The sequence below is a fragment of the Melanostigma gelatinosum genome (genome assembly GCF_949748355.1).
Source record: "Melanostigma gelatinosum genome assembly, chromosome: 2".
Lineage (NCBI taxonomy): Eukaryota > Metazoa > Chordata > Actinopteri > Perciformes > Zoarcidae > Melanostigma > Melanostigma gelatinosum.
In genome coordinates, this window is record NC_136635.1 from 21,338,036 (window position 1) to 21,392,767 (window position 54,732).

The 54,732-nt window shown below is 41.6% G+C and overlaps 1 protein-coding gene across 1 annotated transcript; it reads left to right on the plus strand.

Annotated features, from left to right (window-relative positions):
- Nucleotides 1–778: 778 nt before the first annotated feature.
- On the plus strand, nucleotides 779–37,614 carry LOC306795324 (multiple C2 and transmembrane domain-containing protein 2-like). Its single transcript, XM_079293802.1, has 21 exons — nucleotides 779–891; nucleotides 9,028–9,589; nucleotides 14,384–14,501; nucleotides 16,736–16,878; nucleotides 17,094–17,170; nucleotides 18,028–18,142; nucleotides 20,614–20,784; nucleotides 21,926–22,056; nucleotides 22,628–22,814; nucleotides 25,776–25,869; nucleotides 25,972–26,074; nucleotides 26,247–26,349; nucleotides 26,541–26,642; nucleotides 26,733–26,807; nucleotides 28,218–28,337; nucleotides 31,200–31,313; nucleotides 32,732–32,773; nucleotides 34,675–34,784; nucleotides 35,068–35,177; nucleotides 35,599–35,696; nucleotides 36,614–37,614. Exons 2-21 carry the CDS (start codon nucleotides 9,077–9,079, stop codon nucleotides 36,659–36,661), a joined length of 2,574 nt encoding a protein of 857 aa, XP_079149928.1. The 5' UTR covers nucleotides 779–891; nucleotides 9,028–9,076; the 3' UTR covers nucleotides 36,662–37,614.
- The last annotated feature ends 17,118 nt before the right edge of the window (nucleotides 37,615–54,732 follow it).

Genomic DNA, 54,732 nt, shown 5'->3' on the forward strand with positions numbered 1-54,732 from the left:
GTCGTGTTAAAGCGTGGTCGGAAGATTAGAAAAGTACAGATCATTTACCCATCAAGAGTTAAGATATAAAAGGAGTGAGAGGTTGAGGATTCAGAACACGCGGCGGCAGTTTGATGTGAGAGGTGTAATGTGTAACACCTCTGTCTGGTGGCATTATGGCTCATTCACTGCCACGAATAAATGATGCTCTAGGATAGTGGGTATAGAGATTGGTTGTGAGACTCGGAGAAAAGAAAAGTAATTTATCTTTTTCCTCAAGCAGCACCGATGAAATAAATAGTCCGACAGAATATTATTTGATACGGTCGTATGTCTGTTATACATTTGGCACAGTGGTCAGTGATTAAAGCACACACTTTAATGCTCACAGCAACGGGATTATACTCGTTCAGATAAAGAGAAAACCATGCAGGCCAAGGTTAATGGGAATGATGAGAGCAAAACGGCTGTTTGAGAAAAGGATTAGGTTTGTGTGAGCCACAAAAGAGTGCTCTAGAAATATTATTTAGCAAATAAAATCAATGTTTTGCAATGGTTTGCAGTGCATTCGGCAAATTGTATGATAATATACAATCATTTCCTCTGAAAGGCTAAGCGTCAGCCTACTCGAATTATTTCCATTTTCCACATCTTTCTTGGGCTTTATTTATATTATTTATATGTGGTGCACGTGCTCGTGGGCAGGGCTTTTATTTTGAAGGTCTTAATCTAACAGAGGGTGTGTCTGCTTTGCTGTGTTGACGCTCCCACGGAGAGGAGGAAATCTAGCAAAGCCACACATCACGATCGATGGTCGGAGCGGCTGACATCGTTTTTCTAACCCTAATGTTTAGCAGCCATGAGGTGAAAGAGAAAACAGTCGTCAGAGGCTCTTAACAGCGGGGAAAAAAGGTAAAAGTTCAACCAGTACTTTATTTTTCTAGGGGGAAGCAGGAAGGTAACGAGTTTAGTTACCTGTGGTGGTCTTTGCCGTGGGGCTCGTCAGGTGAGCCTCCTTCCTGTCCGGAAACATTTCCGGCGGACAGGTGAGAAGCTCGGAGACCCCATTTGAACTCCTTGTAACATTGAAGTTCTTGTAACCTCGTGGGAGTTTTGCCTCTCTCCTGCTTACATGTGCGTGGAAAGAGGCATGATGTTTAATGTGTTGTTTGGTTTTGGAAAACTTTCAAAACTTGCGCAACAGGATATATATATTTTTTAAGTTTCCAGGTCGACGAGAAGAAACAAACACAACTTGAATAGAAGATAGTAGGCTGGTCTGGACCACCAGGTCTCCAGTATGTGATGGACGCAGCAGGAAGTTGCAACAGTGACGTTTGATGTCAATGGTTTTAACCCCCCCCCCCCCCCCATCGACTCACTTAAGATTTTGAGTTGCATTAATATAATTAATATGTTCGGATGAGCAGGATAATATCAAATGCGAGATGTTGTTACATGGAGACTGGTCTGGTCTTTTTCTTACAGAGCAGCGCTATTTAGTGCCATATATGCCATACATTCAAGAAGCCTAGTAGTAGTAACGTCTCTGTGTAGTCAACAACTGTCAAATCAAATAAAGAAAGTACACATCAATTATATTTTAACAAATTATTATTCTCAGTTTTCAAATTTAACTGGATGGATTATAAATAATACATAAATAAAAGTTCTTCTCATTTCAAGTAAAATAATGGCTGGATTAAAGAATAACTGACAAAACAGAAAGCTTTTGAAGAATGTGCATCTTAAAATAAAGAAATTCATTTTAGAAAAATGTATTTCACTGAATTGTCCTGCAGCTTTAAATTCAGTTCATTCATGTGTGAAGTGATGTCAATCAAAAAGCCACAATATTATATTTTTGTCATCTAAAAAGAGAAATCAGTGAGCATGATCTTTATCTGTGGTTATTAACACTTGTTTCAGCTCTATCCTCTCTCTAACATCATTGTTGGTCAGTGAACTCATGCGTTAGGATTCTGATAATTTTGGGCTCTTAGGTTTATTTTCTGTGTCTTCATTTAGATGTGAGTGGGTACGTTTGTTCAAAGGAGTTGTGCTTTGCCTCGTAGTGCGCTTCAATAGTGATCAATAGTTATCAACAGTTACGGTTTCTGAACATATGACACACTGCCTGTGGGAAGAATTAACATAGAAGAGTCTGTTCATTCTTGCTTATAAATTATATTCTCTCTGAACACGTTTCTCTTTTTGGAGAACGTCATGTGAGATAACTTCTCTGAATTGCGCAATTTTCCTGCTCTTGTTTCTATTTCCTCGTCTCTCCCCCGTGTGTCACGGTGTGTGAAATCCTCGCTCGAGTAAGAGAACGTGTCAGAATACTCATTTGATTGGCTGAGCTTTACAACGCATCGGTCGGTGTGTTTCCTGCACCGCTGAACAAGTACCGTAACGGCTGAATAAGATGCTCCGGTTAAAGTACAAACTCGCTGCCTAATATGTGTGATTCCGAAATATCGATTTTAGGTCCTGGGTCCGGATGCAACTGCGTCTGGGTCCGGAGCCGGTCCGCCAGTTAGAGACCCCTGGTCTACAGGATTCATTTTTGAGGATTTCTAGGTTAAATAACCAACTTTCACTAACCTCTTTGTCAACTTAAAGAGGGTATTTCCCCACAGAAATTCCATCATCTGATCAACCCACATGTATTGTTTATGCAGCGTACAAACACTTGAAACCACCAGACAAGTTTGAAATCCAGTGGAACTCTTGATTTGTCATTGAAGCGCGAGTTTTTTTCTCTCCTTTTTTTTGGGTTGTGTGTGTTCTGCAGTAAACTTCAGCCGTCCACTTATCAAAGTGTGGAAACTACACGCTGTGAAATAGTTTCAGGAAATAGCTTCTTGTCTTGTTCTGACAGGGCTGTGATGCGTTTGCTCAACTTTTCCCAACAAATTCAGAAAATAACACCACAGAAGCAACGAGGTCTTTATAACTGCTACCTTATCAGTTTTGTATGGAATTATCTATTAGTTGCTATCACAATGAGAATTCGCACAGAGGTAATTTCAAATCCATCCATCTTAGGCAGACAAAGTCCTTGCTTGTTCATCTTTAGGTCTCTAAAAAAAAGTTGTGTTTAACAACGGATTAAGCGAGTATCACTTTACAACGCTACCATCCGATTTTCTTTCAGTAAAAATCTGTGTCTTTCTATATTGGAATGGTGGTGACCCTGCAGTAGACAGACACGGTGTTCTTACATGTCTCAGCCTGCTCCTGCACGTGTAATAACAGTGGCTGAGGAGCTGACCGCATGCAGAAGCTCATCATTTTCCCACAAAGATTGGTGGCAATACAAACACAAACATATATATTTTCAGTTTATGTTCTAGTACCCCAGTAATGTGTAATATGAGTGGATGCATGTCATAATATATCATTTTATTACATAGAATTATAGAATTATTTTTTTGTACAGAATATGATTTTTATGTAACTGGTGTGTGTTTGTTGTCTTCTGTCCTGCTCCCATGTGATATATTACCGTCACTTTCTACGATCAACAGATGCTATTAGCGTGCTTACTTTCTTTTTTTTTAGCTTACTTACTGCACTATAGTCGTGGTCATTTTGTGTTTTCCTTCATAAGTTGTTTCATCCATTATCCTGTCCGGTTTAAGGCCGTGTTTGTTTAACGCCGAGACCTTTTGGAGCTCTGCGCCCCTGGCTGCTCGTACGTCCCGATCTACGAGACCAAATCTAGTTTCTCTTTACGTGAGAGAGTCAGATAAACGACAAACATGTGATGCGAGGGAGGTCAGTGAGACCGGCTCTCTGGACAAGGTTGTCTGCAGAAAGGATGGATTAATTAAACTTGAAAAAGATCACATTTTAAATCAGGATTTTCTGAAAGTGTAGTTCTCCCCATTAACAAATTGGAATGGAGGCTTTTCTGACCGGCCAGCTGTGGAGTCTGTGCATCCACATCCACATAGTATCTGCTTAGTCCAGGTTAAGTCTGGCTGACCCCCCCCCCCCCCCCCCTCTGGCTTGACTGGCAGTTCAAATGAATATCATGGCCCACTCAGCTGTGTGGCCATCTGGTTGTATATCTCCATCACATACTTACACCAGGGCCCTGCTTTATCAGCAGTGGACTGTTAATCTTTTTGGGACCACACCTACGCTACACAATTTCAGCTTAGCTCATTTTCTAGTCAAATCAAAGGTCCAGTGACGCTCCAGTAGTACGGTACACATGGTTACTGTGGTCATCTCGTGCTCCCATGATGCTCTCTGTTAATCCTTCTAGCTGGTGTGAAAGTCCATAACCGGAACTGTGAAGGATGTTGGGACTTATGGTTTATTGATTGTTTGACTCTGCTGTGTACAGAGCACCAAGCACTACAGTCTAGGTCAGTAACCAAAGTGTGCTTGAGAACAACTATGTGATGGAGATGTTGGCTTGAACTGACAATAAATAAAACATTTGGCTAAAACATCTGCTAAACGTTTCTCCACTTTGCGCCCCTTAGTTACTTAGTTATTAAACTAGTTTAATATAAGTTGATTGTAAGATGCTGTGAGTGTGAGTAGCGAAACACCCTGCAAACAAAATGCAACGGCGCGGAGAGATGTAGGCCATTCACCCTCTTGGTATGTTTTTTGAACTGGTTTGTTTGTGACCGGGTAGAAGACATTCAAATGTCTTGTTGTCAAACTGGAACTACAGACTGGCGCTCCCTTCGGGGCTCCTTTTCTGAATTACCAGGTCACCGTGGCATTGGCCCGAACTGATCACACAGTTATTCAAAATAGCAGTAGAAGAATCATGGCTATATTTAATAGTTTTAATCTGGAAAAAACAAAGATTGTGTGCCCCAGGCTTCATCACTTTAAATCCTGTCTCAATCACCTGCTGTTGTCAAAAAATCGAATGAAAGGTTGAACAGAACATGAACACCGAGTACAGAAAGATGTTGGTTAAACCTGCATTCATTGATTGTTTTGGCCACTTGGGGTGTAGCGTAAACAAGTTACAACATTGACATATTGAAACCTTTATAATGTTGATATGGTAAACTTCTTCACACACTCAGCTGACCCAGAGCAACATTATCATGTATTTGTCCTATTATTTCTCACCTGTCAAATGTACACTCTCCTCTTTGTTAATGCCTGTCTGTTGTTGGGCTCTGGGCAGGTAACGGGTAAAGTGGGTCGTTAGAGTTTCCTTCCTGAAAACAGCTTCCTGCTGCGGCCGATGCTTCAACACGTAGTTCTGCGTTGGGTAAAAATGTCTTTATTTGTCACCATGAGCAGCCACTTTCACTTAACACATCCTCATTTGCTCCATTGTCAATAGAAAAGTTATTGATTAGAGATGCTTTTACCTCAGAATGTTGGAACCCTTTCAACACTCTGTGTCTGTTGATACACGGGTGGACAGGTAGATTACGACAAACTTGTTTACTTTAGACACATTTTTCCTCTCAGTCGACCGTCACTTGAATAACTGCAGTCCGGGCTGCTGTCAGTGGCCGTCATCCTTTTTCCTCTCTCACGCTGTCAGCGATCCATCTAATCCTTGTATTTGGGTCAGGCTGGAAGATTCCGAATTTGGTATATCTGAGTCCTTATATTTCAAATTTTCAAATTTTCTCCAAACTAGATATAGCGATAAGTGGTTGTAGACTAAATCCTGGGGGAAATACTTCAGCCCACCTCTAGCTGTGCATACTAAAATCTACAACATATTTCAGTGAAACTCTGTTTATGCTGTACTTTGCTTATCAGGGTCTGAGATCACGTGTCACGTTTTGAAACGTGATACGATTTCACTTCTTGGCGTCTGTCATCACCTCTGCCTGTTTTTGTCAACACTGATTCTTGTCTGGTTCTTAAATCTGCCACCTCGCCGCCTTCCCTTCCTCCACTTCCTCCTACCAGCTGATAACATGGCCGCAGTTAATGGCGACGCATACATAGTATGAGGCCAGTAAGAGGCTTATGGGGGCCGTTGCTTTACAAGATCAGGGTCCGTCAGCAGCAGCTCTTGGGCAGGTACTGCTGCTGTTTGTATGGCAGGGATCTGCTTGTTTGGTCATCTCATTTTAAAATATATTGTTTTAGATAATGGGAGTGACGCTGCAGTGGGTGAACTGTGAATGCATGACTGATGAGTCAGCTGAATACACACACACAGTTTCAGGAACAACGAGCCATAAAAGATATTGTAGTGGCTCAGTCACGCCTTGTTTCTACCGATAATCCCATTTGGAAAACCTCCAAAAGAGTGGACAGAATACCTGCACAGTATAATCAATGCAAAGCAGTTCATGAAATACTTCCTCCGTCACCCCGAGTCACACGTAATATAGTCAAATATATGTTTATTTTTTTTTACGACCTATTGTTGTATTTATTTTGAACCTGCACTGTCGCAGATAAAATAACACCTACGAGAGCACATGTGGTGTTGATTTAACCAAAAGCTCGGACCTGTGAGTCTCATGTGTGGTGTTAATGTGGCCAAATGAAGTAGCAAGTGACATTTTGAACTGAATCTTAAATAACACTTCACACACACTTTGTATTTTCTGCATAAACAAGGCAGCATAATGTACAGCAGTAGTGTAACAAACGGTGATAACGAGATGATCTCATGTCAACCACATCTCATGGTCTGGAAAGATTGTAGGAGCATTTCAGTGGAGCCTACATGATTTACCCAAAGGTCACGAATTGTCTTTGATATGTAAGTTTATGAAAAAAAGTAATTTCTAATTGGAGGGGGAAAAAACAATTAGCAGTGTTATTAAATAGTACACACATTCTCCCAATCGTGTTTGCCTTGCAGTCTTTCTTTATAACACTACACGCTGTAAATGTAACATATGACAACGTGTAGTACAGCACATGCTATGGGTGTAGTTTAGGGCGTTACGACCGTGTTGGTTGACGGGTTGCTTCGTTTTGATTGACAGTGGACGGAGCCGTTTCTATCTGGTGCGTATATTTCGTGGCCGCTCTCATTTCGAATGAAATGCTCTTTTAATGAGGTTACATACAGCTGCATGAAAACTAGTTCAGAGTCGCATCTGAAAGACGCAGCTGATCTTCAGGACCTTTGCGGTCGAGATGGTCCGCAGTCTTTCCCACAGATTGTGTGTGTTGCTCGCCAACTAACGTATGTTATTTGTGGGTCCACGGTCAAAAAACAGCTCCATCCAAAGGAGAGAATTGATGTTGTCATACATCTAATCGAATGAAATGACGATAATTATATGACTTCACTTATAATGCTTGACACAAAGGGAGAGTATAGTCTATGCATACCCCTTACTAATGTAATCATAATGATGGTCTGGTCTGTGGCCCACTGTAAGAGAATACATAGATTCTGGTTGAAAGACTTCCTCTCTAAACCCTGGACCATCCTTCACCCTCCTCACCGTACTTTACAATGTTCTCTGCTGCTCATTTGCCAGGAAGCTTTCAGAGTGTTTTACAGTCACGTGTCCTTTAATCGAAGACATTTTGACATGTCACAGTAGAAGAAGCACAGGCGTGAATGATACATTTGCTGACTCACTGTTACAATGACCTGAACACTTGAATGGAACAGAAGCAATGTTAATATTATACGTATTAATATTAACACTTGTTCCTACTGGTCAAAATGTCTGCTGTGAAAAAGAGTCTCTATGTGAAAAATATTGTTATCTGACATTTTACTGATTACGTCCTTGCAGTTATTAATTGGAATTTGTTTCAGCGCTACATGTTGTAATCTGGTTGCTGCGGTGTGTTGCATGGTCTGTATTTCTGAAATCTGCTGTCATTGGACCCAGAACAATGATTTATTATTTTATCACCGTCTTGGGCAACATGAGTTGATCATCAACCTTTCAGCAGACTCTTTACATTGATGTTTGCTGCAGAATTTTCCTTACCTCCCAGTTCCCTTCCTGCTTTTTTACTCTTTAGTTTCTATTCCGAGAGCTGATAATGTGATTTCTGCTGTTAATATGCAGCATGCTCTGATTCTGACATTAGCATCACAGCAGCCTTTTGTTATCAAAGCATCTGCTCCTGAATTGAGAGCAGGTGTTGATTGCTTCGAGCTTTGATGTAAAGGTAACCACTGAGTATTGGTGAAGGTGATTATGGATGCATATGGCGTGATGACCACACGTTTGAGGAATGACTCACAAACAATTCAAGTACTTAAAGGAATAGTTACATATTATTGAAAATGCGCATATTTCCTTTCTTGACTAGAGTTAGAGCTTAGTTTAGCTTATCTTAGCTTAGCATAAAGACTGGAAATGGGGGGAAACGGCTAACGGTAACCTCATATACACGTTATATCTCATTTGTTTAAAAGTGGAAAAGTGACACCTTGTGGTTTCATGCTGGGTTATGTGTGGGACTATTTCTTGGCCGAGTGCATTGACAAGTGACCAGCGGAGACTGCAGGAAGTCTCTACACCTGCGCAAGAAATAGTCCCACCTTCAACTAATACTTGATTTTGGTTTTCACTTTGGTTTATGTACGTATTTAATAAACAAGATATAACTTGTTTATTCATGAACTTTAGAGGCAGATTTCAGTTACCTTTTGGACAGAGAAGGGCTAGCTGTTTCCAGTCTTTATGCTAACCTAAGCTAACCGGTCGCTGGCTGTTAGCTTCACATTTAAAATACAAGGAAGCAAATATTATTAGTAAGCATATTTCCCAGAATCTCAGAGAGTCTCACTATTGATTTAAGTCACCTTCAAATCAAATCAATTTTTTTTCATTTCCACATACACAGTCATCCTTTGAATGGTTGTAATTATTTGATGGCTGATCAAGACCTAGTAGAGCTTTATTGCATGTTCGTAACAATTCATGTGAGTTACTTGTGGAAAAAACAGAAGAATATTTTAGTCTGACTGAGAATTTCTGAGCCAATTTTTAATGTGTGGAATTGTAAGAACATGAAACAGACACTGATAAATTGCAGCTCTTGTCAGTCGCAGCTATGGATATGAAAGTGACTTCCTGTCCTCCCTCTTTGTCTTTTGTGCTCTAGCTGCCGGTGATGTCCAGATCTTAGACGCCCACTGAAACGCCCTCCCATCATGGACTCCAAGAAGCCGGGCATACTTCGGCATCTCCGCCAGAAGATGCTGCCACACCTCCGTCGAGGCAAGACGAGCCCGAGCAAGCATCTCGTTCAGCTCGAACACACCATGGACCATCGGATGAGCTCCTCTGTTCCCGACATGCGCGACATGAGGCAGCAGTACGATCCCGTCTCTTCCAGCTTGCAGGTCCAACAGTACACTTCTCCCAGCTACAGCAGCCCCTCCACGCCACTTGTCGAGCCTGCTAGAGACCTGGGAGGAGGGGGGAGTGGCCTGATGATGAGAGCAGCTGGTGGAGGAGCCGGGAGGAGTGTTCCTGCAGACTGCACGGACTGGGCTTCCTCCCAGGAGTCATTCAGCAGTCTCTGCGTGGAAGAGAAGAGCTCTCCAGAGACAAACTACAGACCTGCCGGGGTCATAGAGCCCGAGGAGCTGGCCCTGCCGGAGATGATGACCGTGTACAGCCCAGACCCCCCCTCTGTGGACGTGTCCCAGGACAGCGCACAGGTACAGACTCATTCAGAACATTTGAAATGTTGAATCGGTATAAAAAAAACAACTGATCAGTCCCACAAACAAGTTTATATAATGTATTTAAGGTTTAAACTTCATGGGTGGTGGCGTTCAGAAAAATATTTGTGTTTCCAAACTTTGGCTTTGGATTCATTTTATATTTAAGTTGTTTGTAGAATCATTAACAGTGAACATGATGGTAGAATAAGCTGGTGTAGTATTTGTGTGCTGTGACATGCATGTACAGGCTGAGTCAACTGGCTGCTTTGTGTACATTGGTGGGTGTTGGCTGTATTTACATTGAACACTTGCAAAGTTTAATTTGCAGGAGGTAGATTAAACCATGAGATTATCAAATTTAGAGGTCCCTCCAAAATCAATAGTCTCCAGCAGCACTTTGCAAAATACCAGTATGTGTTTTCATTGTCTCACAGCATGGTTGCCAAACTGGCATGCTCACACATTTCTCACGTTGTGGTGATCCACAGCTGTTAATTCACCACAGACTACATAATATTGTCGAGTCATTCATGAGGTATGAAATCAGTAATCAACAGGTAATATCAGCGACCTTTTTTCAGGTTCTGCTCATTTCTTTAGATATAAATATTAACAGCTGTTAATGTGACACATGTTAATATTACCTTTTATTTAGTTTTAGCATTAAGTGTCCTCTTTCTCTATCTGGATGGGTTATAGTGATCTCGGTAGATGCCACTTAGCCTGCTCGTGGACAACAGGTGGCAGATAGGCTAATGGTGAGCGAGTAGTAACTGAATTCATGAATGGATGAGTTACTGTTTGGCCCAAGTGGTGCTGACAGCCGAAACTTCACGTCTATCGCTAGCTCTAACATGACATCTGAGTCAGATCAATAAACTACGTTCATGGATTGTTTTCAATCAATGAATGAAAAAAAGAATGCACGCCTCATGTTCCCCTTATGAATTGTAATCCCTTTGTTTTATCTTTGTTGAAAAGCATTAAAATATACAAATATTGCAGACATATACTCAATATAATTGTACAGAGAAACAAGAATATCCATTTATATAGATAAATACATTGTTTATATTACTTATTAAATTAATAAAATTGCGATAAATAAACTGTTACTAAATTATAATAAGTGAAAAACATACGTGATTCTTCTTTAAATAAATCCTTTTACATTTTGAAATTCTTTTTTATTTTATATTCTAAGTTAAAGAGATTGTAATATACTCTATACTAGTATACTATTATGTCATTTATAATCCCGTTGATTGTCCCTTAGCTTTTCATCGTGCTGATCAAAATATGTTTTTTTTTTAATACTTTGCTTTGTGACCAAAATACCTTTTTACAACTGATATTCTCATTAACGTCAGATGTACTTTGTGTTTGGTGCTGATAGCAAGTCGTATCATGCTGAAACAACAAACTAACATCATACCTGCTAAACATCAGCATGTTGGCATGCTGATGTTTAGCATAATATCTGAATTACATTGTATTTTAACAATTCACTACAAGTAGTGATGTTGCAACATATGCACTTTATCCTGTTTTGCGACAAGGGAATAATTCTATACCTTTTTTTAAAACTATTTCATCAAAAACAAATTGAGTGTTGTTCCTCATGATTTAGAGCAGGGGTGGCCAAACTTTTTGGCTCGGGGGCCACATTGAGTTTTAAAATTTGACAGACGGGCCGGGCCAGTAGCAGATGAATGGAGTGTTTGTGTGAACTAATATAAATTACAAGTAAAAGCCATGACCTAAAAAGTAACTTGCATTTAATTTCAGTGGGAACCGTGTTGTTGGTCACCCTTTTTAACCAGTGCGTCAACGTTTGGTGTCAGTTTGGTTGTGGCAATTCTCAGAACAGATCTGAGGTGTTACACGGTATTTTCTTTTATTGCATAAATGCATATTTTATCATGCGCTTACTTATTTAAGCAGTCATTTTTGACACAGAGTTTTTCGTGGAAAGGTTAATGACTGTGGTCTGTTTAGCAGTTTGATTCTTTGAAGGGATCATACAAATATTTAACTGTCACATCTAACATTATCAGAGCTCTGCTCTGTAAAGCCTTTCCTTGTCTCTCCTCCCTGTGTCACGGTGTGGGTGCATCTCACTAGCGTCAGGAAACGTATCAGAATACCCTTATTTTATTGGCTAAACTGCTTCACGTGATGTGATTTACAACGCATTGGTCTGTGTTTTTCCTGCCCAGCTGAACAAGTGCCGTAAATGCTAGAAAGGAGCGTGAATAACTCCGCTGCATAAAGAAAAGTCCCGTGACCCTCTGAAAACGGGTCCGCGACGAACCACCAGTTGAGAATCACTGGTCTGCAGGATCATGACGAGCGGTGAACAGCTGTTTGCGTGGCGTGTCTTCCGTTTCTTCCTGTTTCATTCACCTACATTCCCCTGGGTCCTAAGCCCCTCCCTGTACAGCTTGTTATCACCCTCTTTGCACCAACGTACATTTATAACAAATACCACGCATATTACGGTAATCAGCGTTGCATATGTGTCAAACTCTATCGGTGCATCTCCGGTCTGTCTTTGTTCATCCTGCATCGCTCTGTTCTGTTCTTTAATGTAACATTACTGGAGCGACGGAGCCTCTCCCAGCTGTTAGCAGACTGTTGTGCTAGCAAGCAGGCTCGCGAGCGAGCTGTACCTAGCATTTAAGCTTTCGCCAAAAGCTGCAAAGTCTTATATTTTATATAGAATGTTTATCATAGAAGGGTTAAGCCATAACAGACAGTCATTGAATGTGTTAAGAATGAAGGGACAGAGAGTCTTTAGACAGGCGATTACAGCGTGCACCTGGTTCCTGGAAGTTAGCCAATAGGAATTGAGATAGACAAAAGGGGAGGGGTTTCAAACCGGATGTGGGAGGTTTCTGTAAATCTTGGTCTGGCTCTCAGCGGAGACACATGTTTTTACGGGCTGAAGAGCTAAAGATGAGTTTTTTTGCACGAGGGTTTTTCGTTCGTTTTATTGTTTCATATTCCATAGAAGTAGTGTACTTCACTGTATAATTGTATTTGCTTCAGTAGGATTAAATTCCTTTTAACTGTAAACCAGTTTTGGTAGATTTATTATCGCAGCGTCTCTAAAGTAAACCGCAGTTAGACCATGCGCTCAGGCCTCCTCTCTGTGGGGTGAATCCAGCCCCCCACACCATGACTAGAGTTCCCTCTCAATACATATAAGAGAACTAGCGCTGACAGCGGCAAAGAATACGTTTAGCTGCCTGTTGAAAGCAGACAGCAGTTGTTTCGGCTATGCACCGGTATAATGGTGTGTGAAGAATTCATATCATACTGGAAATAAAAAAACGGTATACTGCCCAGCCCTAGTCTTTATTATACTTTGGGCAATTTTGTACCAATATCTGACGGGCCGGATTAAAAGGCCCAACGGGAGAGTTGTAGTGGCTTTAAACTGAACAACAGGGCAGATTATTAGTGTGTTCTCTGGTGTAATGGTGTTCAGGATTCAGGAATTTTTAATAAACGTTCAGACGATTTGTGCTGGCGGTAGAATTTGCCAAAGAGAGTTAAGTTCCTGAAGCTCTTCACCGATCACCACACTGAAACTTTTCTCTTTCATCAACTGGGAGTTTTAGTTTTTTTCAGAGTACTTGTCGTAGATCACATGATAGAGTTATGAAATGTGTTTATCTTTGTCTCCGCAATATGATAATCATGATTTCAACGGTCACGGGTTAAAAGACGGGGACAGCCAAAATGTAAGTTCCGCTCTTTAATTTGAATAGACTCTGTGTTGTTGAACTGATGTCATTTTGATTTTATTTACCATGTTGTCTACTACAGATGTGTCGCTGTGGCTGACCGTTTCTGTCAAGTCACTGTCATCGTGTTTTTTCTTTTTGTTGTTACGTATTGCGCTGGCTGACAGACACTCGTGTCAAAGTTTAATTCCGGATTATTGTGTCGTGTTCAGGACATGAAGGGACAACCAGAGGTTTATTCTCTGAAAGATACATGGTTTGCTGGAGAGGCTTAGTAGTGATTTAAATAATCCATTGCATGGACATGAAACACAGATGGCATACAACCGGCATGCGGCCTTCCAGAGAGTGTGCCTTTTCTATTGTATCAAAAGCAACAGTAGAACTAATTCAACGGGTAAATTCCAGTATGTGAAGAACTTTTGACTTTGAAATGAATTCATCAAAGTAGAACCAAGTGACAGTCTTATGTTAGAATGTTGTGAAAAAAAGCCCAGAACAGCTTTCGTTTTACAGGATCGGCTTGTGTAACGAGAGCCAATGTGGACGCTACGCATCATTTTACATTATCGTTATAATAAACAAGTACCAAATGAACACTCTCCCTATGTGCTTAAACTCTAATGACAGCTTATTGTGAGTTTACAGATGAGTTGCAGAAGAACATGAGACTTAAATATAGCAAAATATGACAACACTACTGAAAGAGATTGTGGAAATTAAAGATGAAAACATATGGAGAGAAAAGATTGTGACTTTTTTGCCCCCATTGGGCTAAAATCCAACTCTCTACTTTTAAAATACCGACCGAAATGTGTCTGTAGCAACCATCAAAAGCTGTCGAGTACTGAAAGCTAGCGATGTCTGGCCAGATTTGTAATCTGCATATTTTGTGGTGGAGTACTTCCATAGTTTTGTCTAAAAAGAGTTTGGTTTTAGACTCCGCCCTGAAACTTGTTCGGAAAGTCAGATTGTAATCATATGTACTGCTCGCTGTAATAAAACTAATAATGGTAATGTATCGTCTTGTGTCTAGTCTGAGATGGGCAACGAGTCCCCGAATGTGTCGGAGAACGTCCGGGACCCTCTCAGGTCCTTCCTGCTCACCATCAACCTGAAGGAAGGACGAAACCTGGTCGTCAGGGACCGCTGTGGTAAGAACCTCATCTCACCACCGCTACTTATACTACAACTACCGCACCGACAGCAACACTATCACTCTCAGTAATGCTATCACTAGCAACAACTCCCACTGTATTGGCTTATTCATCTGTCTGTGTGATGATGAGGATGATGATGATGATGTTACACAACACGGAATTGCAAGAAAAGGACACGGATCATATTACAAAGGAATAATTGAATGCACACAGTCGATCTTCCTTTGTGTATTCATGTCCGCATGTAGTCTGTATTCAAACAACACTAAATCAACATTACTGAACAGGGAAGCTGGCTGTGTCGATGCAGGATGGACATGATACAGAAGGAAGCACAATATGAGAAGTGTACGAGTGGAATTACAATCCTTTTCATGCATCGCTTTAAAATAGTAGTTTGGTGTGAACTTCATCATTTTAACTTCCCTGCTAGTCGATCAACTTTTTCACATTGGTCTTATTCTTATATTCCTGTCTCTTTTGACACGATTTTTAATTATTTTTTTTAATTATTTTTTTTACAGTTTGTCACCTATGTCATCATGTATCATGTACATTTCTGCCCCAGTGAGTAAAATGCCGCCACTCATATTCATTTTGTCTACCCTTTTGCGTTCTCGCACTCGTGTTGCAACTGGTGCTTGAATGTGTTGCACTCATCGTCATTTCAAAATTGCCGTGTGCTGTATCACGTCTGACACAACACAGACATCATCGAAAAAGTAGTTTAGAATCTCCTCTTTCCTTATTGCAGTTTGGTTTCCTACACCTACCAGACTTTTAAGACCATTGGTGCCCAGCAGAGTGCTCTGACGTGTGAACCTGACACTGTTTTCGCTTGCATTGACCCCAGTTTGTGTGTTTAGCCTTGGCTGGTTAATGATGGCCAGGAGTGTCTGTTTGATCATACGCAACGTCATTGACTCCAGGGACACCCAAGACGGCCGAGTGTCGGGTTGACTGTGGAGCTCCAGTAACAGCCGGGGCAGGATTCCACACTGCATATTAGAACCTGTCTGAGCCGCGCCCTGCATTCATTACAGCAGATCTTTCACTCTAGGCATGTATTTGGATTCCATTTCCTCTCTCTCTCTTGTGTGGCTTTGTGTTCACACAACCAGGCTCTGTGTGAAAAGATAATGCAGAAAATGATTGTGGGAGGATCAAGGCGCAGGAGGATTTGGTTTCCCCTGCATTATCGTTAAGACCGTAGTCCTTTGAAAGCAGTGCATTGCCAACGCTTTTATTTGTGCTCTTTGATCAGATCATATCAGCTGCATGCGTAGCATGCTCTGAATGCTGTTTGCTGATGGGCATGTTTTACCCGTTGTCCAGCTTTGTTCTCCTCGTTTACGGTTTATGTCTATTTCTGTTGACATTTAGAGAATCTGAAAATATCTTCTGATTCTGATGGTTCATAAACTGTTCATGATGGATTGCTGCCCTCAGCTGGTCGATCGACAGAATAGCTAGAAGTCACCGATTTTACTAGCTTTCCCTCGAATTGAAAATTATTACATGTAAAAAGTGTAAAAACACTTTCTTGAAAAAATATGCTGCATTCACAATCCCGGTACAGTCGCCATCACACATTGTCCTCCCCGCATGTGATACAGTAGTCATGAGACGCTAATACTCACTCAAACAAAGTTTTCAGCTGCAGTCACTTTTTCACAGTGGAAGCCGACATCTGATTGGCTATTGATTCAGGAAGCTGTGGTCCCATCGGTTGCGGAGGAAAGAAACCACATCCTCCATAGAGACGCATTAGAGATGACACTATGAGCAGGCTGGTCCTCCCTCTTACTAGAAACCTGTACATTTACTCAGAAGTCAAGCAACGAGGGCAACTGGCTATTTAGAAACCTAGGTTGGAAATTAGAAGCAGGCTCATTTCATCTGTATGGTTTACTGGCAGTCACGATGACACGCCAACCGTGCTTTTGGAAGACAGAGCGAAAAAGAGACGCAGTGACGTCCTAAATTCGGTCAAGCTGTCACTATCGCTTCTTTTAGGTCTGATTAATCAATTGAGCTAATAAGATCCTTAAGCAGTATTATTATTATTATTATTATTATTATTCAGGCTGAATTACCAGCTGCAGTGTGGTCTGTTAGTCAATGTGTTAACCCCCAGTAGCAGAAACGATCTCCATCACCAACAGCATCAAGAGGGTTCAGTAAATAATCCAAGCTGCATTGTTCTGTACTTTATAAATCCTTGTCAGGTACCAGTGACCCCTATGTGAAATTCAAACTGGACGGGAAAACGTTCTACAAAAGCAAAGTGGTTTACAAAGACCTCAACCCATCATGGAATGAGACCTTCTCCCTACCTGTGAAGGATCTGACCCAGAAACTGTACATCAAGGTAACTAACGGTTCATTGCTTTACCACAGGAGAGTGTTACGGTTGTATTCGTCTGACATAGAGAGTCCTGCAGTAGAGGTGATACATATGTTGGTGCGGCTCCCGGGCCATGCAACAGGGAAGACCAATTTGCAACCGTGTGTCACGACTGTATTACTAATAGTCTCCATGATGCTCTCTGTATTAACACTCTCTTGGTGTTTGGCGTGACACAGGTATACGACCGTGATCTGACCACTGATGACTTCATGGGCTCCGCCAGTGTCACCCTGGGGGATCTGGAGATGGACAAGTGAGTGTGTCAGTGAGAGCGTAATGGTCAACTATGTGTTGGAAGCAGTCGGACGGTGCATTGTGTATTGCGATACTGGGTTCTTGAGAGTTTAAAAATGCTCTGATGATAATGTATCAGTATTTAGTTGTTGTTTTTTTTAAATATGAACACATAACAAATATTTTGATAAATATTCCTGAACCTATCATTTTTCATGAGAACTGTAACCATGATATCTACTTAGTGGGACAGATTGCAGTTGAAAAGTAAACTTGGCAGTGCTCTCTAGTGGACAAACTCTGTAGTGTACATGTCTTTGGCATTTCTATACTGTTATTTCTTGGCTGAAATATCCGCTAATAATTATATCTCTGCAATACGCTACCGACCAATATGTTGTTTGACCGTATAATTTCATTTCAGATTGTAATAAGCCGGCGGGTCTCAACCCTTTTGGTTTGTTACTCTTTTAATTTCGGCTCGTGTGTGTTGGTGCTTACAGTTTTCTGTTCGCTCATCCAAACAACTTCACACTGGTCACTGCACTTCCTTGAGTCCTGAGCAATACACCTAAGTGTTACGTCGGCCGGCTGGTTGTCGAAAAACCTGAAAGACAAACATTCATAGAGATAAACAGAGTTTTAGTTTAGTTTTAATGAAAGATTGAGATCGTTTTATTTAGTCTTCCACATGTAAAATCATCCTTTAGAACCCTAACCCCTTTCTTGTTGTTGCAGAAATGTGTTTTTCTGCTTTCTTATCCTGTAAATCATCTCACTACTTCTCAGATTTGCGCCCTCCATGACCGACGACTGCCCCTCTCTGAAATATATCTTTAATTTAAGATGAACTGTTCTCTTCTTTTCTTTTTTTAGGCTCAACGAGATGTCTTTGCCCTTGGACGACCCGAACAGCCTGGAGGTGGACATGGGGGTCGTGCTGGTGGACATGACTCTGTCACTCAGAGACGAAGACAGCAAAAGAGGCAATGTAATATACAACACAGAGGACACTTGTTGCGCATTGTATTTATTGCACATGTATGGTTTTACCCAAGCAGTCCTGTCTACGTCCTACTAACCACTGTGTCGTTTTGTTTTGTTGCTAACATGCATGCTCCTGTCGGCAGCGGTGGCCCCAAAAAAGAAAACGAAGTGTTACGGTATGATGGAGGGAACACGCAAGGCAAACATAAAGTTAAATCCCATTTGTTTGGTCCGCATTCTACAGATATCTGCCGAATTTAAAAGAGAGAGACCAACATGTTGTTTAGGGTTAAAGCTATAGTTGATCATTTTGTCTATTTTTCACAAGAGGGCAGCAAATGACCATTTTGTGATTGAAGAAAGTATATGTCTATTGTACCAAATGCAATCTGACAAACGTCTTCAGTAATTCTAAGATTAAATATTGAGTCATTAACAATCAGTGGTCACTTAGATACTGTATGCATAAAGCATATCACATTTTGAGTAGAATCACATCTTGACTCATTTATTTTCTCCCCATGTCGACTCAATACACAACTCAATTTGTTGTGCATTTAAAGTAACCCTTCTGCACAACAACTGCTGCCCCAAATACTTTTATTGGAAATGAATTCACCTTTTAAAGGAAGACTAAGTATGTGTTGAGTCATTGATGGTAGAACGTATTAACATACTAACACGGTGTATGCTGAAGTAAACTGGAGCAATACGTATTCTGTGCATCACATGACCGTATCGATGGCAACGATGGGTCCGAGCTCCCGTTAAATGGAAATAGTTTATCATGAATGTCAATCAGCATTACCTCTTCCACTCAATTTAATATTTTCCGGTATTATCTCAAGGTAAGTAAAAGTTATGAATGATTTTAGTGTTAAATATTTAGTTCTACATTCTATATTTTTTCGACAGTACATTATATATGTGAGCTCCCCGCGTTGTTCCTCTTACCTGTACCTTTTAATATAACTCGCTACCATTTCTAATTATTTAACTTTATTTTTTTAACCAGCTGTCTCGCGATCCGGCATCAGACAGTCGTTCAATGCATTTCTGGGGTCTCACGGCTCTTATTTAGAAATTCTCGCTAACCTAGTCAACATCGGGGGATTTCTCATGCACACAAAATCCACATACTATGCATGTGTAAACGCACTACAGACTGAATGTTGCGTCATAATTAATATGAATAGTATGCAATTTTTGACAGACCCATCGTGTAAGAGGAGGGCACGCACAGACGAGTCACAATGTCAGCAAACTTATACTCCGTGTTGTCAGCTACAGCAACGTCTATCTAAGATTTGCTAACGTTAGCCGCCACAATCTGCTGATCAGACCAGACCAGAAGTGAGGCTCTGGCAGCAAAAGCAGTGTTTTGAATTGAGCACAGCTATGTATTATTGCTTATGAATTTGACTTTTCAAGTATATGTTATTTCTTCTCTTTTTTTTCAAACATCAAAAAGTGTCGCTTTAAGGAAATTAAATTCTATATTTATGACCCTTGGTCCAGTAGGAACCAATGGTCTTGGGGCAGAGTGCCACAGAGAGGCTATAGGGAAGAAGGGAAGTATTGAGACTTTAGCATTGTTGACAAAACAAAAGATTGCCAGCAATATCCATAAAATGAGTGTGGTGGTTGCGTTCTGACTTCTCACGGGAGAGGTGTTTGCTGAATGCATTTCTGTAGTTTATTAGGGCAGCTCTTTCTGTGGTACTGGACTCGGCACATCTGACATCTTTGCTCATTCCAGACTATCTCTCCAAGGTTGTTGATTGAGTTGCAGCTCCACGATTGCGCGTTTGGAAGTAGTAGTTGTCATTACTTAACAGTTGTACCTAATAAATTGGCCACTGTGTGCACGTCCCAGATGCTAATTGTACTCTGCCAAGTGCATTCAGTGCGGTCTGTTAATTGAAACATTTTCCTCCTGTGCATGTGGCAGAACCGATTCAGACAGGACATCACTGTCAGCTTGATCTGCATTAATTGAATCTGGGTTAAATATATCTCCCTACAGTGTGGTGTCTTCGTGTAAGCTTTCAGCTAATTATCTCAGAATATGGCTCCCTATTATATATGGAAGAAAGACGCTGCTCTGCATTGTGGCTACTGCAGGCTTTACCTAATCTCTCAGTGAACTGAAGGGACAATTCAATTCTCTTTTCTTGTCTCCGTTTCTTGTCTCCGATGGGTGCTTCGGATTCGGATCATGTTGCTGTCTGATATGAGCTTTGTGTTTTATTGGTGAACATTTCGCAGTAGAATCCCCATTTTATTTACTGCACCGGTTTGTGTTTTGTGTCCTGTCGTTCCTGTCTCTACATGATGCATGCATGTGTTGTTATAAAAGATAAGATGAAGATAACCGATTGGTAAATAGATATTCTGGTGTTGCATATGAATTTGCTGTTTGCATTCTGAATCTCTTTACCCCCCCCCCCCCCTTTCCTTTGTTTCAAATCCCAGTTGGGAGGCTCTTCTCAGAGCTTTCGTCAGTCAGAGACAGTGAGGAACAGTCAGCTGTGGACTTCTGTTGTGTCAGTGACTCTGGTCGAGGGTCAGGAACTGCCGCTGGACACTCAGGGAGGTCAGCTCTTTGTTCGCTTCAGACTGGGAGAGCAGAGACACAAAAGCAAGGTACTGGATGTAGGACTAATGCTTTTCATCTCCTCCGCTCCCCTCCTCCTCCTCTTGAATTGTACTCGTTCTTAAACCCTCTCCACTCCTCCCCTCCTCCCTCCCCCCCACTCTCTTTTCTTCTCCTCAGACTCTCCCTCCTCTGCTCCTTTTCTCCTCCTCCTCTAATCTTCGGCACTTTTCTTCATTACTTAACCTCTAAACTCGTATTTTTCTTCCCTAATCCTTCCCATGTCATTTCCCCCTCTCCTTTTGTAAGTGTGTAATCATGCTTATCTCGTAATGTATTTGGTCACGACATGCAAAGTGATAGAGTTGTTTCAAATGAAATATTGGAAATGTTTAAAACCAGACATTTTTTATGAACGCCTTTATTAATAATATTGTATATTTACCTTGATATTGGCATTCTATATTATGATGTATTTTATGCAGTAGATACTATGCATTTAGTTTTGCATTCACATTTGCCATACCATACTGTCCAAAGTAATAATGAATACAGCTGTAGAATAAACTGTTTAAAAGAGCAAATGTTAGGGTTTTAATGCCCTTATGATCTTTGATGTGGTCACAGATCATGTAGAAGAGAGGGCAATGTAAAAAGATAAAAATGGATTTTGGTGTGTGACATGAGTTGCTTTAATCACTGCTCATCCTGCCAGCTGGATGCTGTCTAGCAGTGGTGCTCCCTTTCTTGCGCTGCGGCTACTGTCACTGATGATCGCCTTGCTATTCTGCAACATCATCCATTACACATCAAAGCTACATGCTAATGAGCCGCATCGCTCCTTTCTTTTCATATATGCAGGTTCAAGATGACAGTAATTACTTTTTATGCTTTCATGTGCGATGCAAATTTCTGATGATGATTCCTGACTCAAATCATTCACACACACCAATCTGTTGGAAAATCAAACTCATATAAGTCAGTTCGAAAATCTGGACGTACTGCAACTGGTTCACTGGTTTATTTCGAAATAATATATTCTAAATGTATGACAGTACTATGATTTATAGCACAACATGGAAAATAGGGCATCAGCATTTTGTGACTGTGTTATCTGTATTTGAATGGCTACTCTCAGCAATGCACATGCATGTGAATGAGTTCCATGTTCTGACCTCATTTTTTATTCAGAATCACTGCAAAGTGTCCAACCCTCAGTGGAGAGAGAGGTTCACTTTGAACCAGTTTGGTGACAGGCCAGAAAACCTGGAGGTGGAGCTCTTGCACAAGGAAGGACGAAGGAACGAGGAGTGTTTGGGAACGTGAGTCTGCACTCTGAACTCGTGTGTCTGTATGAGTGTGTGTTGCCCTTCAAAGCCAGTATGGGGAACAGTCTCAAAACCGGTGATGTGATTCACCTTGTCAGAAAACACCTCGCATTGGGAACAAAAAAAGATTTGGCATTTCCAGAGCAGCACCCTTGATTTTCCACTTGATCATTTGGAAGCAAAGACCAGTGTCAGCCCAGTGCGTGGTGTGTTTGTCCTGTCAGGTGCAGAAGCGGTACATGTTTGTGTCTAAGTGAACTGTCAGTTGTTAAGTGTCCAGCCCGCATAATGTTGCAAATGCCTACTGAGCCTCTCCGTACAGGAGTGAACAATGTGAAGAAATATTGTCTGGTGCTGTAAGGATGTAAGTGTTCGTCTTGTGTATGTGGGTGTCTAAACATGTGTATTCTTCCTTTTATGCCTGTACGTGTGCATACTGTTGTGCACGTGCGTCATCATGCATGTCTGTGCACGTACATTTTTAAATTTGCATGACTGCAACTATATCTGCATGCGTGTGCTGCAGTATGTGAAGGCCTGTGTGTACGTGTGTTTGTGTGCACAGGTGTGACGTTGACCTGTCCAGGATACCGTTCGATCAGAGGCAGCTGTTCACACAAACCCTGGACCAGGGGAGAGGGCGCTTGGTCTTCCTGATCACACTGAATGCGTGCAGCGGTGTCTCCATCTCTGACCTCTGTGCCGCACCGCTTGATGAACCTCATGAACAACAGAATCAGCTGGAGAACTATGTCAGTACCTGCACTGCTGTATACATTCTATATCTGTACGGTGTGGTTGCATCACTTCACCACCTACATGTCAGTATATCTGACACTTTCATTTGGGTCGTTACAGCCTCGCTGGAATTGTTTTCACCTTGTCAGTCACCCAACTTAATAGGTGTGTAGTTGAGATCAAGGTAAGATGGGTTTGGTCTGAGCAAGAGTGCCGGGAGTAGGAAGTGGGGTAGGGCCCCCTCTCACTTAACGCCCCCGACTCGATTTGACGTCGCGGCTTACGTGATCCCATCACAAGATGGTCTCCAGTTATCAGTCAAATCTTTTTACTCTATTTAGAATCTGTGTCGGTCTAAAGATTGTTCATTAAGGCAGGTGAAAGCCCACTGCCATTGGAGATAAGAGTGAAGAGAAAGGCATGTATGGTAACCTGTGATAATTAAGTGAGCATTTAGTACAAACCTATATGTAGTTTTAGTCTGAAGATGATAAAACGTGCTTGGATTTAACAATTGGGGGGGGGGGGGGGGGGGTTGAAAAATTGAGTGAGCTTTAGGACATTTAAGTCTAAACTGCTTCCAGGATTATTGCAGTACTTTCTGTGTTGAAAGGCCAAGAGATGGCAGTATCTGCCAGGTAATGTGCTAAGAGGCAGTGTTGAGCTGAAGGTTTTGACATCAGCTAGGTGGTCATGCACTGAGAAGGTCTGCTGTGTTGTCTTGAGTAAGTATACACATTGGAAAGAAAACTGGTCCAACGTGAACCCCGCTGGTAAACCGTACTTGATGATGTACAGATGGGGGCGGGGGAATACATATTTAGGACACCACTGAAGATACCAGCGCATTACAATCTATCCTTTAATAGATACTGTTATCAAAAGCTGCACTTAAAGTCCAATGCCTGTTTTTTATTTTTTAGTATTTAAACTAAAAATCATGCATTTTACCATCAATCATTTTTCCAAAGCACAACATAGATATTAATATTTAATATCCTGTTATATCACGACTGTCTCGCAGCTGCTGGTTTGAGTTCATGCTAAAAAAGTATGAAAATAAACTGGTGACTTTAAACGTGCTTGAGATGAATAATCAATCGTGGCAATGCAATTGGAAGCAAGTACTATTTTGAGAATATGTCTTGAATGTGTATTGAAGTTAAATACAAAAATTTCAATTCAGCCACTGAAGAGAAACCTTTCTACTGCGGAATGAAAAAAAATCCCCGACCCACTCCATGCCTTCATCAAGCATCTGGTCTATTGATAAAAATGCTGTTAAAAAAAAAAAAAAAAGACCTTTGACCAGTTCAAGTTTTGTACAATTTTTCAAAAACATACTACAGCATGCAAAAGCACTGCTTTTTTTTGACTGTCTCTCAAATCTCAGATGGCACAGCTTCCCAAAAACATATTTCAGTGCCTCTACAACATTTACCATAACTTCTTTAAACTCATTTCTTTTGTCTGTTTGGCACTGAGGTGGGAACAGACTGCATATAAAGAGTAGCACAGGTCTGATGTTAATGTGGTGGATTTATTATAATAATAATAATGCACTTTTCATTTAAAAAAAAATCTGAGTGCCACAGAGCCAGTACATGGTAAAAACATAGAAAAAGCATAGTTAAAACATAGTTTAAAAAAAATATATATATATATATATAAAAAAATAAAAAACAGTGAATGAACAGAAACACAAAAGAAATAACTGACAGTGATTTAGGTCAGAAAGGCTTTCCTGAATAAAAAGGTTTTTAGGCCAGTCTTAAAAGAGACCAGTGTCTGTGTTGCCCTTAGATGGTCGGGGAGACTGTTCCATAGGCGTGGAGCTGCCGAGCCAAAGGCCCGGTCGCCCATGGTGCGGAGCTTGGTGCTGGGGACCCGGAGGAGCAAGCTGTTTGATGATCTGAGGGTGCGGGTGGAGATTTGGGGAGTGATGAGGTCATGTAGGTAGGGAGGTGCATGTCCATTTATGCATTTATGTGTGAGTAGTAGGACTTTGTAGTCAAGCCGGAATGAGACAGGGAGCCAGTGTAGGGAGTGCAGAATGGGTGTTATGTGCTCATACTTCCGGACTCTCATCAGGATCCTGGCAGCGCTGTTTCAGCTTCTGGATGTTCTTGGCAGTGATCCCAGTGAATAGTGTGTTGCAGTAGTCCAGTCTTGAGGATATAAAGGCGTGGACGAGTATTCTCTGCATCTGACAGGGTTAAAGTGGGGCGGAGTTTGGAGATGTTTTTGAGATGATAAAACGAGGTTTTGCACAGGTGTTTTATATGGTCATTAAAGGACAGGTGTGGGTCAAACCTAACTCCCAGATTAGTGACTGTGGAGGCGAGGGGGATGGCCTGGGCGTCGAAGGTGAGATGAGTTATGGAGGATGACTGAACCTGGTGTGGAGTGCCAACAAGGAGGGCTTCGGTTTTGCTACTGTTTAACTGGAGAAAGTTGTTGCTCATCCACGCCTTTATCTCCCCAAGACAGGAGGTGAGACATGACATGGCTGCAGAGGGGCTTGGGGCAGTTTTGATGTAGAGCTGTGTATCATCAGCATAACAGTGGAAAGACATCCTATGTCTGCTGATGACACGACCGAGGGGGAGCATGTAAATAATGAAGAGGATGGGGCCGAGGACCGACCCTTGCGGAACACCACAGGAGACAGGGAGCTTCTTCTGGTGCACAAATGATATAGATTACATGGCTAATTCATGCACATGTATAGACTGACACTAGATTTTTTTATTTCAAGGATTCCAAAACATTGTGAGATAGGAAATGTTTGAACATTTTTTTTCGCACTACTGCACTTGAATGAAAAGAACGTTTGGCTCATGTATCCTATGATTTAAAAAAAACAAAGAAAACAGAGGATTGTGAAGGCTTTTAGTGGCAGTAGTTTCTCTCTGATGTTTTCTATTTTATGTTAATGCGTCTGAACCCCCATGCTTCCCATCTGTCCCCCACAGAGTTTGAAAAGTTCCCTGAAAAATCTCCGTGATGTTGGCTTCCTTCAAATCAAAGTTATCAAGGCTGCAGATTTGCTGGCTGCTGATTTAAACGGTACGTCACACATTTGGATTCATTTCCTTTGTTCTTTTGTTGCATTAAACGGGACAGAGGGAGCCCAGTGTGAAAGTATTTTTTTGTTGTTGTGTTCTGCAGGCAAGAGTGATCCCTTCTGTGTGTTGGAGCTGGGGAACGACAGACTGCAGACCCACACGGTCTACAAGAGCCTCAACCCAGAGTGGAATAAAGTCTATACATTGTCAGTTTGAGTCTCTCTTTTAATTCCCTCCCACCACATTTTCTCATTAATACAACGTGATGTATGTACGTCGTATTCTGTTTGACCACAAATTAATTAAAACGTGGAAGATTGTGGCCGTTGTGTGTGCTGGTTGGTGTGGAGTACCTGACCTGCTTGTTTGCCTCCGCAGCCCTGTCAAAGACATTCATGATGTTCTGTTGGTGACCATCTTTGACGAGGATGGAGACAAGGCGCCAGACTTCTTGGGAAAAGTTGCCATTCCCCTGCTCAAGGTATACTCACTACCTCACTAAGAGTCCGTCATGCGGACAATAGACTAATCTATTTACACTCTGTGTCTGAATTAAAGTGAAGAGGGCGATAACACTCCAGCACGTTAAAGACTCGCTAAGATGTAATGCAGCATGACTGATGGTCAGGTTCGTGGATGAGTTCAGCACCTGATGCCCTTTCTGTCCCGCAGATCCGCAGGGGACAGCAGATCGCCTTCCCGCTGAAGAAAGAGGACTTAGGTGGGCTGTCGAAGGGGACCATCACTCTGGAGCTGGAGGTTATTTTTAACCCTGTAAGTAAAAGTTCAGCCTGCAATGAAAGATAGGCCCCCATTCTGTCTGCTTCTTATTGCTTCATGACTATTTTTATTTTTGTTTATTAGGTCAGAGCAGGTATAAGAACCTTCCAACCAATGGAGAGAAGATTCAAGGAGGATAATCCCAAATTTTCCAAAAAGGTTTGATACAGCTCTGATGCATTCAAAGTCAAAAAAATACAGTCAAAAAAATACATTTGATAACACACAGTACATGTAGATTTTAACTGATTTTTATTCATCTGGAGCGGCGTACACTTGCATACAAAGGGTAGAATACCCATCAAATCCATTAGTGCTGGATCCATTCTTCGACAGGTCAATTAGGTGATCGACTGAACATTTTTACTTTCTCTCATGATAGTAAATTGAATACCTTTGGATTTCAGACAGTTGGTAGAGAAAAAAACAAGGGGTCCGAGGATGTTAGAACTTTGTGACATTAATCGACCAAACAATGAATTATTTACTTCAGAAATGTACGAGTAGATTCATTGCTTATGAAAATGATTGTTAAGAGCTTTAAACGCCATCGTGTTAAACGTTACAAGCAACCAACAGTAAAGAGGGCGAAGGTCAGAGGTCACTGCACTTGTGACAATAATCATGTGATGCTTGGATAATTGAAAAAGGAGCTCAGAGAGAAAGAGGTAGAAAACAAATTGTTGTCGATGTTTATTATCAATTGGCTCTTCATGAACTCAACATTTAAAAAAAAACATGGTTAATGAACAAGTTGGAACGTTTTACTTTTCTTTTCTCTGAAAACCCAACGCCTTCACTTTGCCTGAATTAGTTGAATTGAGCTTTAATTGACCCCAACTGTGACTTAGTTTGTGTCCACTGTTCTGCTACATTAGTTTGATATACAGTGTGCAAGACAGGGTGCGAGACAGGGTGCCTGACTGTCTGTACTTCCCACAAAGACTCATTGTTGTCAGACAATACATTGCTCGCTAACGCCAAAATTGGCTTACACACTGAGCACTCGCATCGCAATGTGCAGGGGTTCCTTCTGTTTTCATGTTGAAAGTCTTGGATGACAAAATCAGGTCAGATTACTGACATTTTTTGCTTCCTGACCACAATGGCTCATGCATGCCAAAACCTACCAGCTTCTCGACTATTACACTAGCTGACTGGACGTTTCCCGTTTGGCATGAATTATCAAAAAAAGGAAAAATAGATATATACTTTATTCATCCCCAGGGGGGAATGTGGATGTTACAGCAGCAAAGAGTAACAGAGTACAATTATTAAGTGTGAAAAATGTACAATATATACAATAAAATAGAAGTGTTAAATGAACTAACTCGGTAAAAAACAGTCGTGCAAAGATCAACCAACAGCAAACAACAACAGTGCAGCAATGTGTAGTCCTGTGAAGGATGATCTGGCCAGAGGGGATTTATTGTACAGCCTAATAGCAGTGGGCAGGAATGTTTTCCTGTATCAACCTACACACAATAAAACATCATTTTGAGCACTTTTATACACATTTTAAACATGACTACTGTTTATGTGTGTTGCGTCTTCATCTGTATCTTTCAGGTGCTGGCGAGGAACGTGCTGCGCGTTCAGACACTGTTCAGGGCTATCAAGTCGACTTTGCAGTACATCAAAAGCTGCTTCCAGTGGGAGAGCGTTCAGAGGAGCCTGCTAGCCTTCCTGGTGAAGTGCTTTAACTGCTTATCAACATGCTATCTGCATTACCCTCTGTTTCCCCTCCAAGCTGCAGAAGACGACCGCAGTCTGGCTATCCCCTACTTGAACTCTCCCAGCGAGATTGTTAATCAATGCGCTCAGCAGAAACGCAGGCTCGGCCCCATCTCTAGCGCTGGAGTGGATGCTTTCGGTGTTTGTGTGTCTCGTGGATCCAGAGCTAAGCCTCAGCTGGAGAGAGTAGAGTCGAGATGGAGTCTATTTTTGTTCTACTTCCCTGACAACTCATTAACCCTCCGTCCAATCTGCGCAGGGTTTGATTTAGACGGCATTATGCAGACAGAAGTCCAATTAAAAGGCTTTTCAGAGATAAGGCTTATTCTCCATCCTCCCATTGTTGAATACAAGTGTTCAGCAAATGCAGAGACAGACGCACGGGAGAAGCCTCTCAGGCCTTGTCTTTAAACTGTAAAGTAGAGTGGGTGCTGATCTTTTTGACATCATTCTCTCCCAGATCATAGCTCGATTGAAATGGCACACAGCAAGTTGTGCATTAATTAACTATGCAGGCAATCAAGGTCATGGAAAGTTCTTTTTGTTTTTGCGACCACCGTCCTGTAGATGGCACTCAAGTTTTGCAAAGACTTATCAAGGGATACTGTACGCGAGCCAATAGTACAGTTTGTTCAATTTGCTGTGAAAACTGTGAGCTGCAGCACAGAGCTGCTATCGAAACAAAAGCCACGCTTTAGCTTTGAGTCGCGCATCTAGATTTGTAATTTCGGATCACTTGGACCTCTAGAAACTGTCGTGAACAGGCAGTGGACTGTCATCAGAAAGTGCCTACAAGGCAAACATTTACACTCTAGTTAATGCACAGGTGCTCACAATGGAGCAGAACTCATTCCCCCCCCCCCTCTCTTATATATACAGTTAACTATTAGGGATAATATTGTTGTTTTGCCTGACAGATCAGACACACACACACACATACTCAATCACAAATCATGCAAGCATGAACAAGCGCACAATGTGCACACACGTCCTCCCACTGCATCTCAGTGTTTGGGAGACAGTACCATCTGTACTCGTGTTTTCACACTGACGCACCCTGCCATTTCAAGCCTCAGCGAGAAGACATAAATGCCTGCTTAATATCTCCACATGAGCAAAGCTTCGCTCTACATGACAGGATACCTGCAACATCTGCCGATTGTCAGACGCGTTGGTGCGGAGCGGTATACTTTAGATGTACGGGGTTATCCCAGTGAGAAGCAGCAGTGTTGGTGCCTCTACCCATTGAACTATAATAGACCACATATGTAAAAGGTGGTGGGACTTGCTGTTTTAACTTTTCCCTTTTTTTTTTAATGGCTTGCAACTTTTATTTTGAAATGTAACATCAATAATATATAAGCATTTGATATTACAATTATTCGGGACAAAGTCATATATTGGGGAAAGTAACCCCAATAAAAGCACTGTTGCTCAATGCCATTCACTCAGGGTTTTTTTTGCTGCTACAGCCTTACTTGGTCTGGTATGACCAGTAGCTTATGGTGGCAAATGTTTGGCTAGATATTATGGTTCACTGACTTTATGACTCTTCTCCACTTTTAGCATTATCCCATAATTATCCATAATAATCAGAAGCTGCCGTTCCGTGGCCCCGCTTTAAAACAATGAATGTTGTGAATGATGTCAGTGATTTCCGTGCTCTTGGATTACCGGCGTGCCATACAAACCCTTCTGTGTGGAAATCCCGCTGCATTCTGAAAATGCGCTGCCCTTCAGTTCAGTAGCTCTAGGTCCCCCCCCCCCCCCCCCCCGTCTCTCTGATCTGGATTGTATTTCCAGAGGTCTTTTTGCTGTCGAAGACTATGTAATGCCTCTCAAGCCGAAATGGGCTGCAGTTATCGCAATCTTTATGAGCTGGGTATACATTTCCACCAAAGCGTGACTTGGCTTTCCCTCTGTCCCAGCTCCCCCAGTCATTACAAAGTCCTCTCTCATAAAACATAACCCTTTCAGCGAGGAATTGGTTTCATCTCCTCTCCCAGACCCTGTTTTGGCACGTGATAACACAGACAAGAGCGTGCTTGGCTTTTTGCAGATTAAAGCTGATGTTTGTAGTGGCGGTGGTGGTGGGGAGGTTAGGATCTGCCATCTTTTATGTCAGTTGGTGCCTCAGAGGAGAGCGATGTCTTTACCAGATGTCCACTTCTATTTTTATTAGCATATAAAAACCTGTAAACCCTTCCCCACGCCTTGTGGCGCTCTGCCATTTTGGCCGGCGTTGCCTCTCCGACGGGATTATTTAGCCGTGCCATTGAGCCGTCGCAGGCCATTTTCCTTTGTCCCTCTTATCCATTTTACCTGAGCCACGCACCGGTGGAATGTCCATCACAAGTGCCATTACGGATGTTAATGACATATTCGCACACAGCCCCCCCCCCCCGCCCGCCCCGCCCCCCCGCCCCCCCCCGTGGCTGCAGTCAATCGCGTGGTCGTCTTTAATGTGCACAAGATGAGAGAGGCAGATCAATTAGACGTATGTGGTTAATGTCAGTGCATATACAGGGGGTGGAGGGAGACCCAGTCCAGCTGAGCAGGGTGGTGGCCCATCTGAAAAATAACAGAAAATGTACGTAGGAAGCAAAGCTTTGATAGTGGCAGGGTAGCCTTCATCAGCTTGACCACTGCTAATTAAATCAATAGTAGATTGGATCAACCTTTAGCTAGCGGGGATTCTGGAACTATTGAAAATGTCTTTGGATGTGACTTAATGAAGAGCAGCCTGTTTCATACTCCCACCCCCCACTTGTGTCCGACCTCACTGATATCTGACCTCTGTGCCCTTACTGCCTGCAGGTGTTCTTGGTGACGGTGTGGCACTGGGAGTTTTACATGCTGCCACTCTTCCTGGTGCTGCTCATCTCGTGGAACTACTTCCAGATCCGGTCCGGTCGGGTCAGCCAGGACTTGGTGAGTCCAGAGCCGCTTCGTCGGCCTCGTCCATCTTCTCCCTTCCGCCAAGTGACCTGCTGATTCCTCGTCAGACTCCTTTTGTTATTTTTTATTGAGTAGAAGAACAGCTACCTCCACCACATTTTGTTCTCCTAATTAAACTGGTTTGTTTCCATAGCAACTAGCTGCACCTAGCTACATAATAATAAAATAGCACATAATACATAAGCATAGAAAACTCACTGAATAGACTCATGCAACATATCATTATTGACTCAGCTAATTTGCTTTGCTCGTCCCTCACTAACACTGCTGCTTCCTTTCTTTATTTTAAAGTCTGCTTCTGGTTATTGTCCAGAGTCCTTCTTCCTCTTCTTCACTGTAATTGGTCTGTAGCCCTCTTCTTGTTGTGACTGGTCAAATTAGACAAAGTTTTTAGCACTCTGCTTTGAAAAGGTCAGAATTCACAGTGCTATTTTTCACCACTGAGACCGGTCTCCGTTTCACAGGAAATAAGGACGTTGCATCTCGTCTGTTGCTCGGCGTGGAGTAGCAGCTGTATTTACTGTACACGGTTAGACACAGACTATAGGTTATAGCAAATTACATACACAGTGCACCGTTCAGACAACAATGTGCTTTATTGTGTCGTGAAATATGTGCTGATTTACAACCATGTAGGGCTGTAACGACAATGGTTATTATCTCCATTCATTATTAACTAATGAATTGTTCAGACTATTAAAAGCTGGAAAATTCTGGAAAAACGTTTTTTGAGCCCAATGAGGTGTTCTAAAGTTTTGTTAATCAATTTTCAAAATTGTTGGTGGTTAATTATGTCAATCAACTAATTGATTCAGCCTCAATGAATATGCTGTATAGCCAATACTACAGAATATTAAACTGTTTACAACAACAAACAGATCCATCATGAGACATTGAAATCATTTTACATGCATGTCCGGTCATGGCAGCATTATGCATGCTAAGGTTCGTGTAAGTGAACAATGCTGTGAGAGAGAACTGGAGCTTAACGATGCTAAAACTCTCAGTAGAGCCGACGGGAACTGCAGAGTCGGGTGATAATTCTCCGTGGGTTTGTCACTTTGAGCAACACCTTTCATATACACGTAATCACGTGATCCACTGATAATGTAAAATCATTGATTACTGCCGCCATCGCGTACTCTGGTATAGCAGTGCGAGTTGTCCGTCAGTTGCCTTGGTTTGTTGTGAACAAAGCCAACATGGCCCGTCAGTCCGCTGTCCTGCAGAGTGTTTTGGAGGCTGACCTCAGGGTCACCGCTGATCCCTGCACTTTGTCAGATGACGACCCCCTGAGCACACTGGAGTTAATACAGAGTCAAAATGAGACAAGGTTTATAGTGTAGGAAATCTCGACTCTATCAATACCGTTCTTCTTCTTTTTTTTTCAGGACAACATGGATTCGGGGGATGAAGATGAGGATGATGAGAAGGTATGTGTAAATGTTTTTTGGTTGTTGGTTTTTTTTACAGTTATTTGTTGACTAAGCATTTGTATTTCTATATGCCAATGAATAGAAAATAAGTTCGCTTTATTTGGACATGTTGACAAAGGTATCTTGCCTATTTATCTATGATTTTATCTTACTAAGCTTTTTAATCAGCATGAAATCCTCAGAAGCATTGTGGTTCCTGCCAGCCACGAGTTGTATTTTTTTTTTTTTTGTAAACTTACCGAAAGACATTTGGGCTTAATGAAGACCTCAACAGCCCGTTTCCACATGTCACAAGACATTCATATGCTAATAGAGGGGTGGGGGGGGGGAAAGGTTCTGCTGCATTTGGGAAAGTCCCTGAGCCTAACACACCATATAATACCATCAATATGGAACTAATGACTTAGACATGCTTTTTCAAAGCTCGTTTTGAAAGTTGGTGTTGAAAGTGTGACAATGCTTTTAGGCAGTGAAATATTCCTTCAGAATGACAGCAGTTTATTGTAGACGCTTTGAATGGCCTGCGTCGTCCTGATGTAAAGTGGTTCTCATACTGGTTTCAGTGGGAACATGACCCTGAAATGGCTGAAGTGGTTTAGGGCAGTGAGGAGGTTTGATGGATATTTGACTGAGGTGAAACTAAATTGCCTTGCGTGTGGTTTTCGAGACTGATGGTCACTGTGCATGTGGAACAGCCCAGGTTTGATCCCCTCTGCAGCTCTTTTCCCAGGCTCGTCTCCTACGTCTGGATGGCAGTGAGCCAGCAATCCCTCACAGCGTTTCTGAGCAGAAGCAAACCTATATCGCAGAGATCACATGGTGACAAAGACCATGGCTTTGGCCAGTAAACAGTCCCCTGATAATAACCACCACCCCCACTCCGTTCTTTAGTCCTTCTAACCCTTCCTCGGTCTCCCCGTGTTTGATGTAGACATGTGGCCGTGTCTCCGTCTCATCTTCTGTCTCTCGCTCCAGAGATCTTCAGAGAGTCTGGTCTCCTCGGTTTACTTTAAAGCCATTCTTCCCTCCTGGGATCTGGACTAGCCTGAGAACAGTACCTCGTCTCTTTCATAATGTTAAGTCCAGTCCCATTCCGAAGAGCATTCACTTGAAAAGCCTTTTTTAAATTTGCTGTTGAAGTATCTGCCTTTACATTGACATTTTGCAGACGCTCTTATCCTGAGCGCATTTAGGAGTCTTTCAGTGTTTTGGTGTCTTTGTCTGAGACACTTGGATCTGCATTATTATTATTATTATTAAGTCTGGTAGGGAGGAAATCTGTGGCCTTGAGAATGTCTCCGATATCTCTGACCAGATAAAGCTGTAAAAGCTTTATATGAAAAAGCAAATTACTACAAACCAATTAAAAGATATTTATGAGAATCATATTTGATCTACTTCAGAATAGTTGTATTTATTCAGTGTGATCAATAATACTTTAACCTTTTATTTCACAAGGGTTTATTTTTGTTTATGAAATTTGCTGTGACCAAATGACCTTTGTAATACAATTACATTGATGTAAACTGACAAAAGTCCTTTTTTTTAATTGTTTGTACATGTATTAACGGTTTACCTCCTTTTTAATCTGTGTTATTTGGTACGGATGATACCTTCAAGAGTAATTTAATGAGCTGCGTGTCTGACAGTCTGTCACCAGATGTTATAGCAACTATCTATCCAGCACAAACCTTTTATTAGATTCATGAAGGCCCAACCTTTTATTTTTGTGTACTTTTCTTTATCTAATACAATTAGCTGCTGAAAATGATCTACTCTCCCCTCAATGAAATTCCCCACTAATACATACTGAAATAGTAAATAGGAGAAGTTAACACACCTTTCCAAACTTTCTGTTGTGGACTGTCTGAAGTGTTTTGTTTTGTTTTGTGCTGCAGGAGTCCGAGAGAAGAGGGCTGATGGAGAAAATCCACATGGTCCAAGACACAATCATCACCCTCCAGACCCTGCTGGACGAGATTGCCTGTTTTGGGGAGAGGATTAAAAAGTATGAATTAAAGATCCGCTGTGAATTACAGCTCACCACATTTATTTGTCTTTCAGCTAGAGGCATCTCAAGTGTTTAATGGATCGTAATAATGAAATGTACTATTTCCTAAATATTTAAATTTTCCTCTCACGTGATTATTAAAGAAAAGAAAAGTCTGCATTAGAGGGGCCTCGATTACATTTTCTTATTACGTACTGTATTTCATGTACAATCAGTACATTAAGTTGGGACAAACGTTCTTCCTCAACACTTCCTGATGTTTACGATCTTTATTTATCAGCACTTTCAACTGGTCGGTGCCGTTCCTGTCCAGCCTGGCTTTCCTGATCTTTGTCATTGCAACAATCCTTACATACTACGTCCCTGTTCGCTATGTCGTTTTAATATGGGGTGAGTCTCACTTTCTATAATGTCGACTGTTTTTTGTATGGACGTGTGTGTTTGTCTTTATTTTACCTGAGTGCATCATCCCATCCGTCCACTATGATTTGCTGTCATAGTTCATAGAGTTCTTCCCCATGATCTCCTTTACATTAGCTGCTTGTAATCTTAGTAGTGTATGAATTGAAGCGTATCCTATTGTTAAAAGTCTCAACTGGATAGGATTATTGTCTAAAGGACTTGAGTGTAAAAAGTCTTTGAGCCTAAAAAGTGAAAGTAAAAGAAGAAAAACGGCTCAAGCCGTAGTACTCCGTGCAACGTTTCTTGGACAGCGAGAGTCTCCTCCGCAGGTATTTCTTTGTGTGGAAACGAGGAGCGCAGCCACAAGAGACTAGTGCTAATGATACGTTGGTGTGAATTTCTGTTTTAGGTATCAATAAATTCACCAAGAAATTACGGAACCCGTACAGCATTGACAACAATGAGGTGCTTGATTTCCTGAGGAGGGTGCCTTCAGATGTGCAAAAGGTAAGCCCCACTGGATCAGCCGGCCAGGAAGCCCCGAATCCCAGAGCCCGCTAGCTTTGCATTTTGCTAAAACAACTCCCAGGCATTCATCACGCGTGTCTGTATAATTAGCTTCATCTGGATAATTATGTGGCCCCGTATAATTTCTGTTGTGTTTCGGTCGTGATACATCCCTGGTGGAGGTCTGCTGCTTGGTTGCCTTGCAGGGCAGGCTGTTCCCAGGCCGGGACAGGAGACGCTGCCGCTGGTGTCTCCTGTATGAACCCCCGCACTCCCCCCCCCCGATCAGTCGGCACACTGTGGCTCCTACAACTCACATCCACCAAAAACAGACTAAATAAGTTTGAGCTGATTTTCTAGAATAATTTACATCACTGTAATAGTAAAATTACACTTTGTTAGGAAGGTTGCTGGATTTTGCATTGCTGGCTTTTTTTTGGCCCTTTTTATTTTTTTTAAGTACGAACAATCTCTTCTCTTCCATGTGTGGCCTCTCTTCTTCCTCTCTGTCTTCTCTCTTTTTACCCGTCGTAGTCTCTCCTCTTCACCATCCTCTCTCTCTCGCTCTCTCTAAGCTGTTTGATCCCATTTGCCTCCTCCCTCTCCTCCCTCTCCTCCCTCTCCTCCCTCTCCTCCCTCTCCTCCCTCTCCTCCCTGGATGCCCTTGGGCCTCTGGGTTTAGTGACTCTCTGTAGTTTCTCAGCTGACCACTGTTATCCTGTCTGTGCAATGACTATGGTCATCCTGCTCAGTAGCGGCAGTACAATCATCACACAGTTCTTCAGTGAAAATGCTATGTGTCTTGCAATAGTTATTAAATAAAAGCACGACAAGTTGAACAAAAAGTAATGCCTGATTGGTTAAAAACTTCCCACTATTATTCTCTTTGAGTGACTCTGTTTCCTATTTCCTAAAAGCTTCACTACAGTGAGATGAGAGGCAGCAGGAAGAAAAAACTCTTGTAGACCTTCTACTCAAAAACAGTTTCCAGAGGATCTGCCTGTCTTGGGGTGCGGTAGGTTTGAATCTTAATTGGCTTTGGTGACGCACAGCTCGGTGTCGCTCGTATCAACCAGCACACAAAGACTTTTCAGCCAAAGAAGTCCAGATTGAGGACCGCGCAGAGATTACAGAAGAGCAATATGGAGATTATTTTGAAAGAAGGTGTTGTGTTGTTTGTACGGTTTACTCTTTAATTGCTCCTGTAGCTGTGCCTACGGTGTAGAGTTGTGATGGAATCTGAATTGTACGGTGCTTTGGATAAAAGCGTCTGCTAAATGACTGTAATGTAATGTAAGCCAATCAAACAGAAGCTGCTTTCTTTTATATTTCTTGGTTGTGTCCTCCTGAAACCAGCTGAAACATCAGTTTGTATTATACTGAATCTATATGTTTGGTATGTAACATTTGTGTGTATATTTTTCCCGAATTTATAATGATAGATGTCTATACTTGCATTCCAAAAATTTGGGAAAAAATAACAAAATTGTTGCTGGGATGAAAGTGCAAGTCATCATACGGCTTTTTCATACAAAATAGTTGCATTTTAAAGTACAAGGTATTAAACATGATGAATTGAGGTAACAGTGATTGTGCCTTTGTCCACACAGCAACATAAGTAGCAAATATGCATCGTATTCTTTTATTTCTTACATTAACCTGAGTAGATGAAGAGCTATGCGCATACAATATTGACTGACTGATTTTACTTCAACGTGACAGTATGGACTTATTTTTACATGAAAGATGAGTGCCCACATTTAGTTTTACATTTTCTTTTATCCTGTGTGTGTGGGGTGGGGGCACTGTGTTCTGTGGTGTTTTATTCTTTGCTTGCAAATGGGATGGGACCAGATCTGTAAACTCTTAACTTTATTTATTAATGACAATCACTGATGAAGACAATGTATCTCTCATTTCTAACAGCAATAAATGCACACAATCACAATTTACTTTATTTTCTGCCTCTGTGTCTCAGCTCTGTACTGCGTCTCTTTGAATTCCCCTGCACACCGTATTCCTCCTCCCCGTGCTGCAGGATTGTGGGCGTCTAGCAGCACATTTTCCAAGCCCCCTCTCTTCATTAGAGTTTCATGAAGCGAGGCTGTGTGAGACCTCACCGGCACCCGGGCTCCCCGCTGTGTTGATGGCCCACGGGCGTCGCCGCGAGCAGGAGGACCTCGGCGACCTCCTCTCAGCTGCTGTGACGAGATTCCTGCAGCCAGCATCCTATCAAGCACGGCAGCCAGACCAACCTCTGGTACCGGGCTGCACACACCGCTCAAGAGCAGCAGGAAAGATTTTAAAACCAGCCACGAGCAACAACAGCCGCACCAATTTAGGGATTGGAGAATTGGACAAGTTAAGATGTTGGCGTTCAGAGTAATGCCCTGGGATTTATGGCTTTTAAGTCGGAGCGCGTGGGCTCTCAGCCTCTTAAATGAGTGAAATTAGAGGAAAACTGCTCTCATGCGATACATTACAAAATCCCATAATATTTACATGAGCATTTGATGATTGACCGGATTAGAAACCTAAGATGTCAACATTTAGAGTTGCTGTCTATTAACACTGGATTGTTTGAGAAATACTTAAAATAACACAATCTCCAGAGAAACAAACTAAACATCCCTTAACTGCCCAATGCAAGGCACAAATAATATCCTACACAATGTGTAAAGCATATCAAATAATTTGATGATTTGTCCAATCGTCTTGAGGACAGAGGGTATGGAGAATGTGGCAGACGATGACCTGCATATCCCTTCATCTAGTTATGTTGACTTAGGTATTCAATATTAATAACCCGCTGTCAAGGACACAGGAAGGACATCTCAATCTGACACCTATAGGCTCAGCATGAATATGTATAGGCAGCCAGATGCCTCAGAATTACCAAGTAAAATCACGGTTCACACGTGGGGACTAACGTGATGTGGCACATGCATTCTGATGAGCCGCAAATACAGCGGCTGATCGGTCTCAAAAGACTTGTTATAACTCCACATCCGACCTGAGAATGCTCAGCTGTGTGTGTGTGTGTGCGCGTGGGTGTGTGTCTGGGGGGAGATGGCACGAAGGGGTCTAATGGGCAACATAGTGTTTAACTGGTTACCAGCATAAAACATTGCTAATGAGCAAACTGCAGAGCAGCAGGAAGCAGTTTCCACACTGACAGCAAGCCTCGTTGGTTGGTCTGTTGCTTACTTTGGCTCGATTTCTATGACACTTCACCCTCTGTATCGGAATTAAATGAAATGAAAGTACGATAACATACAAATGTTTATGAAAAAGGGTATTATAGGGCATGGCATTAAAATATGGTTAATCAGCACACTGAAATCTTAGAGAATGTTTGGATCATATCTTTTCATGCTTTCTGTGATATTTTTCCATTTCAAAGCATCATCGCTCATGAAATTGTTCTGAGAATTATCATCATTACCATTATTGCTGTTGATATCTCGTTAGCAACCGTTAATCTGCTAATGCGTTTTAATAAAGCAGGGCTTTTCAGTCTGCTTCGTTGGAACCGAAAAGAAAGCAAATAAGGATATTTCCCAAATGTTTTAGTATTCTGTTGTAGTATCAGTAAACACACACTAAATGTGTTGGCTACACTCCCACACAACCAAGATTTGTTCCAACTTATCTGTGATCAACCATTTCGTCGTGAGTTTTTAATTTGTGAAAATGTTTGACTTGTCGTTACTCTCAGTAATGATCTGGTTTTGACCGTGTGAGCAGCTCCCCATAGACAATCCCTCAGGGAGCGTGAGTTCAGGTAAATCACAGGCACAGTGTGCATTAGCTGGGCTGCTGCCCAGAGGCTGTGGGGCGACTGTGTTTTCCCGGAGCAGGCCAATATCAAAGCCCTCGATCCAGAAGAGCCTGAAGCTACGAACAGCCGACAGCTGTGATTGACGGAGCAGATGCAAAATGATTTTGTGAGAGAGACCAATACACTGATATTAAGTTGGCCTTTTTGTCTGTGTTTTGTTTGGCTTTGCTTCAGATACCTCTTAAATATTACTATTTTTTATCAACAATCTTTCCACTGGAATTGTGAATCACACAGTGGCAGGAGTAAATGTTATAAAGAGTTCCCGGAAAGAGAGAGTGCATATCGACTTATATAGTAAAGGCCTACAGGGCAACGCACCTCAAACTGCCCTCCAAGAAACTGCAACAATTACAGTGATATTTTATCTTTGCTGCCATATTGAAACCTTTTGACGTTTTTATTTGTGTCTATAGCTTTTGCTCACTGCAACAGGCAAGATTGATCTTCAGGATGTGTGTGGTGCTCCCGTTCCTCTGTATAAATGTTTAAAGTCATATCAAGGGAAGAATGTCGTTGAAAATATAAATGCGTAGAAAAACAAAATCAAATGTTTTTTTATCTTAAAGGAACAGTGTGTAGGATTTAGGGGGGTTTATTGGCCGAAATTGAATATAATATTCATAACTATCCTTTCACGAATGAACAATCGCTTAATGAGTAATTTATATCTACATAAGGACTGAGTCCTCTTCACTAAGTCCGCCATGTTGCACCGCCATGTTTCTACAGTAGCCCAGAATGGACAAAACAGACACTAGCTCTAGATAGGGCCTTTCGCATGTTTACGTGACCTGAAGGCCCCTGTAGTCCTCTGACTTGGAAAGGGAGGGGTTGGTGGAGGGGTATTCAGGTCGATGCAATCTGCAACTTCACACTACACACTGCTCGTTTGTGGCAAACATTACTCAAACAGCGGTGATAGTTCATCATCTATCTGTTTTGTCAGATGTAGTGTAGCCCCACCACAGCCCTATAGATGAACTCAAGTGGGCCTCCCTCTTCATGGACACCTCCCGTCATGTTCCAAATGTATTCATTTTAATTTCACAACTGGATTTTATTAAACTATTGATGATATAAAAGTGGATATTGTCACAATATTTCTTTCATTCAACTGAACTGTCAATGTGTTGTTTTGGCTAAGCTTGCATTTTGTTGGCTGCAGCAACTAATGAGTGTGGCTGAAGCTGAATTCAACAATTTACCCACAGCTATCTATTCCAACCATTTATTTTAGCTAACTTTTTCAAACATATATCATCACTATTAACTATTTATTTAACGTTTTGCCTATCCATTGCTTTTAGATAGCTCGTCTGCATGCTTGCTTATCATTTTTACACATTTCTTCATTGCAAGATATGCTCAGGTGTTTTAGCGGACACTACATATATTTTTTGTCATTGAATCGTTACTTCTAAATTGTCAAATCAGTTGAGCCAACCTTAATGTTTCCAGATGCAACTTGGTATCTGCAGAGGTAGCCTAACCCCTATAGGGCACAGATAGCCCACCTTCTGTTTGCGAATCACTGACCAAGAATTCACGTCAGGGCGTTGAAGCCCAAAGTGGAATTGACTGAAAGTAAACAGTGTCCGTGTTCATGGTAACGAAGGAACCCAGTACAACAGTGTGGCTCACTGATGTCATTTTAACAGTTTTTGTGAAACAGATGTCAGAGAAAATGTAGCCGTAGTTGTTCTGACGGCAGACGAAGCGGAGGCAGGTCCTGCTGCGGAAGGCCTTCATGGCGGAGTCCACCTTCTGCCTCTCCCAGCTGGTGAACTCACTGCTCACGGTGAAGGGGATCATCACCAAGCCGTTGGAAGGCTTTCCTCCACAGGAAGTTCTGGGACCAGCACATCATGGTGTTTCTGGTTCTGGGAGCCAGCAGGTCTTCTTCCAGCAGAATGTCATCTGTGCCGTTGTTCGAGGTCAGAATCCTGATGGTGAGGTTGACGGTGTCTGTGCCTTCTTCTCCTCCTTTCTCCAGGAGAGGAAGTGCCTGAGAGAGGCCGAGCAGCAGCAGCAGCAGGCTGGCAGAGGGAGTCGTCTTCAGGGTCGATCTGGAGGCTTTGGAGCTGCTGTGGAGTGATTTCTTGAAGCTTGATGTTTGACTCAGTTCAGTTCAGGGTCTTTATAGTCTCCTCTACAAGTGTGTCTGCAGAAGGATTATGGGTTGGGGCCTACACTGCTCGGACTGCACAAACCTCTGAAGGGAGGATTCCACAGACCTATTTTTTAAACAGCATCTAATCCCCTAAAAGGTTTTTTTTGCCCCATTTGTTCTCTTTGTGGGCCACATTGCTCCTCGTTAGCTAAGCGCAGCTGGTTCTATTTTGCTTTTATTTACAAATGGCTTTTTAGCAACCTTTACCAAAGTAAATATGTTAAAAAATGTAATGTGTGTGACCCAAATACAGTTCCCTCACTTTCCGATGACCTGCGTAATTAAAGTCCCCTGTGCACATTTTATGACAAGCTGTTGAAGTTGTAGCAAAAGCTGCGTGTCCCTCTGTGAGGATGATAGACTGCTTATTGAAACTCTTGCATATGTAGAAGATGGTAATAGGTTCCTGTGGGACAAGTTGCTGTGGCCGTGTCTGAGACTGCTCTCTAGTCAAAAAAAGAATACTAAATTGTATGAAACAGTCCAACCTATTGTACAAAAACCATCATGGCAATGCTAGTGACATCTGTTTACTGATGCATGCATGCAAATTTATTTTGCATTTTATTGAATCAACTTTATATCAGTTTGATGCAACTGTAGCATCTATAATCTTTTCTAGTTTTTTTTCTTTTCCTCATATTTTCTTCATTTAAAAAATAACTGGGGAAGGCCAGAAGAATGGTATTCATTTCAGTTCAGCCCTTGAAATCAGCTTGATTCTGTAATACATTTTAAAACCCAGTGATATATTTGTTAACTGGTGTTCAACTAGGTAGTATGTGCTATGTCCTCTAGTCTCATGAAAATATGGACTCTAATTTGCTCAATTTGATGATCGTATACAAACCGACTGCAGCTCCTTTGAGTCCTGGCTTCATATAAAGTGTAAAGATGAATCGTGAAAAGAATGTGTTTTCTCTCAAACCCCCCCCCCCTCCCCTCCCCCTCAATCTCATCAGCCACCGTGATTAAGGTTTGGCGTTGGGGATTGTGCTGTCTTTTTGGAAAGATATTTCAGCTGCATTTCTGACACTCTGAAAGGAGAGGAAGATAAAGGAGGCGTCGGGGAAAAAACTCCTTCCCGTTGTGTGAGTCCTAGAGAGGGCCTTGAACCCTGCCATTCACGCCTTTCTCTCCATCAGCTGAGTCTAATTGCCAGAGAGGACAGGAGACCCCAGGCCCGATCGTTCCTTATCCTCTTTAGCGCTTTCAGGCGAGTGAAAGGCGAGCTTCTGCTTTTGATCTTTTCTCTGATTTGCTTTTTCTTCTCTGTCATCCCTACCATCCTCTCCTCAGGAGTGACACCAGCTCCTTTCACTGCCTGCCCCCGTCTCCATCTGCCCAAAATAATGACCAAGGCCCAGGCATTATTAAACAGAGGTGGAGAAGGGAGGTCAGCGCTGGGAGTGGGAGAGGGAGAGGGAGGTCTGGCTGGGGACTCCAAACTTGTCTAAGGAGGGGTACCCCTATCCCAAATCTACTCCGTAGCCTCTCTGTGTTCCCCTAGATTCATCCCTTACAGTTTTCATGGCCTTAGCCTGGAGAAAGCCCATTCTTTAAGAGACTACGGACGTGAAGGCTCGTCCTTTCCCAGAGGCGCTGCTACAATAAGACCCCAGGCTGCTTGAAACAATGGGGCCTGTGTGATCTCTCAGCCAGACTCAGGATGAGACGATGCCTTGCCTGCCAGTCCCATGGGAGGGTAGACCCAGTGGTCATTGTTGACAGCTAATGGACAGCATATTTCCACTGGCAGGCCCCCCTGCAGACTGTGTCATTTTAGGTTGCTTAATAACAACACTCAGGCTGGACCGACGAGGAATTCTATCACGACCAGCAGTTTGTTTGCAGATGAAAATCATTCCCCTCACAAATCTGAAAAGCTAACACTGGGGGGTGATTGGATGAATGCAGATAGCAAGAGAAGACAGCATTCAGCGGGGGAATTCAATACAACTTGTGAAAAGAGAAACTGGTCATGTCTGAAAAGACCAGAATTAGAATCACTCCTTTTAGCAGGAACAATACAATTACAGGCATTTGTTTTTCTTCCTGATCACTGTAGCCGTGGTCTTTCTGATCGCCGCTCTGGGTTCCCATATATACTGTATAATTAGGCTAAACTTGTGTTCATATTGTAATTATTGATATTCATGAGCTCTTTCACTGCACTAGTGCACTTACTTTTAATGCTGTTGAAGCCCCTGTTATGGATCCAAACAGGGAAGTGGACTGTGTTGTTGTCCTCGGTGCGCTTTTCAGACTTTTCATCAAACACTGAGGGGCCGTGTGCTGAAGAGGACATATAACAAGTCTTAAGGGCCAATATGTGGCCTCATTTCTATTATGCGTGGCCAAAATCCCAATAAAGCAGATTACTGCCAGTCAAAGTTTTGCAATCAACATCAGCATGTATATAATATAATTTGTTAGACTTATTATATTAAGCATCCGTTGTAACTTTATAAGAAAATAACCAATAATGTTTGCAGGGATCAGGCTAAATGACTAAATCTTTTCATCCATCCTCTGCATGAAATTACAAGGCATGCTCTTGGATTTTCATTCCATGTCTCTATTTGGAGCAGAAAAACTGGTCTGTAAACATTTTTACATTCGTCCCTATATTGTTTAACTTTGTCACACTGGTGGTGTTTTTTTCAAAATGCTTTTAAAACTCCATGAAGTCATTTAATGCTTGCAGACCTGAACAGTTGGGCGTTGACCCTCATTTTCTCATTTATGATACATTTTAATGTACCTGTTTTTGAAACTGGATTGAAAACTCTCTATAGGAGTCTTAAATTGAAACTATAATAATTAGCTGGGATTGTAGTGATCGATAAATATAATCATATTTCAAAGTTATTATGATTCATTCATTTCAGAAACTCCGCTCTTATGTTCATGTTCTGAGCTAAATGCAGCATTCTAACATGCACGCAATGTTTAGCAAGCCTAATGCTTACCATGTTCACAATCTGACTTTGGCGTGGTAACATGCTAACAATTGCTAGTTATCACCAATGCTTATAATGGCACAATAGGATGAGTCAGAGGATCAACAAATTCATTACAATTTATCTAAAGACAGTGGAGATGGTTGTGGATTTCCGCAGGAACGCAGCCCCACCTGCCCCTATCACCCTGCGTGACTCCCCCGTCGACGATGTGGAGTCCTTCCGCGTCCTGGGCTCCACCATAACCGAGGACCTCAAGTGCTTCACATCAGCTCCATCACCAAGAAAGCTCAGCAGAGGATGTACTTCCTGAGGCAGCTGAAGAAGTTCAACCTGCCAAAGACAATGATGGTGCACTTCTTCACTGCCATCATTGAGTCCATCCTCTGCTCCTCCATCAGCGTCTGGTACTCTGCAGCCACCGCCAAGGACAAGGGCAGACTGCAGCGCATCATTCGCTCTGCTGAGAGGGTGATTGGCTGCAATCTGCCATCCCTCCATGACTTGTTTGCCTCCAGGACTCTGAGGCGGGCAAGAAAGATCGTTTTCTACATACTGTACTATGACTTTTTGTTACTTTTTTCGACATACTATATTGTGATTCTTTTTGACATTCTAAACTATGACTGTTTTGTGGGGTTTCAACATTTTTCGACATACAACACTATGACTGTATTTTACTTTTTTCGACATACTATAATATGACTTATTTTCGACATTTTACTTTTTCATGAGTTTTTAAAAACACTTTATTATGACTTGTTTTAGTTTTTTGTTACACTATACAATGACCTGTTTTCAACATACTATTCTATGACTTTTTTTGACTTTTGCGACATACAATATACCATGATTTTTTGTGACTTTGAGTCTTAGTCTTTGTGACTAAGACTTTTTTTTTACTTTTTTGATATACACTATACGATCATTTTTTTAAACTTTTTTTCGACATACAATGACTTTTTTTCTATTTATTCAATATTCAGAACTGAAGCTTTTTTGTTTTTTTTAGATACTATTCTGTGACTTTTCCTACATACTATATTTTGACTTTTTTGACAGACTATATCATGACTTTTTTGGACATATTATACCATGACTTCTTTTCAACAAAGTATACTATGGCTTTTTTCAGCTCAGCGGTCCAGGAAGCACACCGACCAATTACATGTATTGTAAACCATCTCACATGACGCTATTAGCCAATCAAATATGATTTTGGCCAGATCATATGACATATGAGGTCACTGGCCTTAGCTTCGAAGGCTATAGGCAGCGACATCTAGCGTTACACGAACGGAGGAGAAGTTTGTTTGAGGTATTCAAGTCAATTTAAAGGACATTTTAAATCCGTTCAAATCAATTATTTTTTTGTAAATCTATCGATAGTAGTCGCGGACATATCGATACACGATTGATTAAAAAAATATTGCATTACTAAGCCTAATATCCGCCACATACTGTATCGCATACACAGTACCTATGTGTAGTTTGAGCTCATTGCCCCTTCATTAGGTATGGCTAAATAAAGTAATATTTATTGTATGATAGTATTAATAGTTAAGAAAAACAAACCAACCAACCAACCAAACTCAAGAAAAGTAAGTTAATATACATTATACTTTCCTGTCCTACCATTTCTGCATTATTTCTTTCTGGAGCACTGCCTTGGCTTTTGGCATTTGCCAAAGTTTATATCTATGATATCTTTCATCACAGTTGCTGTTTTGGCTATTGGATTTCATAGTTTGTGTCTTGCATACGTCATTATGAAGCAGGTTCATAATGGACAGTTATTCTACTAAAAAGTGATTGTCCTCCAAAAACTGATTACAGTTCGCGAGAATGCGTGCCGTCTGTTCACGGCAATACATCCAATATTTAAAATATTTCAGTTTGTGCAACTTACCAACATCCAAAGAGCAATACTTATAGCATTGCAAAAAAACACATTCAAATAATTCTGTGGAGTTGTTCTTAAGATTATCAAAAGGATATTTTAATTTCTGTTGTACTGAATCTGAAAAACAATATGAATTGCACGAGCATGACACAGCATATCTACAGATAACACATTAGGCAACTGAACCCACTGGGATGCCCCACTGGGAAATACCCCCTGGAAATATCTTTAGAAAGAAAGACTTTCTAGTCTTGTCTAAATTACTGTCAAGTGCTGGAGGCATTAAAGTGTTTATTTCATGTGCTGGCTGCTGAAGAGGAGAAAACAAAGTTGTATTTTTTTCTTTCTGTATTTTTCCGTACTCCCCTTTTATTGATTTTTTTCTTGATGTGTAGGAGTGAGAGGCTCAGGCTAGGGTGTGATGGATCCTGGAGTGCAAGAGGAGAAGTGGAGAGGGAGGGAGGGAGGGAGGGAGGGAGGAAAAGGGCAGAGTGTTAGGTCAGGCTGATAGAGATGTCAGCACTGCTTCAGTAATCTTGTGACGCCCAAGAGAGCGGCAGAATAAAACAAAATAGGGAGGGGATCGGGACGGCTGAAAGACCTGCAGCTTGGTGACAGCAGAAGCAGAGACCACCCCAACAACAGCACCAGGGGATGCTGGGAGGGGAGGAGGGAGGGCTAGGATGGGGGCGGAGGGTGCGTGGGAGGGGGGGGGTGAGGAGTGAAGCCGGAGGGGGGAGCTGATCTTCAGTTATACATTATGGCTGATAGTTAACCCTCCTCCCCACAACAATGTGTTAGAAAGAGAGCGAGAGAGAGAGAGAGAGAGAGAGAGAGAGAGAGAGAGAGAGAGTGGTGAGCCAGTTACCAATGAAGTGGAGGATTTAAGCCTTGTCCTCCAAAAACATCTGTCCTACCTCATTTAACATCTCCATCATGCTGGAGTTATTTGTTGTGGTGCCGACTGTAATGTGCCTCATGAAAAGCACCAGTACACACAGCGGTAGGGATGCCACAAGAGATCCCTCAGAATGAATGACAATATTTCTTACAGCCTCTTTCACTTTTCATTTCCTGACCATCTGAATCTGGAAATTTTAAATATATTTCATCAGGTAAATAGTTTTTGTACAACACACATATACACATGTTTACACACACTTCATGCTCTCCTAGTGCACATATACTCTCATAAAGATTCAATCTACCAACAGAAACAATGCCATGTTGTGTATTAGGCTGTAAAAGTGGAGCGTTTGGCGTTCTGTTTAATGGGTGACCCCATTAATGAAATGTGATTCAGGCGATAGATGGATATCTGCAGTGAAATATCTCTCACTGCTCACTGGCTGCAGCCCAGACGTCGCCTTCTGCTCGCTCCTGCTGTAAAGCTTGATTTGCTGTGTTTGGCCTTTTGTCTGGGACAATTATGTTCACCATTAACGAGCTTTCTTCAGTTATAGTTCTCAGTAATCTAAGCTGAAGGTGGAGATGGTGCTAAGAGATTTTGGGATGATATTGTGAGGTGTATGGGGGGCAATTAATGCCACAGAGAAGAAGTTGGACACTGTTGACTCTTGTCTATCACAGTTTGTTTGTTTTTTTATTTTCCTATTGTTTGGAGTGCAGGTGAAAAGGAAGATAGTCGCACACTATTATTGAGGGACAAAACGGCTCCTCAAATGTTAAATTGTGGATAGTACACAGGCGTGCTCTTTCACTGGAAATCATAAGGTAGTATTTAAAAGCAAGCCTTATTCCTGGAGATAACTTTGTAACTTGAGCAGGGTCATTTCACTTTTTACACAGTGGTCGTAGAGATGGAGGATAGATGCAGTTGAGGTAACCTCCGAGAGTTGTGAAATCTTGCCTCATAGCGATATGAATACTGTGAAGTGTTTTGATGTCAGATAACCCTTAAAGGTCATGGACGTATTGCACGAACTGGACTTCCTGGATGGACGTTATAGATTTGGTTTCAGAGATGGAAAGAGAACCAATGAACTCAGATGCTTTTGAATAAAATAGAAAACTATTATTAGAAGTCAAAAGCTATTTTCGGGCATTTATATACTTTCATATCAATATAGTAAGTTACTATGCTTTCCATGAAAATGGTAGTATTTTTAAAAATAATTGAAAGAAAAATGTTTAGTCTGAACATCCGTTTTTCTCTGTGGCATGACTAACACCTCATACCTGGACAGCATTCCAGCATTCCCTCCATCCTCTTTGTCTGAGCTGCAGAGAGGCCTGCAGGATGCCCATCAGTGGCAGGGCTCAGATAATGACTTATTGATAGGAAGGGATGCCGGGTGCTCCGTGCATATTAGCAGGACGCCAGCCGGCCGCAGCACCACTGCTTCACCACCTGGAGCATTGCTGAGGCAGTTACCTGTACAGGGCCTGGACACAGAGGTCGCACTGCTGTCAGTCTATATCTTTATTCATCCATCTTACTCTTGGTCAGTTTGGTCAAGCACAAATCCAGTCTGTAATATGTGTTTCTTGAAGAACTAAATTAACAAAATTTCAAGGCAATGGGCAACTTATATGCCACCAAAAGGAAAAATAAGCATAAAGAAAGAAAGGTGGGTTTCACATTCAAAACTATTTATATTGTTGTTGTTGTTTACATCTTTGTGTGACTTATTTGGCCATGGTTTCCTCAGTGTGCAGCCAAGCAACATTTCTAAATCTCGACTTACATGTCAAGATGTCATCATATATGTCACCATGTATTTATATATTTCTATAAAAATGTTTTTAGGCTTGGCTTACGCATACAGTTCTGCTTCATTTTCCCTCCTTCACAATGACAAAAACTCAGCACATCTAAGCAATGGAGAATTCCCACACCTTGCCCAGTTGACATCCATGTTTTCTGAGATGAAAAACATTTCTTACAGGGCCAAAGAAATAAGTCTGGAGCATCAAGGGAGCTTGAGAGAGGGGCGGGAGGGGACACGGTTTGCGAGATTCCCAGCATGTCCACAGATGACAGTGCTTCACCCAGGGCTGGCCGACGCAGCGACATTGTGCGCCTGTCATAGTTGCCCTTCATAGCTGCCCTTCAACAGCAGATGAAGCTGTCAGCAGGACGATGACTTTATTCTGACAGCCGCTCCACCCTCTCTCTTCAGAGCGTTGCAAATAAATATGTTGGGTTTCAAAGCTGCCAAGGCAGACGCTGGATAGTGGGTCAGGGGGCCAAACACAGAGCAAAAGCATTCCCTTCCCCTCGTAACCTGTTCTCAATGAGCCTGGTCACCTCGCCAGAGCACCCATTCAGCGTGAGCCATCCAAAGGGCCCCAGGGCCCCAGATCTCACACACTGCCTGCCGGGGGAGTTGTGTGAGGCTCTCTCTCCCTCTGACAGCCATCACTCTCTCTCTCGCTCTTTCTCTGTGGATCTCTGTGTTTGCCACGTTGGAGAGCCAAAAATATCCTCAGCAGAGAGAAACAGCGAGCACACCAGCGGTTCAAACCATTTATGACAGAATGTGACTCATTCTGATGAGGATGAAATTACTTCTCCCTGAAAAGTCTGAAAATAAATATTTATTCACAAACTTTCTCTTGATGATGAAGTGAACATTTCATCTTCAGAGCAACATGCAGGTTAAAAGAGAAGCTCTGGTTTGTATCTGGTTGTTTGACTGGAGTTGACAGACCGTCTGCAGGATTGGAGGCCTCTCTTCCTTCTCCTCTCACTTCCTTTTTCTTCCTCTTGTGTAATCCACAAAACCTCAACTGTTTTCAACTCACTTAATCTTCATTTTGCAAACTATAACTAAATGTAACACAAAAACGTATCTATTTCACATGTAAAGGGGGTTCACATATATTTACAGTAATTCATAAAAGTTACTTTTTTTCATATGTTGAACTTACCTTCAATGCTTTTTACCAGTATGTAACGTAATAGGCGGAGACTTATATCAGCTGATGAAGGTTTTGCTGATCTAAATAGCTTGTGTGTGTGGTATCAGAATACAGCTGATTGGTCAACCAATCGATCAGCAAAAATTTGACAATCGATTAATTTAGTCATCCGTGATAGTTAACTGAATATATTTGGGTTTTGGATTTTTGGTGAGACAAACCGATCAATCGGAAGACTTCACCTTGGATGTGAAAGGGATGAGCATTTTCTACTAGTTTCACGTTTTATAGGTTAATGAAAAAGATATGGCACCATACAAATAATCTTTAGTTGGAGCTCTTTATCTGAGTTAATGAATGTTTATCCCTAAAATCCATCAGTTGTAAAAAAAAATTCTAAATCGACTTTGTTTTTTCCCAGGGAAGCAGCCTGGAAGTGCAGCACCATTTCCCATATCTGACATTTGATACATTCAATAGCTGCAAGTACACGTTGTGCTTTTTTCTTTAATCTCGGCCCTATAAGCTCCCGAACTATATTGGGTCAACTATGTCATATTCAGTTTTCTAAGCCAGTTGTGTTCTCTGAAATACATTCCTTCACATATGGCCACCAAGGTAAGCCTTTGTGACAACAAGGAATGTGAAGGTCTAATGCACAGAAGAATATCAGAAAAAATACATTTCTGCAAAAGGCATTCCTCTTTCTTTCCTAAAGATTGCTTTTTCTTATGGCGTTTTTGCTTTTATTTGACAGCAACAACATTATGAGAATTGACAGAACCACCGTAAACAATATCTCACACCATGGCTGTAGCCATGCAAGCCAACGCCAGAATTAAGCGAAAGAAGGGTTCATTTAACATTATAGGCAATATTTTTATATATATATTGTTTCTACCTTACAGATAGAGCTTACAGCTGTGAGAGAAAAACAAATCCTGGAACCCACCAGTGTAAGCGCAGCACATTTCACTATACTCTGTTATTATATACAGCCCCCATTACATAACACATCTAAATCTCTTTGCAAACCCAAATGCAAAACTGATGCTAGTTTTTGGATCGAGATTCATTTCGTCCATTTGTTTCACATCATGGACTTGAATGTGTGACTTTTTGACAATATCATGAATATATTGTGTTCAAATGAAACATTGTAAGTGTCCTGTTACTGAGAGAAAGAGAGTGGAAAGCCACACAGAAACTCAAAATCCATGTACACAAAGACAGAAGATAAGCCTGAGCTCTGCTGACTTTCCACTTTTTAAAATGGAAAAGTGAAGCTGTTCATATGTAATTTGCGTCCTCTAAAATACACGCAGATAATGCTGTTGTTGAAGCTACCCCAACATCACTCTTAATAAGGCCGACAAAGCCAATGTTGTGTATGTAAACTCATGAAATGCAACTACAATTCAGCTCAATGCCTCAGTTTTGCACATTTAGAGATGGAGTGTTTGAGCTTTGAACTGATTTACCTCGCTCACTGAAGTGACCATTACATTTCCCCTCAAGGCTGCACTGAATAAGGATTTAGGAATCCAAATGTGTCCTTGGATACACTTAGATAAGCTGTGCAGAGAGGACAGTCCCATCTTCATTAAACACTGTAGTCTCTCCCCCATTTAACCAAATAACAGCCTATCAGCGTCACTCTGCATGACAGGTGACATGGCTTGAGATTTAAAGTAAGAAACAGTGTAATTTAAACAATTCTGGCCCATTTGCTTTTCATTACATTTAGCGAACAGGTTCCAATCCAAAAATGCATTTTATTTTACACAGCCTTTCAAATGAAAAGAAAATATGGTGAGAATCTTAGTTTGACATTTAATTGTTGTTCATGCGTTTTCATACACAATGAAATAACGATAAAAACGTGGACTTTTACCAAACCAAAGGAGGGCTCCATACATACTATGATGGAGTATAACCTTTGTGCGAGATGCACGCTCCGTGAGAATGAATTGATGCAAATGGCTTCCTGTGAATGGAGGAGTGAGTCATGATATCTGTGACCATGAGGCAGCCCTCCTTGTCAGGAGTAAAAAAAAGAAAAGTAAAGCTGAAGGAAAATCTAAATCATTGACTCCAATTCAGAACAGAACAGTTGGAATCCTTTATGATCAAAATTCAGAAGAGTCTCCAAGCGAGTTTGACTCATTAGTGTTATGTCTTCTGTTTTTCATAAAGAGAGGCTGAGCCATGCTGAGGCTCTGTCTCTGTCCTCTGCCGTTAAAGGCTGGCAACATGCAAAAAATTACCTTTTGCTTTCAGATCAACACACTTCCAGCTTGCGCCCCATGGACCCAGAGCCCCAACCCCCACACCACATGTCTCAGCTCCATTGCAATGGGGTCCGTCAAAAGGAGAGATAAACAAAAGTGACAACTTTTGAATCAAAACAAGCTAAACTTGAGGAATTTCAATGATTCTCTGTCATCCAGTCGGCCAGACCGGCAAGAATGCAAACAACCAGTCAGGAGACCAAGAGGTCACAGGTCACAGCACACAGACAATATTCCTGTGACCCATGAATGATCATTGATGATTGAGAGGTGCTGAGAAGGAAGTCAACGTCTTTCTGTCTTTGTTTGGAACAATGCAACGCGATAGTCAACAGCAAACACAGGAGACAAGTGCACTGGAAATCCTCTGTGATATTACACGTCGCTTTGTGCCGGGTCACCTGATTTTATCATTGCATCTCTGTCAATGAGATATCTATTTGATATTTAGATGTCTGAAATCTATTGTTTTTCTTCTTATAACAGCAATTGACTTCTGTCTCTCTTCATAGAAAAGCAGAGCGCGAACCTAAAGTGCATAAAAGAAGAAAAAGAGGAAGAAGTCATGAAGACAGTATAATTCTTTCAACAGAGTACAATGGGTGGATAAAGTGGGAGACAAGAGCCTTTCTGTATGTTAAGATGAGATTTAGATGAATCATTTCAGCATTTGAGAACAGCATGCAGAAGAGCCAGCAACCTGCAGTGTTGCTAGTTGTTTAGGTACACGCAGCTAAGTAATGCGCTCCATTACAGCAGTCCTGCTATGAATCCTTCGTGAAGCTTATACTGCATACGCTCAGTTTTTGTTGAAACTGATGATGTTATGGTCATTTTGGTTCATGGTACTGCTGACTTCTAATTGTATACTGTTAGTAGTATACTATACTGCTATGTTCCTAAAATGTAGTTCCCCCTCCAATATATAAATGTGGTGGACAATGAACACTCCAGTCTGCAAAGAGACCCCTCCCAAGTCACAAGATCAATCTGAGGTGTCATCAGATGATTTTTGGGCAGGAAAAAAAAAAAAAAAGTTCTGAAGATCTGTATTGTTTTTATATTATTGGGGACTTTTCTCAATTTGTTTTGTAAAATACTGGATGATTGTGTTTATTTGGCCATCAAACAGTTACTTAAATGAGAAGTTTCAAGGAGGGATGTCTCTTTGCTGCTAACAACTCACAGACATCTGAAACACGACGAGAGCCTTTTGTAAAGCGTCACAAGCCAAAAAGGTTGGGAGTTGTTCATCTTTTTCACTATTATTGTATTTTTACTATTTCATTGGTTTGATCATGTTTGTCATGTAAAATCTTCTTTTGAACAGCAACCGGTAACTAAAGCTGTCAGTAAAATGTAGCATTGTAAAAAGTACAATAGTTTCCTCTGAATAACACATATATATATATACTTATATAGACAGAAATAGCCTTGTTACTTCCATGAAAGATCACGGATTGCTTTCAATGTTATAACTTTGACGATCTCCCTGTATCTTGGACATTTTGAACGACTGACATTTCATTTGATACTTTGATATTTACCACATCCGATGAGAATTTACTGTGGCCTACTTTTCTCTCTGGTCTCATCTGACTTTGCCATAACGTCTGATTTACGGCTTGGCGTTACTATTCTTCATCCTCATTTTTGCTTTGCCCAAGTTGCCTTTTGAATCATAACAATGTATTTAAAAAAAACTTGTCAAAAAGGCAGATTTGCATCTTAATGGATCTTAGCAACAGCAGAGGCCCTCTCAGCACTGTGCTTTTCAGATTCACATGAAATGCTACAACAGTAAGTATTACCAATATATACATATACTATTTCACAAGGACCCCAAAATCTATTGTCCATCTAATCTATCTGTGTAATAACATCACTGATAGCAATGTATTAGCGGGGGATTAGCATGACTTTAGCCTGCTTTCTGTGCACAATAAAAAGCTTTAATCTTGGCTCTGACTGGGAGGCGGG

Bases quoted from the DNA above. Each gene is read 5' to 3' on its own strand.
- LOC306795324 (XM_079293802.1), top strand. From the start codon at position 9,077: ATGGACTCCAAGAAGCCGGGCATACTTCGGCATCTCCGCCAGAAGATG. The intron at 26,808-28,217 runs GTTTGATACAGC...TGTATCTTTCAG, and splicing joins ATCCCAAATTTTCCAAAAAG to GTGCTGGCGAGGAACGTGCT. The intron at 31,314-32,731 runs GTGAGTCCAGAG...TTTTTTTTTCAG, and splicing joins GTCGGGTCAGCCAGGACTTG to GACAACATGGATTCGGGGGA.